At 42.1% G+C, this 72,089-nt stretch overlaps 2 long non-coding RNA genes across 2 annotated transcripts in view; both read left to right on the forward strand.

Moving 5' to 3' along the window:
- Positions 1–27,744: 27,744 nt before the first annotated feature.
- Positions 27,745–58,938, forward strand: LOC309870992. Its single transcript, XR_014314926.1, has 3 exons — positions 27,745–27,951; positions 56,123–56,214; positions 58,576–58,938. It is a non-coding gene; the product is annotated as an uncharacterized lncRNA (long non-coding RNA).
- Positions 58,939–65,103: 6,165 nt separating this feature from the next.
- The window catches only part of LOC309870993, a 15,707-nt gene continuing 8,721 nt past the window's right edge, over positions 65,104–72,089 (forward strand). Inside the window, exons 1-2 of the long non-coding RNA XR_014314927.1 lie at positions 65,104–65,212; positions 68,876–69,002. This is a non-coding gene — a long non-coding RNA (uncharacterized lncRNA). The remainder of the gene's footprint in view (positions 65,213–68,875; positions 69,003–72,089) is intronic.

Genomic DNA, 72,089 nt, shown 5'->3' on the forward strand with positions numbered 1-72,089 from the left:
ACTCAAGTCTATTGTTTCAGGCAGCTCCATGGCATCAAACATTAAGTTGATAGGTATAGGCATGAAGATTAGGAAACAGAAAAATAAGGAAAATTGATTATTATGTCTGGGGGGAAAAAATAAACCTGTAAGTCTTATATATGGAACTGACTTGTAGAACATAGGTCAGAATCTTTTTAGGAATCTATATCCATTTGCTAGGTTTGCCATAATAAAGTACTACCAAGAGGATGCTTCAGTAGCAGAAATTTATTTTCACAATTCTGGAGGCACCAAAATATATGTCAGTAAGGTTGGTTCCTTCTGAGGAAGGTGATGGAAGGATCCACCATAGGTCTTTCCTCTTAGCTTGTTGGTGGCCATCTTCATTCTCACATGGCGTCTGCCACAAATCTCCCTTTTATATAAGGACACCGTCGCTATTGGATTAAGGCCTTCCCTCATGACTTTAATTTGTAAAGACCTTGTCTCTAAATAAAGTCACATTCTGAGATATTGGTAGTTAGAACGCCAACACATGAATTTTGGGTGATACAATTCAACCCGTAATAGAAACTTTTTGAGGAAATCATACTGTCAAAGAAACAATTATCCTGGGTGTTAAAAACAAAATAGAAAACAAACAGGCAAACAGAAAACTCCTGTGACTATAAAACAAGTCTCGGGCTCCCAAATTTACAAAAGTTCTTCAGCCTCCAACACCGATATGACTCATTATGCACCCCTGGATAATGGACAATGAACCACTTCCTCCAAGCCAGATTCAGGGTTGTGGAGAAACAACAGAGAAAAGAAATTCTTCCAGGAAACATACCCAGGTCTAATGCCAAAGAACTTCTTTCTGGGCTAGAGCGAAGACACCTTTACCTGCTCAGCAGGATTTCCTCTTGACTAAGGACCTGTGAGGGCCGGTATTCCTCTTGTCTTTCTAAGTGGGAATTTCACTGGTTGTACTGGATCTGCTATCCTTGGGTGTGGTGGATGTGTGTTTGGAGGACAGAGGCCTGTTCTTCTGAGTTCACAAGTCATCAGGTCATGAGAGGGAGGCCACCTCTGGACTTGAGATCACTGGATCTAGAGATCATGGGCTTTGAGCTGCTGAAAGCTTGTGAGTCTCTGGGTAGGAAAGAATGTGCATCACTGATGTGCTGGTCGAGAGTGGTTGGGAACAGACATTGCTTACTATTCACAATACAATATCCGGGTTTCCCTTTATATTTCCCAGCCTCTTTTTCAGCCAAACAGCTATGTGAGAGTTTTAGCTACTGAAATGGAAGGGAAGCTGTGTGTGCTATTTCTGGGCCACAGGTTTGAAGAAATGGGAGTAGCTCTTATGCTCCCATTCACCCTTCCACAAAGAATGTACTGAAAATGACTTGGTGCTCAGGTACTTTTAAAACAGAAGGATCTTGGATTCTTCAATCATCCTCCGGGAGAAAGTTGTCCTCAAACCAAAACCGTAGTATTCAACTATAATTTGAAAGAGAAATAAAGTTCTATTTTAAGTTGCTGAAATTGGGGATTTATTTGTTATTGTATACAGTGTTTCTCTGACCAATACTTCTAATTTTAAGTCCCCTCCAGGCATAATATTAAATAATTCTGAAGTAAAGTTCAAGATCACTGCCACACCTGGGGTAACAAAGCAAAACAAGAAAGCAAACAAACAAAAAACCAGCTCTGTCATTTGCTGTAGCAGAAATGTTCTTCCTGTTCCACATATTATTTACTCTTAAAAATAAAAGATAACAGTGGCATCTGACTATCTAAAAGCTAGTTGCTGCTGCTCTTGATTTTTCTGGGTATTAAAAATTCAACATAGCCCAAGGAAACACAGAATTATAGAGTTTTCAGAAAAGAAAGGATGTATATGCTATCAGACATTATCTTCATTTTACCAATAAGGAAAGTAGACTCACAGAGGTTAAATACATTTGCCCAAGATCAAACTATTTGTTTAGCTTTTACTTCAAAGACCCTGTGCTTTAAACTATATAATTCTATGTACATGATTTTTCAAATATTATTATCAACATTGCTAATCCTTCTCCATGGGTCTGGTCTTGTAGTAGGGCAAAATGATCCAATATGTGGATCTAATAATAATAGCTAATACATAAAATTGTTCTGGGAGTAAAAATGTGGTAACATCCACAAAACACAAAATATACTGCTTTTCAGACAGAAAGTGTCCAATGATAATTATAGTTATTGTAAAGAAGATGGTTGTAACTAGGCATGTTTTTATTATATGTCATCTTGTCTAGAAGAGATAGAGAAAAAGACTCAGGAGGTTATCACCTATCTTTACAATGTGTTGTAGAAACCTCATGCTACTATTGCAAAGGGGCAGTCTGTCCATTTCACTTTAATTGCTGCAACAGGATTAACTAGCGAAACTTTCCTTGAATAAGAACCCTACCTTAAAGTGGACGTAGTAGAGTTCATCCCTGGCAGCTTTGAAAACAGGAAGGTTAAGGACATGGCGCTATCAGGAGCTACCATGATAGAGACCAGGAGGTCTCATCATTTAGTCTTACAAAAAAATTATAAATGAGTAAAGCTCAAAAGAATTAATTTAGCAAAGACATTTACACAAACAGCATGTAGATTTTCTTTTCAAGCCATGAGAGATGAGGTTCCAAAATTAAAGGAAACATTTCACAGTCTACAAAGCATTTTTCACATTCACCATCTTGTCTAGACCACCTACAACTCTGTAAAATTGGGATTGATTCTTACCTATATTTTACACACGAGGATTTTAGACTCATGGGTTTCAAATGACTAGTCTGAAGTTACCTCCTCACTAAATCCTATAACTAGGATACAGCTCAGAATTGATTTCAAGAGTCCTATGTATTTTCTATTAATAGATCATTATCTCCTTAGATAATAAAATCTATTTCAATAGATGAGAACGTTTTGTTGAAATGCAGATTTGAACAGCAGTTGAAGCACTTGATAGAAGATGAACATTTATTTAAGAAAATCAATCCATTAATAAAAATGAAGCAAACTCTGTGGACAGAGGGAAGACCTTAAGAGATTTGCTTGTAAAGAAGAAAATTCTAATTTAAAGTGTGTGTTTGCCTATGAGACCATTATGAGCAAAAAGCATTACAAAGAACTAATCATAGGATAACATGCAGTGCCCTTTAGCATAAGTCGGTTCTAGAACACCACTTATCTTCCACATTCCTTTTTATAAATACTGCAAATGATTAGGAGAACTAGCTCTTTTGAGGATAATGTCCTTTCCCTATGTCTCTATCTCCCTCCTATCTACTCACATCTAGATGCTGGAGCTAGCAGATACTATTCTTACTTTCCTGAGCACCCTAACACCAGCACACACTCACACATGCTCCTGTGCTCAGGTTTACTCTGCCTCCAAAACCCTTCCTCACCTGTGCTACATATTTAGGCAAGGCCTGATTTAGACATGATCTAATCTATTTTCCCCGCTCCACTAAATTAGATATTCTTCATCTCAGCTCAGCTTCTGTGACACTCTGTTTTCTCACCTACCATAGATCTATAGAATTGTTTGTTGGTCTGTCTCTTCAGTTGTCTTCAAGATCAGATAAATTACCCTTTTTTTTTTTTTAAGACAAAGAAAAATGTTTATTTGGAATGAGAAACAAATCACAAATTAAGCAGCTAAAAAGCTGAAATATACCACAAATAACACAAAATCCAGAAAACTAATACCACATTTTAATTTACTTGTGTTTATTTTTCTTTTGGGGGTCCACTGAAATACCATCTCTTCCTCAGAGCACCCTCTTCAGAAGAGCCTACACCCATTTGAATAGTTCCCATCCCCACAGTCTGCTTTCTTCTATTTCACAACATTTGTCCCTCTGACTATCGTATCTATTCTTATTTTTCTCCTTATTGCCTTTCTTCCCTACCATAATACAGACCCTATGAGGGCATAAACACTTTCTTTTTCTTAAAAAGATTTTATTTATTTATTTTTCAGAGAAAGAAAGCACAAACAGGCAAAGTGGCAGGCAGAGGCAGAGAGAGAAGCAGGCTCCTCACTGAGCAATGAACCCGATGCAGGACTCGATCCCAGGATGATGGGATCATGACCTGAGCCGAAGGCAGCGGCTTAACCAACTGAGCCACCCAGGCATCCCCCTTTTTCTTTGAAAAGATTTTTACTTTTTTTAAAAAAAGATTTTACTTTTTGAAAAAGATTATAAAAGATTTTACTTTTAAAAGATTTTACCTTTTTTTTTTTTTTAAGGATATTACTTTTTCGTTTGAGAGAGATAACAGTGGTGTATGCACAAGAGAGTGATAGTAAGAGAGAGAGAGCAGGAGCAGGGTGAAGAGGGACAGGTAGGTTCCCCGCTGAGCAGGGAGCTGAATGTGGGGCTCAGTTCTAGCACCAGGAATCATGACATGAGCTGAAGGCAGACAACTCTTCACCAACTGGGCCACCCAGGTGCCCTGACATTTTCTGACTAGTTCATCATGTTGCCCAACACTCAAAAAAGGATTCAATGAATGTTTGTTGAGTAAATGGAAATTTTCACACAGAATTCCGTATTTTAAAAAACGCACATAGACTATGATCTGCACTTTGTTTGAAAATAGTTGTAATGTGCATAGAAAAATGATCAGAAATAGATCAAATTATTAAAAGGGATTTTTTCTGGATGATGAAATTATTAGGGATTTTCATTTTCTTCATCTTGCTTTATAAGGCACAGACCTATTCTTCAAAACTGTGTTGTGAGACTTTATCTTTCATTCTCCGAATTGTTTTCCCATGAGATCTTATCCGTATCTTCAAACATGACCTACAAGCCATTGATTTTCAAAATCTTCATTTCTAATCCCTAACTTTCCATGAGCAGCAGACCTCTCCTCTACAGGGGTAACAAATCAAGGCATTCAAAGTGCGCGTCAAGTACAATTGGGTGAAGCTCTTACTCATTCTCACAAGTAGCTGGGAGTCTGGCATCTCGATCAATGCTTTGTGTGGCCTGTTCACAGCCACACTATTAAACACGTGAGAAAATCGGGGCTGAAAAAGGTTAAGGGACTCACAATGGTACAAAAGAATATAATTCTGTGCTTCTGGAGAGCCTCAGTTGGCCCAGAATTCTTTAAGGGATCAAAGGGCAGCCAAGTCCAAGGAGCCAGGTCAGAGGTACTGCTGGCACAGCCCTGCACAAACAGCCTTCTATGAAATGGTCACCCGGGCACAAAAGGCATTGCTAGCAGTATAGGCCGAGAGGTGGATGGTTTAACTGGTCTTTATCACTTTCCATTCCGTCCATGCTTAACAGTCTCACGAGTCCATGCTGTGGCTCAGGTGTTGACTCTACTTGGAATGTTCCTTCAATTACAACCCTCCTCACCTTTCAAGTCCAAACTAAAGGACACTGCCTACATCCATCCTGCTCCAGTCCTTACAGGAAGGATAAACCACCCCTCCATTTCCTTACACAGTACTCTCCTTCGAATCCCCTTAAAGCTCTGCCACTTTACCTGTCCGTGAATTTAGCTGCTGATGGAATTGCCTTGTGAGGTTCTCACACGGAGTATCTCTCATTCATTTTGGGATCTTTCATATGCCCAGCATAGACAGTTGCTTAGGTAAATCCTCTAAAGTTGGTATCATTAAGTGGTTGTCCAATAAATGCTGTGACAATTATTCTTTGGAGTTATTATAATAGTTCTTTAACTATTCAGTATATAGAACTTAGATATTGAAATAAATGAAGTAATTCAACAAGGCTTTCAGCAACAATAGAGATAAAATTTATTGAGTCCCTAACCCATACTAGACTAATTGACATTAATTTCTACTCTAATTCTGAGAAGAGTGGAGGGGTGGGGAAAATATAACAAAAGAAATGACAGACATAGTTGAATCCATTTAACTAGAAAACTAAGGCTATAATAAACTTGAAAATTATGATTGCAGAACACAAAGAATTATCCCATAAATAGTGTAGGGACAACTGGGTAACCATCTGGAAAAAGTAATGCTGATCGTTCTTTCACAACTTACAATAAAATAAATGTTGGATGGATCTAAGGTTTAGACGTAATAAGTGGAACTCTACACTAGAAGAAAATAAGATAATTAAAAATAAGTCTTGGAGTGGAAAGTCCTTTACAAGTAAAAAAAAAAAAAATCCGTAAGACATACATTTTACTCTATGAACAAACAAACAAACAGACAAACAAAAAACCATGAAAAATATTTGCATAGACCTCATAGACAGGGAGTCCTAAATATATAGGCTTTCTATTTATTTAGAATTTCTATACAGAGTATATAGAGAGTTTCTATATATTGATAAAAAAAATCAACAATGTAGTAGTTTAGGGGGAAAATGTTATGATGGGATAATTCACAGAAAAAATACATATGAGTGGCTGGTAAGCACAGAGAAACAGATTAAACTTTATTCATGACAAGAGAAATTCAAGTAGAAACTGTAGCCTCATGTTTTTGACCTCTCAGACTGGCAAGGATCAAACACAATATTCAGTATCATATTATGTTGGTGAGTGTGTGCAGCAACATAAACAGTTGTTGGCCAGGATTTAAACAGTACAACTCTATGAAGAATAATTTGTCAGCATATAACAAATTGAAAAGTGCATATACCTTTTGACTTGATTATTCTACTTCTGGAATTTTATCTTTCTGATAGATTGGCTACAGGCCTCATACACATTCAAGGCTATTGGTTGCAGAATCTTTACTTTGGAATTATAGGAGAATGAAAATAATTTAAAAGCTTGTCAATAGGAAACCCGTTAGTCATTACAATAATCCATAATATCAAATAACGTGTAATTGTCACAGAGAATGATATGGATAAGGAAGGATCTTTAAAGTAGATTACAAGAGGGCTCTTGAGCGCTGCAGTCAGTTAAGTGTCCAACGACTGGTTTGGGCTCAGGTCATGATCTCAGGATCCTAGGATCCTGCATGGGAGCAGGGATGAGGTTGTTGGAGTCTGTGCTCAGTGGGAAGTCTGCTTGAAGATCTACTCCCTCTCCCTCTGCCCCTTTCCCTGCTTCTGCTCTGTCTCTCTAAAATAAATAACTAAATCTTCTAAAAAATAAATTAAATTACAACAAATTGTTATGTGAAAGAAGCAGTGTGCAAGCTAATGTGCACAGAATGTTTCCACTTGTGCAGAAATAAAAGAATACATACATGCTGATAAAAACGAAAATGTGCTCCTGAAGAAAACTACACTGTGAAGCTTGTACGTTACCTTCTGTCTTAGGTGAGGACACAAAGAATCAGGATGTAATGAATCACCTTCAAAGTCCCTCTGCTAGCTAAATAAGAAATTCAAGCCCAAGTCACCTGACCCTGATCAAGATCATGCCCGTCTCCCTTGTTAGGGTGCCAGGTTTCCTGATGAGTGATGGGAATTCAGAGATACAGGGATTCAGGGCTCCAGCCCTGCAAGAATTCATAGTGGAGAAGAATCAAGAAGGCAAAGCCACCTCGAAGTCTAATGACAGATGTTCAGCTCAGGATTCTGTGGGATCACAGATGAGATAGAGTGCTAGGAAGCAATACAGAAATTATTGCTGCAGTTGTGTTTGGAAGGAGACTTCTGCATTTGTGACTTATGAGTCACCTCACAAACAGAAGACCAGAAGTATGTGGCCTGAGAGAAAAATCGGCATGACTGGAGGCTCAGAATTCATTCCTTTAGTTATTCATTCATCTGGAAGGGATTTATGGGACATCTCTTTAGTGCTGAGTATGAAGCAATGACCAAGTCAGACAAGGTCTGCAGCCTACGATCCCATCCTGGAGAGGGAAGACAGCGATCAGATAAGAGAATCTCAGAAGAGTAAGTGCCAGATGAATAAAGAAAATTAACAATGGTGATATGACAGCATATGAATGGCGGGGGTCTCTCCGAGAAGGAAACGTTGAGGCACATTTGAATCTCCTCCTCCTCCTCTCCCTCCGTCTCCTCACCTCCTCTTCTTCCCTGATCATCAGCGGCCGTCTGTGGGTCTTCCCATCACCTCTTCATCCTTCTGTCTGTAATGGAAACCTCACATGGAATCAGAAAATTTTCGTTATCGGATTAAGGAAGCAAAACGAAGGACGGTGATGGTAAATTTTATGTGTCAGCTTGACGGGCCACGGGGTGCCCAGATTAAGGGTTATTCCTCGGTGTGTCTGTGGGGGGTGTTTCTAGATGAGATTAGCACTTGATTCGGTGGCTTTAGTAAAGCAGATTGCCTTCTCCAGTGTGTGTGTGTGTGTGTGTGTGTGTGTTGGGGGTGGTGGGGGGGGGTGTGCCATTCAATCCACAGAGGTCCTGAATAGAACAAAAGGCAGAGAAAGGAGGAATTTGCTTTTGTTTTTTTTCTGCCTTCCCCTAGAGCTGGGACATCTCATCTCATCGGCTGCCTTCAGACTTGGATTTACACATTAGTTCCCCTGGTTCTCAGGCCTTTGGACTAAAATATATCACTGGCTCGCCTGGGTCTCCACCTGGCAGATGGTAGTTTGTGGGACTTCTCAGCTTCCATAATTTCATGAGCCAATTCCTATAATATCTCTCTTTCTATCTCATATATATGTCTATGTATATACATATATGTTCTATTTGTTTCTCTCATCCTCTCTCTCTCTCTCTACACACACACACACACACACACACACACACACACACACACACATTCTATTTGTTCTGTTTCTTTGGAGAACCCTGACAACTCTAAGCAGTAAACACATGACAAAGGTAAAAAGAAGCAGGTGAAATTAATTTAAATAACATATTTTATTTAGATAAATGTATCCAAAATATTTTCATTTCCACATATAATCAATATAAAAATTATGAATGCAACACTTTCAATTATTTTTCCTATGAAATCTTCAAAACCTGGTGTGTCTTAAATACACGTACAGCGTATCTTTTACTCCAGCCACATCACTAGTCTCAGCAGCCACAAGTGGCTCGCGGCTGCCCCACTGGACACCTTAGGTTGAGACCCTGTGTTTCTTAACAGTACAGGAGCCAACAGACCATGCCAGGATTATTGCTTGGAAAAAAACCCAGATAGCTGACTACAGAACTCTGATGGATAGAGCAAAGAAAACAAAATTAAGAATTGGGGCAAGATGAAGAGAGAGAAAGGATTTGGGGATATCTTGATTGCAGACTATTTCCAGAGAGATAAAAAGCTCTTCCCGAGGCTTAACCATTTCTTGCTCCAAATACCTCCCCCACCTCAGCTTTTGCACTTCCTTGTTTTCTTGTGAATGGAGAGAGGTGGCAGAAGGTAGGTGAATATGGATAGGGAGTGTTCACTTTGCACTGCAGAGCTGATGAGCACCGGCCTTCTCTATATGCAGCCTGAATCCATAACATGCAACCAGATGGCAAAGAGGAACGTTTATTGTCATCGTGTACAGGGACAGTATTAGAAATGGCACGGGCTCTTATAATCTTCACAATTTAGGAGCCTTTTCAAACTTTCTAAAATCCCCATGGAGCAAATCCACAGCCAGCATTTCTAAATATCTCTCTGAATAAAATAGAAGGTTGCTTCCTTTCCAACGCGAATAATATTTATGCTTACATGTAGGTCAGAGTCAGCCAAACAGATCTCGTGTCTGGAAGTCTATTTTAGACTTGGCTGTCATGACAACCATGGGATTGGGCCCAGGTGTCTTCTATCTCCTGACACAGACAGCAAGTTTGCAGGCCTGGCTGCGATTTCTGGGGAGTGGTCCTTAGGAAGTGCCGTAGGATGGGTCAGCCCGCTTGGTCTTGGCAGGGGTGCTGATCTGATAGACTGAAGAAACGTTCTGTTCCTCGTGGATCCTTAATTTATCAATTTAGAATAGAAGAGGGCACAGTGGGGAGGTTTGGATTACTAATGGATAAAATTTGCACAGTGCTTAAAGAACAAGGAGAGCTGAGCCAACTTATGGGCAGAGACCACGGGATGCTTGCTCCTAGAATCCAGATTGGAGGTTTTGAACCATTGGGTTCACCGCCCAGGCCAAGGGCATAGGTTCTGAAGGAATTCCCTGGGAGGACAGCCCTAGAACAACTCACACTCCCCAGTCTAAACAGCCTGGCTCCTCTTGAGTTTGGCCCCAAGATCCCAGGTGGGTAGATGACACTCTCTTCCCTTTCTTGCCATCAAAGGGTTTGTTCAGCCATCCACAGCACCATCAACACCATCCAACAACACCATTGGAGAACCATCAAGTTGGTTCTCTAACTTGACTGCATCACAGAGTCATCTGGGGAGCTTTTAAAATCCTGATCCCCTAGGATATCCATTAAATCAGAATGTCTGGTAGAGGGGGCTGTGGGTTTAGGGCATTGGTAGTTTTTTAAAGCTCCCCAGAGATTACAATGTACAATCATGTCTGAGACACACAACCTAGGTTGTGGGGTGGTTGTGTGTGGTAACCTACAGAAGCTTGGCTTACAGATTTTTTTTAACTGTCCTAAAATGTTTACTAATGTGGACTTTGATGATCTAGAACAGGGGTCATCAAACCTTTTGCTTTTAGAGCTCTCTCCAGTCTTAAAAGTTACTAGAGATTCCAAAGGGCCTTGTTTATATGAGCTACAACTGTTGATATTTACGGCACCAGAAATAAAAGCTGAGAAGTTTTTTTAAGACATAAGAATACACAAGCGCACAATCCATTGGCTGCCAGAGCAAGGTGGGCATTGCAAGTCAAGTAACCCTGCAAGAGAATGAGAGTGAAAAAAGCAGGTGGGGAAGGGGAGGAGTCCCGGTGTTGTCATGGCAACAGTCTTGACCAAGAGACCCCTGAAAACAATCTAAGGATCCCAAGATATTTCCAGACCACATCTTGAGAAATGTTGGGCTGAATTTTCTCATGATTTTGACAAAACTCAAGATTTTTCTTATGAATCATTTCTCTTTTTCACTCATGTTCTGAGTTTTGAGACTTGCAAACACACTGAGTAAACATACTTCTTAGCAGAGAAGGTAGATTGATTAATTCTTGGTGTCTTTGGCAAAACAGAATAAAAGGTGATTTTCTAGCAAACCGTTCTCTGCCTGGGTCACACTGTCACTTCACACCTCTGTGTCCTCATCACCTGTCCTGGGACGTAGGGTACACTGACATATTATCACATAGTAATAACATAGCTATTGACTGCAAATGATGTGTTAGGCATTAGACTGGATAATTTCTGTTTAACCTATTGGATTCTTGTGTTAGTCTCAGGAATGTTTGTGATCCCCACATTATAGGCGAGGAATCAGAATCCAGGAGAGGTTCAAACTTGGGATGGCCATGCTGTTGTCATTTCAGAGGAGAGGTGTGTGTGCACCTATATGATCTAGAGCTGTGTTTTCATACAGCCTGTATGTAGGCTCCACGCCAGAACTGCAAGGACTTTTGGGTCCTTTTCTTCTTCTTCATAAAATGTAGACAAAACCAAAGAAAACACACACACACACTATAGTATCCAAGCATATTTTCAGCAATAGATATTTTCTAAAACATTTCCTATGTATTTAACTACCTGCCATATCTCTGTATCTTATCTATATGGTATCAGTATTCTATATTAAGATACGGAGTTATCAGAAATTCAGAGCTGGGGAAGACCTTCATGACTATCAATGTCAACCTTCTTGTTTTATAGAGTAGGCCGCTCAAGCTGATGAGTAGATAGGTCTCAGGATCACACAAACTGTGTGTAACAAGTCCTGGTCAAGAAAAGAAGCCCAGATTCCTGACAAACTAGTCTTATTTATTTTTGAACAATGCAAAAGACTGCTTTATAAGCTCTGCTTGGACTAGCAACTGTGGAAGCGAGGAAAGGAATGGAGGTGGTCCGGGTTCTAGGAAGAAGCATGTGTGTGTCTGTATGAGTGTGTGCTCCTTAAAGAGAATCTCAAAGAGTAGCGCAGACAAAGAATGCTGACACGTGCAAATTCCACCGTCTGCATCCCTCAGACAGCCCTTGGGATCGGCTTCATCAGGAACTTTTTTTTTTTTTTTTACTCAGTATTTTATTTTATTTTTTAAAAATTTTTTATAAACATATATTTTTTATCCCCAGGGGTACAGGTCTGTGGATCACCAGGTTTACACACTTCACAGCACTCACCAAAGCACATACCCTCCCCAGTGTCCATAATCCCACTCCCTTCTCCCAACCCCCCTCCCCCCAGCAACCCTCAGTTTGTTTTGTGAGATTAAGAGTCACTTATGGTTTGTCTCCCTCCCAATTCCATCTTGTTTCATTGATTCTTCTTCTACCCACTTAAGCCCCCATGTTGCATCACCACTTCCTCATATCAGGGAGATCATATGATAGTTGTCTTTCTCTGCTTGACTTATTTCGCTAAGCATGATACGCTCTAGTTCCATCCATGTTGTCGCAAATGGCAAGATTTCATTTCTTTTGATGGCTGCATAGTATTCCATTGTGTATATATACCACATCTTCTTGATCCATTCATCTGTTGATGGACATCTAGGTTCTTACAGACACATGAAAAAGTGCTCCATATCACTCTGCATCAGGGAAATACAAATCAAAACCACAATGAGATATCACCTCACACCAGTCAGAATGGCTAAAATCAACAAGTCAGGAAATGACAGATGCTGGCGAGGATTCGGAGAAAGGGGAACCCTCCTACACTGTTGGTGGGAATGCAAGCTGGTGCAGCCACTCTGGAAAACAGCATGGAGGTTCCTCAAAATGTTGAAAATAGAACTGCCCTATGACCCAGCAATTGCACTACTGGGTATTTACCCTAAAGATACAAACGTAGTGATCCAAAGGGGCACGTGCACCCGAATGTTTATAGCAGCAAAGTTCATCAGGAACTTTTGAAGCTGTTCCCTTCTTACGGTCACACGGCACCAAGCGAACATTTTCAACCTTAGCTTCATATTAGAACCATCTGTGGAGCTTTAAAAAGTAAAAAACAAACTGACACCAAACCCCAAAACCCAATTCTTAATCCCTGCCCTCCGAGATTCTGATTAATTGGTCTGGAGTGAGGCCCGGTGGGACTTTTTCAAAGCTCCCCTGCATTGACAATCCCCGGCATGGCCCGAGGAGAGAGCCCAGGCTCTGCGGTCCCACTATCTAGGTCCAGTTCTGGATTGCGTCCCTTCTGTGCTGTGTGGCCACACAGCAGCTCTGCAGCAAAGTCTCCACTGCAAGCAGACGCTACAGCATCCTCAGAGGTCTGTAGAGTGGGGTGCATGGCTGGGCGTTAGAAGAAATCAGTTCCAGGTCCCACAGCTGTTCCTCGGGAAGGGGTCATCTGCTTTCTGTTCGTAGGATATGGAAGTCTGTGAGATCATAGGGTCTGGGTTTCATTCTCCTGTTCCTTTTCTTAACCTAGAACTCCACCCGAGCGCAGAAGAGTCTGGCCTCCTTTCATGCTACAACCGCACCCTCTCCTCCATGTCCTTCTCCTGCTTTTCTCAGGAACCTTGTGCCTCACCTCTGTCAGCCTTGCTTTTTATTGTCCTGTGATACCCAACCCTTTAGGTCTCTTCCTGTTACATCTCCCCTATCTTTTTTGTAGGAAGAATGCCACGCACCGCGGTGTTCCCACCCACAACTGCCACTCCATTTCTACAGAAGTTGACTCCAAGAGGAATTTTCTAACATCACATGGTATGCTAATAATGCACTTTATTTCATCAATATAGTCTTCTACTTAAGATGCTTATTTAATTTCAATTAAGTTTATTTTAGAAGCAATTTATAACAAAGACTGGCATGTAATTTAGAATTCAGACTGGGGTGGAAGGATGCAATCAGCTTTTATTTTTTTCTCCTAGGATTTCATTTATTTATCTGAGAGAGAGAAAGAGCACACATGAGCGGGGGGGAGGGGCAGGAGGGGGGAAAACAGACTCCCCAGTGGGAGTGGCGAGCTCTTTGCCGAATTCCATCCCAGGACCCTGAGATCATGACCTGAGCCAAAAGCAGACATTTAACTGACTGAGCCACCCAGGTACCTCTGCAATCAGCTTTGTAAAGTTCCTTTTGGTCTGGACGTTCTCATGTAGTTAAAGAAAACCCACTTAAGGTCTAAGAAGAAGAGTGACATAATCAGGTGTGTGTATTAAAAGTCCATCTGTTAAGTGTGAGGATGTTGGATGGAATGGGTGAGGTTGGAGGAAGAGAGGGTGCGCTAGAATACCAGGTAGGGGACAGCCACCATGGGTGCTCAGAGAGGTGGCTCTGGGCTGTCCTCTCCTATCTATCCCCACCACTGGGCTTCTCTGGGTAGCTGTGGGTGGGTTTCCTTCATGGGAATAATACTGCTTTCCTTTCTCATATTCAAGACCCTCTTATCTCTTACTTCTCAGGTGACTTCTGTCCTATGGCTAATTCTTTACAAAACCTGAAATGTGAGAGGGTCCCTGAGAGTGACTTATGATGGTCCTTGGAGTCTATAGTGAAAGTCCCTGTACTCCAGTTACTCCAGTACCATAAGCCGTCTCTATCAATTAAGTAAGGATCCTTTGCACGGGTCTCAGAACAAACAACAAATTGCACACAAGTGAGTATTTCCTCCCAAATACACAGTTATGTTGATGTTTATTGGCAGGTTTTGGGGTGTCTACTAGTCATCCCTAAACTCCTGAAAGACACCACGATGAGCAGCATTATACTGGATTATATGCATTTTACATCAAGGCCCTGCTGCCAGGATATTGTCTCAAAAATACTCTGTCTCTGGAAGTCCTGACTATACAGCATGCCAAGGGAAGGAGAATGAGATTTAGGATCAGCTTGTTCTGATCATTTCTCTACTTCTTTATTCTCTCACTTTAAGCATGTTTTTAGCCTGTCATGCCTTGTGAAGAGCACGACAGAGACTGGAGAGCCCCTTCCACAGTTTACCTCAGAGTCCTGTCTATTGGGCTGCCGGCCGCGGTGATCAGACAGGTCCCTTCCGTGTCTCACGTTCTGTGTCGCACGTTCGTTGCCAAAGGGTAGCTGTGCCTTGAACCCTTTTCCAGATGAGGCGCAGATGGGAGCTGACTGTTTTTGAGAAACCAGGAGAAAATGCCAGAGATAAACTCCTTTGCCTATGCAGAAAGAAAAAGCAAATCAAGAGAAACAGGCAGAGAAGAAACTGGCTGACATTTCTTTGAAATTAGCCCACTTGGGCACCCACAGCAATGAATTACTTCTACAACACCCACTGTTTCCTAGTTTCATGGGATCGGCAGCTTTGATCCGGAAATCCCAGGTGCCTGAGTGAGGGGCAGAACTATGAAAATTCAAGCAGAATGACATTTTCCAAGAGGAGTTGGATTAGTGGAGGGGAAAATACTGCCAAGCTGAAAACCTTTCCGGATAGAGGAACGATAACGGCATAAGCAGCATCATACCTTAAACATGCTCTTATTCACACCGCAGTGATGGTAACCTTTGTATTAAGCAAAACTTGGGCTCTGTAAGCAACACTTTCCTGTGTCTCATGCTAATGTTCCTCCACCCAGCTGCAAAACCCATCTGCACTTTTCTAATGCTTTTTCTCTCTTTCCTGCTCTGGTTAGTTTTCCGGGCACACTTCTTAAACTGTTAGAACTTAGTCTTATTTTATAGCCCTGAGCCAAACCTTGGTAGCTCGAAAAAGAGCTGCGAGGCAGACACAAGTGTGAACTGACCCCTTTCAACACACACATGCTCATAAGATAAGGGAGAAAAAAAAAAAAAAAAAAAAAACCAAAACCAGACTCTGCTATTGCTGTGGGAAATGATTTATCCTTATCAGAATTCACTTTGTGTGCTTGGGGTCTTCTTTAGAAACTCTCTCGTTGAGACAAGCTCTCAAGGACATCCTAAGGGTAATTAACTCAGATCACCTGAGACTGGGCAGCACAGGGAAGAAAAGGAAAGGTAAAAAAGAAGAAAAGAGAAGAAAAGAAAAGGGAAGAGAAGAGGAGAGAGGAGAAGAGAAAAATGAAATGAAAAAAGAAAAGAAAAGAAAAAAAAGAAAAGAAAAGGAAAGGAAGGAAAAGAAGAGGACTCCATGAAGTCCATGATGGTTGGGGCTTTCATTATGTTCTCTCGTTTTTATAACAATCCCATGGGATTAGTATCACTAATTCCATTTAACAGATTAAAACAAAATAAGAAAACAAAGCAGGGTCTCAGAAAAAAGTTTCATTGTCAAAGTCAGAGGGCTAGTAATTAGGAAGTCAGAGTTTATGTCTAGAATTGCTCATCTTCAACCCCGTAATGATACTAACTGCCACTTACTGAGTATTGAACATGTCCCAAACGCTTACAGGAGCTAATATGCTTGATCCTAGCTATTCCTTATAATTCTATCATTAGACCTATTTTAAGATGAACAAATTGGGGCTTAGAGATGCTTTTTCCTTGCTCGTATATGCCAGAAGCAGGATTTTGTAATGGAAACAAAGTATAAAACAGATGTGGGTCATATTGCCTACACCCCAGGTGTTAGGTTAGTACAGTCATCAATTACAATGTTTGCTCTTGAAGAGTTTCTTACTAGCCTGATAATATGGAGGCACTTGAAGAGTAGTTTTAAGCACTTTCAGATCACCAGGCGATACTTCTGACAACAAAAGATTGTCGCGTGGGGCCACTGGATCCTTTACAGTTACTGAACTGTGCACACCCAAGTCAGATGACTTGTACTAATTGTAATCGTCACTCTTGTCATAGCTCACTGTCTGAGCTTCAAGGACTGAACGGATGAAAGCTGCCAAGCAGAAGAATAGATATTCCAGGAGCATAGGTATGTAATCAGTTTGGGTAAATTAGAATTTGGCTCTCATTTATTGAGATTAAATATTCACTCAGCTACCACAGAGGAGGTATTATGCTTGAATGTTTCAAAGATAATTATTTAATATTCACCATCATTTGTGGTATGCATTATTTTCTTTCTTTTTTCAGATAAGGAAATTGAAGCCCCGTGAGGTACAGAGACGAAATGGCTAAGTGCTTGAGCAAGAATTTGAACCTGGGGCTCTAATTCTATGAGATACACTTGGGGTACAGCACCGTCCTACAAACACGTGACTTTCTAATTCTGATATTTCAGTCATAAAATAGTTCACCGTGTGCTTGGATGTGTCCTGTACGTGTCCAGTCCACCCCAGTCTATGTGTGTGGAAGCTCTGCTCCCATAATCCCTCCAGGGTCCTTAAATGCGTACGGTGATCAGGCTTGCTTCACCTCCTACTTAGACTGGAAGAAAAACAGCCTTTTTAAACCTGTAATTCCGTTTTCATAGCACTCTGGTGGGGAATGAAGGGGATAAAAAGAGGGCACACAGACCCGTTTCTAAGGTTTCCAGCTGTGTCCATGAGGTAGGAGGCTGGAAGGAAATTCGGAGAGCAATATGGTTTGATTTTAACAAGAAAAACACCTTTTTAAGTTCCTTTCTGCTGGCTTTCTACAGAAACCAACCCTGAGGTTTCCGGAGACCCATTCGTGGCAGGAGCCGTTTGGGCTTACTTCATTACAAGGCTTGCATCTTTCACCCTGAGCACCTTCCCTCCTGTCTCTGCAATGTCCGCAGAACTCGGGCTGCAGGTCCCTGCAGCGGGCGAGGGCTCTGCTCTCAGCATTAAGCATGTGTCACGCTCTCAGTACTCATTATGTCTTCAGTAAAGTCTTCTATTTAGGGTATCCTGGTTTTAAAGTACACCACCATTCTATTTCTCAGCAGGCAAGTGTGGGCAAATGTTTTCTCCATTAGTTTACAGATACTGTTATTTTCCATTATTCGCTTTAGATCAAACTGGTTTTTCAATAGCCACCATTTACAAACTAATTGATTACAGATGAATTTGAGGCAAAGGCTTTCCAGATTCGAGAGCTGTTGGTATTTTGTTTGGAATAACTAAAAAGAAGATAGTTTCAAGAGTGCTTAGTACATACCAGAACTTTTCATGTAAACACCCTGACTTCCCCACTACCCTCCACCAGAGAGAGGCGCTTTTCTCCTACAGTGGTTACAGGAGGTTGAACCATATGAAATGGTTAAAAATTGTCTAATACCAGCAACTGTCATATGACTCAATTTAATAACACATGTGGCACAAAGCAGGTAACACATATTTGTTGGAGGAATGGATAGATGAAAGACAGACATCTGGGTGTGAATTCAGCCAACTGAAATTTCAAAGGAGGTGAGATTATTAACCCGGTAACAAAAAGTCACTTTTTCTCTTTACTTCTGTGTCCGTGGGCATAAAAACAAATTGATACATTTTTGTTGCTTTGACTCATTCACTAGTTTGTTCCTTCACCTCTTTAGTAATTGTTTAGCATCTGTTATGTGGCAAAACTCTGCCCACTGAGTGAGAAAACACAGAGAGCCCGCTGTTGTGCAAAGGATAGAGCAGTTAGCCAATGCTGATGAGGTAGAGAGACTGTGCATGGTGTGGTCCAGTTCAGTATGACACTGTGAACACACAGAGGATGAGCCCCCAACTTGGCTTTGCATGGAGGTGATGCCTGAGCTGGGTTCTGGGAGACCAGTGAGGAGTTCTCAGGCAAGGGGGTTGGGTACAAAGAAGATGCTCCAGAAAGAAGCAGTTGTGGAGGTTGCAATGTGGAAGCATTCTGTGGAGGCTGGACTGTACCTGGAGGGAAGTTGGGAGGTGAGGCAAAATGTTAAGTGGGACCAGCGGCTTAGTCGACTTTAGGTGTTAGAATGGATCTTCTGAAGCATGATTGGAACATCATGCCTCAATTTGGAAAAAAAATGGAGTTTTTGCTGGAGTTAAATAAAATTTGTGAATAATTTTGGTTAAGTGTGGTGACATATTTACATCTTTACTATATTGAGCTTTTCATTTATATACATCATTATCTCATCCTTCTGGGGTGTTTTCATGTTTTCAAGGATGGTTCCTAATTTTGATCTCATCCTTGGTGGGAGAGTTGGTTCTTTATTTTATTTTATTTATTTTATTATTTTATTTTATTATTTTATTTATTTGACAGAGAGAGACAGAGAGATCACAAGTAGGTAGAGAGGCAGGCAGAGAGAGGGGGAAGCAGGTTCCCTGCCAAGCAGAGATCCTGATATGGGGCTCGATCCCAGAACCCTGAGACCATGATCTGATCTGAAGGCAGAGGCTTAACCCACTGAACCACCCAGGCGCCCCAGGAAAGTTGGTTTTAATGGACATTGCTGCAAATAGACATCTTCTTCACCAGGAATTCAGTGACAGAAATGTGTAAGTTTTGTGAAACTTCTTTGTTCTCCTTAAGAACAAGGGTGTGAGCAAAGGGATTTGGGGAGTGACCGCCCAGAGTTGCTTATACATCTGTGCTGAAAATGTAAAAATCCACTTTCCTTCAACAAGAAGCCACTGCTGGCCCCATGTTGCAGAAGTGTTCTTTGCCAGCATACACTTGTGTCTCAGATATGCATCTTTCTCCAGCCCATCTCAGCTATAGTGCCCAGTTATGTGTGGCTGACCATTTGGGGTGTCCTTCCCTAAAACTCACAGGTTAAAATTAAAAGACTTTTATGAAAGAGCTTTTTAAACGGAAGACAGAAAAATATATCTCCACTGCATTCTTTTAAGATTTATTATTTTTTATTCTCTTGGAATAGTCATGTAATTTTGAATGGCTTTTATTTGCTATGGAAATATTTGAATCGTGTCTCACTGTGGAAGTGTGTCTTCATTAAATTAGCATCTCTTTAGTAGCACCTACTAGGTAGAGAGAATGCTACAGACATGTTGGCAGCATGGCCAGAGTACAGAGGAAGTTGGAAGGGAAGTCACAGGGGCTCCATAATTTCAGTTGCCTTGCAATAAGATAGCATAAGAGTAAAAACTGTTCCTTTACTGAGAGTTGGTAGCTGGGTAGTCAATCGCTACTTGCAGATCATGCAACAGTCATGTATTTATTTCCTCATTTGTTTCATAGATAATTACCCATCATTTGCCATGTGCAAGATAGTCTGCCATGTGCTGCAGAGGATTAAAAAAAGAATCAGAAGTGAAAACTGAATTCAGTTATAAGGTCTGAAGTAGAGATAAATTATAAACATAAATGTCTCTGGCAATGGTCTCTAAGCCTTTTGATCTTTCATTCAACAGTATTAGGAAGGAATATTTGAACATATATCCCAATATACTACTGTATTTATTTGTAACTAATTTTCATTTGTTTTGTAAATATGCATTTTAAAAGTAAGAGATATAGTTTTAAAATGATATCTTTTTTCAATTCAATGAAATATTTTTTTAAAGATTTTATTTATTTATTTGAGAGACAGTGAGAGAGAACATGAGAGGCGAGAAGGTCAGAGGGAGAAGCAGACTCCCCATGGAGCTGGGAGCCCGATGCGGGACTCGATCCCGGGACTCCAGGACGGTGACCTGAGCCGAAGGCAGTTGCTCAACCAACTGAGCCACCCAGGCACCCCAATTCAATGAAATATTTTAACTAAAATTATTTAATACCTATTTTATCCAGAACTGTATGATTAACAAATCTTTTTTTTTTTTCTTTTTAAGTCTTGGCTTAATTTTTTGCAATATGGTGATTAGAAATCTAATCACTAAGCTTATTTGATTGACTTACTACTTGAAAAAAGTTATCACAACTGAAAAGTATCCTTATAAAAACACAGCTCAAAATGGAAAAATTTCATCCTTGGTTTTGACATACATAGTTTATATATTTTTAATATACATATTTTAGTCCCAAATACCTAGTAAAGATTTCTTCCCCCCCCCATTTTTATTTTTGAAATTTGCCTCATAAATGTCAGCCTTCCCCGTGTCAATCAATTGTTACTGCAAACATCTGAAGATGTGGTGATTTTTAAAGATTTATTTATTTATTTATTTGACAGAGAGAAATCACAAGTAGGCAGAGAGGCAGGCAGAGAGAGAGAGAGGAGGAAGCAGGCTCCCTGCGGAGCAGAGATCCCGATGCGGGACTCGATCCCAGGACCCTGAGATCATGACCTGAGCCGAAGGCAGCGGCTTAACCACTGAGCCACCCAGGCGCCCGTGGTGATTTTTATATATCTTAACAAATGGATTAAGAATTCACCCAAACTCTTCATGAGGGAGATTTCTAAATGTTAGAACTGAGTCCAAAATGCAGTGGGCATGCAGTAAAGGAACCGTGCTAAGTATCACAGACAGTAGCAGCTTGCAGTGCTGAAGGGCTGAGTCCAGCTCTTCAACATTGTGTGGAAGTCTAGCCAGAGAAGTTAGGAAAGAAAAACAAATAAAAGTACTCCACATCAGAAAGGAAGAAGTGGAATTATCTCTATTCATAGATGATGTGTTCTGTATACAGGAAATCCCAAAGCGCTCACCAAAAAATCTTACTAGAGCTAATAAAAAATTTTTAGCAAAGTTGCTAGGTACAAGATCAATACACAAAGATTAGTTGTGTTTCTCTACATCAGCAATGGATATAAAAAAATTGAAAACAATTCCATCTAAAATACCACCCCAAAGAATAAAATACCCAGAATAAATTTAACAGAGAAGGTAAAAGACTTACACACTGAAAGCTATAAAACATTTCTGGAAGAAGTGAAACAAGCCCTAAGTAAGTGGAAAGACATCCTGTGTTCATGGAGCAGAAGATTTAATATTGTGAAGGAGACTGCTCTCCAGAGAAATCTGTAGAATCAGTACAATGTTATAAAAATTCTAAGGAATTTTTTTGTTATTTTTGCAAAAAAAGAAAAGCTGATCCTCAAATTCATATGGAACTTCAAAGGGTCCCAAATAGCCAAAACAAAATTTAAAAAAATGTTGGACACCTCACACATATTTACAATTTCAAAACTTATTATATAACTATAGTAGTCAAAACAGCATTGGAGTAGCATTAGCATAGACATAGAGATCAGTGGAAAAGAAATGAGATCCCAGAAAAAGCTTAAACATTTATGGTGAATTAATTTTCTGCAAGGGTACGAAGACCTTTCAATGAGGAAAAAAACAATCTCTTAAATGAATGGTGCTGGGACAACTAGAAAACCATCAGCAGAGGAATGAAGTTGGATACCTACTTCTCTCCATATACAAAATTTAACTAAAAATGGATCAATAATCTAAATATAAGAATTAAAGTCATTAATAGGAACAAATACAATTAATAAAAGAAAACATACTAGCAAATCTTCATGACCTCTGATTTGACAATGGATTCTTGGATTTACATTGAAAGCAACAGCAACAAAGGGAAAACAGATAAATTGGACTTCATAAATTTGAAAACACTTTTGCATAAAAGGGCATTTTCAAGAAAGTGAAAAGACAACCTACAGGATGAGAGAAAGTAACCACAAATCATAAATCTGATATAAAGGTTTAGTGTCCAGAATATATAAAGAACCCCCTTGTAGCTCAACAACAACAAGATAGTCTCCCTTAGATGGACAGAAAGGCTTGAACAGACATTTCTCCAGAGGAGATATACACATATCCAACAAGAACATATAAAGATGTTCAACAGTGTTGGCACTAAGGCAATGCAAATTGAAACCACACTGAGGACTACTTCACCAGGATTGCTATTAAAAAACAAACAAACAAAGAAACAAAAACAAATGAAGAAAACACCACACACAACAGAAAATAACAAATGCTGACAAGCATATGAAAAATATAGGAACTCTTGCTGGAGGAATGTAAAATGTTTCAGTCCCTCTGGAAAATAGTTTAGTGGTTCCTCAAAAAGTTGAACATAAGTGTGCCTGGGCTCAGTTGGTTAAGCATCCACCTCTTGATTTTAGCTCAGGTCGTATTCTCAGGGTCTTGAGATTGAGCCCTGCTTCAGGCTTAGTGCTGGGTGTGGATCCCGCTTAAGATTCTTTTTCTCCCTCTCCCTGTCCCCCTCCCCCTGCTCATGCTCATTTTCTCTCTTTCTGAAAAAAAAAAAAAAAAAAAAGTTGAACATAGAATTACTGTATGTCCCTACAGTTCTACCCATAAGTATATGCCAATAAAGAATGGAGAGGAGGCACTCAAACAAATACTTTTTCATGACAGTCACCAGCAGGACTATTCACTAAAATGAAAAAGTGGTAATGAGCAGATGTTCATCATGGGTGAATGGATAAACAAAGTGTGGTACACACATACACTTATTCAGCCTGTAGAGGGAATGAAATACTCACACATGTTACACCTTGGATGGACCTTGAAACCACTATATGAAATGAAAGAAGCCAGGAACAAAAGGGTCATGTGTTGTATAATTCTTTTCATATGGAATATCCAGAATAGGTAAATTCACACAGACAGAGAACAGATTGATAATTTCCAGGGTATAGGGGTAGGGGAATAAGAATGAATGCTGAATACATTTGAGGTGTTTTTCTGGGGCAATCAAAGTTTAGGGACTATAGAAAGGTGGTGTTTTCACAACATTGTGAATGCACCAAATGCTACTGAATCGTATAGTTTCAAATAGTTAATAATATGTTATGTGAATTTCACTTCAATAAAAAAGTATATATGTGAAAATTGCAATAAAACATAGAAGGCATTTATTAGAACTCTTTAAAGAGTTTAAAATCTCTGGTTTTGAAAATTGTGGCAGCAGAACAAAGCAAATGTCCACAGACCTAGAAATAGAAATTAAATTTGCTGACTACTATATTTTATGAAAAGAACACTATTGTTATAGGAAGCTTCAGATGAATGCATTTTTGATGAGTAAGATAACTTTAAAATTAATTTTATTATGATTATAGATACAGTGATAGAATGCATGAATAGATATTTTAAATTATACACACATTGTAAAGCCACTTGCAGTTGCTTGTATAACCAGCACAAGTTGTAGAACATGTCAGAGTAAATATCCAAATGACATTGTATGAACTTGTATTTAAGTTAAATTCGTTTTAAAAATCTAACAAAATTATGTCTATTTTAAGAGGCTTCCACTAGAAAAATCTCCGAGATACACCAAGAAAGCTGTAAAGGTAAAAGAACCATTATATTGTTTACTAAGATTACCAAAAAATTCAATTTCCCAGAACTAAGAGGTGCACAACTGAATCCTGGATGGTCTCACACAAAACAGGATAGATTGGTTGTCATCCTCTTGTCTACTGGTCTATTTTTTAAAGTCACTGAAATGACCAACAATACCTTCCCATAAATGATCTCTTCATATAGAAGTAATATTCCTATACTATTTAAAATGAACTATTCTGGTTTTTTTCCTTTGACAACTTGTTGAGATATCTTTGACATAAAAATTGTTTATACTTAACTTGCATTAAAGATATATACATTGTGAAAAGATCACCATAATTAAATGAATAATCACTCACCTCTACATAATCGTCATTATGTATATATGTGTGTGTGTAGATTTAAGATCTATCCCTTTAGCAAATTTCAAGTATGCAATATGATATTGTTAACTACCCTCACCATGGCATACTTTAGATCTCCAGAACACAATCATTTTGTCTAACTAAAATTTTGTATCCTTTGACTGATAACTTCTCATTCCCCCCCACCTCCACCATCTCTGGTAACTACCATTATATTCTCTGCTTCTATGAGTGGCTATTTTAGATTCCCCATGTAAGTGAAATTATGCAAGATCTTTCTGTGCACAGATTATTTCACTTTGCACAATGTCCTTCAGTTTCATCTATGTTGTTGCAAATGGCAAAAGTTCTTTCCTTTTAAAGACTAAATAATATTCCTTAGTCTATAGTGTCATTTGCAAATATCTTCTCCCATTCTGTGGGTTGCCTCCAAGATCTATAAAGAACTCCTCACACTGAACACTCAAAAAACAGATAATCATGTCAAAAAATGGGCAAAAGACATGAACAGACACTTCTCCAAAGAAGACATCCAAATGGCTAACAGACACATGAAAAAATGTTCATCATCATTAGGCATTAGGGAGATTCAAATCAAAACCACATTGAGATCTAATGTACACCAGTTAGAATGGCCAAAATTAACAATACAAGAAACAAGTGTTGGAGAGGATGTGGAGAAAGAGGAACCTTTCTGCAAGGTGGTGCAGCCACTTTGGAAAACTGGAGATTCTTCAAAAAATTAAAGATAGAGCTACTCTATGACCCTGCAATTGCACTACTGGTATTTACCCCTAACATACAGATGTAGTGAAAAGAAGGACCATATTTACCCCTATGTTCATAACAGCAATGACCACAGTTGCCCAACTGTGGCCAAGATGCCTTTCAACAGATGAATGGATAAAGAAGATATGGCCCATATATACAATGGAGTATTATGCCTCCATCAGAAATGATGAATAACCAACTTTTGTACAACATGGATGGAACTGAAAGAGATAATGCTGAGTGAAATAAGTCAAGCAGAGAGAGTCAAGTATCATATGGTTTCACTTACTTGTGGAGCATAAGGAATAACACGGAGGACACTGGGAGATGGAGAGGAGAAGTGAGCTGGGGGAAATCAGAGGGGGAGACAAACCATGAAAAACTATGGACTGTGAGAAACAAACTGAGGGTTTTGGAGGGAAGGGTGGTGGGAGGATGGGTGAGCCTGGTGGTGGGTATTAAGGAAGCACGTATTACATGGAGCACCGGATAACTGTGTATAAACTGAATCTTGGATCTCTGAAAAAATATAATAAAATTTTTAAAAGACTGAATAATATTCCACTGTGTGTGTGTTTGTGTGTGTATTTTTTTCTTTAGCCATTTACCTATTGATGGACACATTGGTTGTGTCCGTATCTTGGCCATTGTGAATAATGTTGCAATAAACATGGGAGTGCAGATATCTCTTAGACATAACTTACTTCATTTCCTTTGGTTATATACTCAGAAGTAGGATTGCTGGATCATATGGTAGTTCTATTTTTAATTTCCCAAGGAACCTCCATACTGTTTTCCATAATTGCTGTAGCAGCGTGCATTCCCACCAGCAGTGCATAATGGTTCCTTTTCCTCCACATCCTTGCTAACACTTGTTATCTTTTGTCTTTTTGATACCAGTCATCCTATTACATGTGAGGTGATTATCTCTAGTGATTTTGATTTTGCATTTTCCTGATGATTAGTGAAGACTGATTATAGGAAGAGTTAAATATTCCTAGAAAAATTGTGTAAGAATCATCATTCTAGAGGTATTATAATTTATATTTAAAACTAATTTATCAGTATTTTCACAAACTATAAAATCCTTTTAATAGCTCTAGTCACAGTTGCCTCAGCAGAAAGATCCTTTTAAAAAATAAAAATGACCAAAAATCATTTGTGATTTTGTATTTGCCAAGAGTGACTATTGTAATTTTCAGTTATATAAATTAAAAATGAAATTAAAATAAAGTATAAATTACAATGACTTACTCAGAAAAACAAGGCATAAAAATGTTATGATCAATGAAGAGATCACATTAATAAATTATTATTTATCCTATTACATAAAATTGAGATTTTAATATGTGGAAAGAGCCAAGATGCCCTTCAGGTGATGAATGGATAAGGAAAATATGGTACATATATACCGTGGATTACGTGACCATCAGAAAGGAAGAATACCCAACTTTTGTATCAACATGGACAGGACTGGAGGAGATTATGTTGAGTGAAGTAAGTCAAGCAGAGAGAGTCAATTATATGGTATCACTTACTTGTGGAGCATAAGGAACAACATGGAGGACATTAGGAGAAGGAAAGGATGAGTGAATGGGGATAAGCCAGAGGGGGAGATGAAACATGAAATACTATGGACTCCAAGAAACAAACTGAGGGGTTTGGAGGGGAGGAGGGTGGAGGGATGGGTGAGCCTGGTGGTGGGTATTAAGGAGGGCACATATTGCATGGAACACTGGGTGTGGTGCATAAACAATGAATCTTGGGAAAAAAAAATAAAATTAAGATGTTAAAAACAATAAAAAAATTTTTATTGCAATTTATAGGTTTACGTTATTAGTCATGTATTGCCATTATTGTGGACTTGATGCTGTATTCAATTCTTGGGCCAACGAAAGGAGAGGGAATTGGTCATGACCAGTCCTTTATTTACAAAACATTTTTTACAGTTTTCTTTTTATCTATGACTTGTCTCGTTTCCTCTTCTTAATAATCATATGAAAACATTATTCTAATTTTAAGTTAGACTCCAAAGAAGTCAGATGCTTAATTCAGTTGACTTTTTTTTTTCCCCCTGACATGCAGGGCCCCTCCTGGGTCCTCCTCCTACATATTTGCACATCAGTCTAGAAGTAGCAGGATTTTCCCTTTAGATCATTGCCAAAGGCACCAGGAACACTTCAATATATTTGCTCTTAGCCCTTTAAGAAAACAGGTCTCTAGGAAACAGGCTACTTATTTTAGCCTTCAGAACCCCAGAATGGAAGGAAACAAACTCTCTCTGATAAAGATCTTTCCTGAGATGCTCCCTTTTTAGTATTTAACCTTGCCTGCCAGCATTTCCTGTTACTCCTCTGTTATGTATCTCTGCCAATTAAGGAAGGTTTTTTGTTTTGTTTTTGTTTTTGTTTTTCCTGTGTTCCTCTCGGTTCACTTTTGCTATTTATTCTTCATTTGTAAACCATCTAAAAGTTTGTACTTGCGGCCAACATTAGGCTTTCTGTAACTTTTGACATGATTCATGCCTTGAGCCAATTTTTGTGTCATTTCTCATAGAAAAATAAACAAACAGTTCTGGTAATAAAGTTCGGAGTCACCATGCTGAGGTAGAGGATCTGGGGGGTGTCCAGCGGGCCTGAACCCGTCACCAGCAGTTACTGTGGGCTGGCAAAGCAAGCACCAACTCTTCTGGGCCTTCTTGGTCCTGATAGAGGAATCTTTTGAGGACCCAGGAAGCCAATGAGGATCTGTCTAACTACCAACTTACACTTGACATTTACGGCACAACTGGTCAAGAGCAGAAGTGGTCCCAGCAAATGCCTCAAGAACATAGTAAGTTCTTTCTCTTCTTATCCATTAAACTGCAGTTGGTGAACATCTCTGTAGACAAAGATCCTAAACTTAAGTGACTATAGAAGTTGAAGTGGCTCCCCCTACCTGATTTCCTGCACTTGACTAGAGCCCTACAGTGTTAAGACAATGGTCTTGCTGTCCTATTGACATCCATCCCCCCATCCCCATTTTTGAGGATGTCAGTGTTGGAGGAGAGAAGGACTTGCTGGTATTTACCTTCTTTAAATCAGCACAGATATGTTTGATAATAAGATAATGTTGTCCAGGCAGAATTCATACTAGTGGCAAACAAGATTTGGGGTTATTAATGGTCACAGATAATCGTCTAGTGCTTGATGGATTTGGAATAATTTCTGAACACATTTCGTGTGGTTTTTCCATCAGTGTGGCTGATAGGGCATCTTGGTGAAGGACCTGGGCATGAGATTTGGTTTGGGAAGTTCCCACTCCTACCTTAATCTCTATCATTCCCTATCTTTGTTAGCCTGGAAAAATGATTTTTCCTTGCAAAGTCTCAGTTCCTAACCTGGGAATCTGCCATACCTCATAAAGTTTTTGAGAAGGTTGAATAGGACAAAGCCATTGACGATATTGGTCTTTTCCCCAGAAATCTGCTGTTGAGGAAGTCCAGGGATAATAGAAGACAGAACGGAAATCAGAATGCTGTTGTTGGAGTCTAGAGCTCTTCTCAGCCCTGCCTCAGAAAACCACTCTAATTCCCTGGGGCAGAGCTGGGACTTGGGTGTGCTGGGGGCTGACAAACCACTACAATGAGGTCTTTGGGCACAGCGATGGCCAAGTCGGGATCTTGGTAGAGCAGTTGCTCAGCACAGCCAAGTTTTGTCTCCCAGGAGGCCAGATCATAAAAGCCACGGCTGCTGGCATCCGTAGGGGGAAGCAAAGAAGGAAGGAGTCTGTGACATTTCTGCAGAGAGGAAATGAAGCATCAAGTGCATTTCAAGATAGTGTGAGGTCAGCTCTAATAGTGATAGAAGAACTTGAAGCCTCACACTAAGATGTCAGTTAAGAAAAAGAGATCACCGCGAACACAGGGCTCTGAGCGATAAGAATGTTTCTCTTCAGGGCAAAATGACTGAGCAGAAAAATTGCAGATTTCAGGCTCAGCCTAAGCAAATTAAGGAGCTACATATTCTGTGTTCAGACAAGTTTTCTTTTTCTTATTTTAAAAGATACATTTTTTATATAAATAGAAGTACTTCTACATGTTTGTGTCTTAGTTAGGACCCTGGAATATATTTGCCTTTTATTATTCAATTATTCTCTAATAATTTTTACATTTTCATGTTATTATCAATAAGCTTCAAGTGATTTTGTAAATTCTATTTGTTTACTGCATTCTACTTGCCACATTTTTTTTCCTATTAGAATTTTTTTTTCTTGCTTTCCTTTAGAAATCAAGTATTTTTTCTAGATTAAGTATTATTTTTCATCCTCTTTTCTATTCATTTGGAAACTAAATAGTCTACTTCTCATTGATTAGCCTAGAAATTATACTATGACTCATTAAATTGGCAGACTATAAAGTTAATTAATAGCCTTATGTTTCTTTGAAACAATAAAAAAACTTTTATTTTTTTCGTTTCCATTATTCTCCTTCTGAATAAAATTGTTAACAGTGTTTTGGGTTGTCTTCTCCCTTTTTATTTATTTATTTATTTATTTATTTTTTTAAAGATTTTATTTATTTATTTGACAGAGAGAAATTACAAGTACACTGAGAGGCAGGCAGAGAGAAAGAGAGAAGGAAGCAGGCTCCCTGCTGAGCAGAAAGCCCGATGCGGGACTCGATCCGAGGACCCTGAGATCATGACCTGAGCCGAAGGCAGCGGCTTAACCCACTGAGCCACCCAGGTGCCCCTGTCTTCTCCCTTTTTAAAAAAAACCTTATGAATTCGATACTATTGTTTTACCATTAGTATCATTTCGATGTAGTCACATCATTTTCTCCGATTATCATTTCTGTCTTTTTCAGACCTTCCTCTGGCATTTTTTTTTCTTTCTGAAGAATATATTTTGAAATTATTTAGTGCACATCTGTGGGTTATAACGATTATTAGGCTTGTACATACTAAGTTTTTAAATTTTGCTCTTTTTCTCAAAAGATATTTTGCTTGTAGTTAATATCTTTTACCATCAGGTACTTCTTTCCTAGCTTTGATTTCAGTTGTTGGTAATGAGTTACTCTCAGTACACTTACCCCTCCTCCTACAGGAAATGTGTCCTTTTCTTCTGATACTTTTATTTTCTTTGTCCTCAGAGGCTTGTAGTTTTACTAAAATGCATCAAGATGATAAGATTGCTTCTTTAAATTTATCCTTCTTCAGATATGTTGGACCATCTGAATATGAAGACTCAATTTTTCATCAGTCCTGAAAAATTAAAGTTACTATGATGCTAGGTTTTGACTCTTCTCTTTTTCTCAATTAAGAAAAAAAATTAAAACCCACAAACAACTTTTTGGAAGTCTGATCAATGTTGGATCTCCTCATTCTGTGTCTTTCACCATTTATTTCATGACGTATCTGTCTTGCTGTGCTGCATTATGGATAATTGCTGGTGATCAGTCTTCAGCTTGTTAAATTTGCTGACCAACTTATTTTGAATTATTATAGAGTTAATTTCTAGAAAATTTGTTTGGTTATTTTTCAAATCTACCTGGTCATTTTAAAAATTTGTATCTTAATTCTCCTTGGTTCCTTTTTATTTCAGCATATCTTTATACATGTATACTCACATGAATCTTCATGTCTTAATTCTTTGCACATTTAATATAATAAACTGTTGGCTTCTTTGGCTGGTTCTCATCATGGTGCCCAGTCCCCTTGCATGTGTGTGCGTGTATTGTTCCTGCTGTTTTTACTACTCCCTGAAATGTTATTTGTTTGACTTCTTTGAAGTTGGTTTGAGTTCCCTAATTATTCCAGCAAATGTCTGCTTTTCTTTGGTCTAGGAGCCTACATAGATTACCTACAACAATCATATAGAATTCCTGCCTTGGACCTTTTTAGAATACACAGGTATTTAAGGCCCCAAAGATACCTGAAGTCCAACTGTTGATTACTAATTCTCTGGGAAAATGTCTTCCTTTCTCTCCATGTCCCTCCCCAACCCTCACCCCCAAGCATTCAAAACCAAAGGTGGATAGATAGGTTTTGTTGTACTCTTCATTGTAGGGTAATTTTTTTTTTCTCTGACCCCTTTATTGTTTAAGAAAGTATTTATTGGTTATCCTGGCTTTATGCAGGAGTCTTCAGTCCAGCTATATTCCTTGCGCAGGCCCTAAGCATTGCCTCTGTCTCTCCTGGGGCCTATTTAATGTGTGCGCTCTTTCCAGAAGACAAACACAGATGCCCCCAGGGGGAGCTGATGTTTTACTTCTTATCTTTGAATTCTTGGCACTTGGACTCTAAGTTTATTATTTAGAATATTTTCAGATTAGCCATTCCTGTAAATTACATATATAAAATTATATAAGTAACATATACATACACATACTATAATTATATAATATGAAACACAAATAAATATATAATTTATAATAATATGTAATACACATTTATATATATATAATAAACATTCATGATATATGCTCAGTCATTTTGTTTTGTTTAACCCAATTTCCTACCCTTGCTTTATTACCACTTTTGCAAAATTCCTCTCTTCTTTCCTGCCTTCAGTCCAAAGCAGTTTTTGTCTAACGACAGTATCTACCTATTTCTTCATGCATTCATGTATTTAGGAAACACCGACTATAAATCAAGCCCTGTGCTTGACATTGGGGACTCATGGATGAACAAGATTTGCTTTCTCTTGGCAAAAAACCCACAGTCCACAGAGGGAGATAGACTGGCAATCAGATGGTAACCCAGAGTGTGTTAACTCAGGTTAACACTAGTTGAAATGGAAGTGCAGAGGAGGGGGCCCTAATCCACGCCGGAGAGGGAGAATTTGTCCAGCCTTCTAGAAAACACGATGCCTGAGATGCTTTATGAGGTAAGGAAAAAGAGAGGAGGACTTTGCAGGCAGCATATGATTACTGACCGTCTCAATCTGACATTTTTTCTTGCACTCTGCTTTGGTCATTATTTTCTCCCATATATGATTTTTATGCTGGGTACACATTTAAAAAATTGTTATAGTACTTTAAGGTTAGGGTATAATGTTTCCTTTTTGAAGCCCAACCTGGAGCTTAGTAAAAATCATTTCCCCAGCTTGTCCTCAGTGCTTCCCATCTTTGGACTCCCACTCATTCAGGGAGACTCTTTCTCAAACTGTAGTGACTTGTGAGAGGGATGTGACCTGCTGAAGAACAAAGTACTCACCTTACTTTCCTGTGTAACCCCATGGCCTGAACTTTCACTTTTGCTGTCCCATGTCTCTGCTTCACTCAATTAGAAAATAACAAGATCAAATTATTTTAAACACAACAGGTTAGAGCTGGGTTAGACACATAGTAGGATTGCTTGATAAGCATGGTTGTTAAAGGCGGAATAAGTCAAAAAGGGGTAGCACGAAATAGTAGTAGATGGGTAAGGTGAGATTTCCTCTGTGCAATCTTGTAATTCAAACTTTGACTGTAGACTGGCCAATAGCTTCGAACTGGGTTATTTAGAGAGACAGTGGAGAAGGGGTCAAGAAATTTGTAGATTTCTGGCTTGGCCGTTGGCTCCGTCTTCTGAGTGAGATCTGGCCTCGTGGTGGTATAGTACAGAGAGAGTGACTTTGGGGCATGTCAGTGAAATCTGCAGGTAGAAACGAGTAGTAGGCAGTTGAATAGATAGATCTAGAGAATGTGTAATCTGGTCAGGAGATATAAAAACAGAAAGGAGTAAGTTCAAATTTGTCTAATCCACTTTATTCATGACCATCAACTTCATCTGTTTATTTTAAGCTTTCAAAGGAAGAACCCCGAGTATTTTATTATCACCCCATATGGAATGTATATCAATTACTTTTAAATTTTCCCTGTCATTTTTATTGTTATTTTTGGGCCTAGGACACGAGAGACTAAGACATGAGTTTGTGTCTCCCTAATTCTCCAGCCAACATGGCTGTATTGTTCTGGTCATGACGTTGACCCTCTCTATCTGTAAAAGAAGAGGAATAAATTATCTCCCACATAAGATTTTCATCTAAATTCTGATTCTCAGTCTAGTTTTAAGAGAAAATTAGGATTGAAGTTAAGGGTAGAACTTTACCTAGGACTTTCTTTGACCCTTACCCATATCAGTAAAATCAAAAACACTGTTGGTGTTGCCCAGCCCCAAAGCAGCTCTCCTGGTCCAGACCACAGAAGCAAAGAAGAGAGCTGGCAGATGAAGAAAATAATCTAAATGCGGGACCATAGATCAATTTTTTGTTACTTTATGTTTCCTTTTTTGTAATAAACAGCAACTATAACAAAATTCCAATAAGCTAAAACAAAATAATTAAAAACATTGCATTTAAATCTTCCTAAGCAAGGTTTCTCTTTGGGCACAATGGTCTGGGGTCTGAAGTTTAGAACAACAATGACATATAAGAGAACAGATTGTTAGGCTATAATAACAGAGCTATATATTTGATCTTCTGGTGGGAACTGCTCTCATCTTACTTTAATATAATTCTTTTTTTTTTCTCCTTTTTTTTTTTGTTTAAGGCTGTCTCCTCTGGTAGGTGTCCTAAGACTGAAGCCTGTATCGACTTCATCTTTGTACCTTCAATTTCTGATGGCATGTTTGACACACAGATGGCATTTGTTGATTGAATGAAAGATAGTCATTATTACATTGGAATTGTTTAGCACAAAACCTATAACTGCAAATGGCTTAAAAAAATAAAGAAACATTAGAATGTGAACTTCTACTTCTTATTAACAGGTTCTTCTTTCAGAGTAAGTCCCTTAAAAGCTATTATATACAGTATGGGCCTTTAGGGAACAAAGCCAAATAATATTTATTAATAGATTGAGGGTAATCTTAAGGAGAGGAGAAGAAGCAATTCCATACTATAGGCTTTTGAGAAGTATGGGGATTGACTTATTATTTACACAATCCCCCTATTTTAATGAAATGCCACCATAAACAGTGGGGACGAAAGTCTCAAATCAAGGAAAGAGCTAATAGTGGGGGAAATGATGCAAATGCATAATCAGGCCCGAGTTGAGGTTTGAGTTGCCCAAGAAACATGTTTACTGCTTTGAATCTGCAAATTAAAAATATAACTTGGGGTAGACATGAGTCATCAGGTGATTGGAACTTGTGTGTTTCCCACAGCTTTCAGGGTCTGAAGTTATGAGCTATCTTGATCTGCTGAGCCCTGACTTGTTTGACACTACAGACACAATGAGCCATAAGAACATGTCTCTGTGCAGCAAACACTGAGCAGATGCTGAGGTCACATACTCACTTATTCATTCCAGAAAACAATTGTCCTGGGCCCTGTTTATGCACAGGCCTTATAACTATGAATGAAATCCAGTCTCTCCATATAGAGGTTGGGGGAAGACAAGGAGAGTGAATGGATCATGAAAACAGAGTGTTCCAAAAGCTGTGATAAATGTTAAGTGCCGGACACTCTGGGAGCACACAGGGAAAGTACTAAGTTGACCCCTGGGGGAGGAAGGAGAGGTCTAGGAAGGCTTCTCGGAGGAAGTGATATCTAAACTGAGATCAGAAGGATATCTGTCAGCAGCTAAGAAAAGGCAGGTGGGAGGATTCAAGTAACGAGAACGCCATGTGCTCGAAAGTACAAGTGTGGGAGCCCGGCAAAGTCATGAACTGGGGGAAGTTTGGGATGTCTGGAAACCAAGCTGCAGATGAGAAGTCCGAAAAGATCAAAGTAGAAGAAGGAGAATGGATCACAAAGGGATGTAGGCTCCCATGAAAGGCTTACCTCTCTCCTGCCCTCGGTAGCCTCTGGTGACCTGGGGGCAAGGAAGGGCTGGGACCACGGGTCACAGCTTGCAGAGCAGGGAGGACACTGGAGGGGAACAGGAAGGAAGGAAAGGAAGCCCATTCAAAGACCGTTGTGATGCAGTTGGTAAGCGATGATGGCAGTGTGAACGGCTTGGAGGCAGTGAGCATGGAGAGAAGTGGAGAGAGTCTGAAAAAGTTCAGACTAGAAGGCACAGGACCTCCTATGTGACTGGAAATAAGAGCTAAAGGAGGAGGAGCCCAGGATACACTTTGGTTTGCAGGTAGGCTTCTCAAGCAGTGTGTCACCTTTCATCATGGGACAGAGGAGGAAGAAGAGGCTTGGGGACTAAGAGGAGTTTAGCTGAGTTGAAATGGAGGTACCTTCAGGACATCCAAGTTGGGAGATGTCTTCCGAGTAGCTGGAATTCAGGCAAGAGATCTGGGCTAGAATTATAGAGTTGAGAGCCACGGTGGTATAATAATCAATTACAGCTTTGGGAACGGATGAAACTGCCAAGTGAAATTTCACGGAGAACAAAAGGGGGATAAGAAAGAAGCCATGAAAGAAATTGACATTTCAGGGATGACCTGAAGCACAGGAGATGTCCAAGGAGCACATACAGAAGTGGGAGGAAAACGAGAGAAAACACGTGTTGAAGATGAGGGGAAAAACGTGTTTTGAGAAGGAGGTGAACGGGTCTGGATGGATAAGGAAGACCAAGGTCTAGATAGTGTCCAGTGGCTTGAGTAACACAGTCAGTAGTGACCACGTGTGAAAGTCATCTCAGCGTCCTAGTAAAGAGGAAGCCTGGTGATAGGAGGCGAGTTCCAGGAGGGGCCCAGGGTTGATGTGTCTCCCTAGAAGCACTGCCTTGGCTGCCCATCAATGAAAAATTAATGAATATTTCTGTACCTATCTTCTTTTTTATTTTTCTGATCCCTTAATCATTAATTCAGCCCCATTGCCCCTTTTAAACCATTGTTATGCCTAGAGAGGAGGATCTATTGATTCAGTATATGTCTGAATGGCCTGATAACAGTGGAAGCCTAGCCCTGAGTTTTAATCCTTGTTTCCTGTGATACCAAAGATATTTTGCTCAGCTCTCTTCATGTCCCTGGATTTCAATTTCTTCATTTGTCAGTCAGGAATAACGTATGTATGTACCTTATCGATGTGTTGAGAGAATCACGTGAGCGAATGTATGTGAACATCTGTCATGGCCTTGGGTGAAATGTCGGGAGGTAGCATGCTAGAGGTGACACGGGTAATTAGGTTGAGGGCTGGGCCTGGACCCAGGTGTCCTTATTCCAACATCCAGGCTCATCTTCAACATCAAAAGTCTGCAACAAAAATGGAAATGTGACCATGCCTTCTCCCTCTCTTTACTCTCTCCATGCTCTGCCAAGTTCCCTAGACTAAAAAGAGCCAGCGGACTTGTAAGAGTTCATAAGAATTAGCCCAGGATCTGCTTTAGTGTCAGGACCAACCTTCCATCCTACTACATACCAGCTCTGAAGGACTCCATGGCAGTCTAGTCAGCAGGATCACTGCACCTCCACCTCTTGGAGACCAGCGCGCCTGGGGCTCTGTCTCCTCCTTCCTCTCCTCCTCTCTACTTTGCTGAGAGTGGGATAAAGCCAGACAGGTACAGGTTAAGGTTGAGCTCTACTGCCACCTCTGTGACCTCACATTTGGTATGTAACTTCTCCAAGCCTCAGTTTCCTTAAGGGTCTATGCTGAATGAATATACATTCCAATTCTACCCCAAGGAGCTGGAGTGAAGTTAAAATGAGAAAATACATATGTGTGTTTTACGAACCATGATACACAAGGTAAATGTGTAATATGATTATTAAGAAATCCAATTATTTTTTCAAATGTAAAATGTATGCTTTCTTGTTGCTGCTTTTGCTGACCGTGGTGAGTAAGAGGGGAACAGGGTGCTGCCTTTCAACATTTAAGTGTCCACCATCCATTGCAAACTTGACTTGTACCCGTCTGGAAGCCCTCAGCTCCTCCAGCTATAAAATGGAAATTAAAATACTTGCCTTACAAGGTTATTAAAACCCCAAGATGAAATAATAATCCTGCAACCAAACCTCAAAGGTAAGTATACATGTCAATCTCTGTGTCTTCATTTCCTGGTGTTGAAGGAGATTCGAGCAAAGTAAGCAAATGTGGTTTTAAAACAAACAAACTGAATGGAAAACAGAATCTCTTTCCAAAAAGAAAATGTTAGAACACCTGAGTGAGCTCAATCACTGAGTTTGTAGTGAGGAGTGATTTAGCTCATCCTTCTCCAGAGAAAACAGTATTTGCACCCGAGAAAGAGCAGGTGGGGCGGTGGAGGGGGCTGCTGAGGGAATGTGGGTTGGAAAGTATAAAGGGTAACAACAAAGTGGAAGCTGCCCATGCAGGAGCGTCCTCAGTGTCGCAGGACCTTAGGTGCCCCGCAGAGAATGGGAGAGATATGACAGAGCAGCGCCAGGAGGGAAGGAAGTAGGTCCCCCCCATGGCTGCTCCTTGTCACCCTACAGTGGGAAACCACCTTTCAGAACAACACCTTCCAGTCCATGAAGATCAATGTGTCACGCAGTGTGACAGCTGGTGTTCCACACCGGGGCCCAGCTTATCTTCTGGGAAGGCCGCCTCAAGAAATGCCAAGGGCAGAGGGTCCAGGGACCTTGCCATGCTCTGAGGATCTCATGCATAACAGTGGCTTGCAGACAGAGCCTTCACTCCTGGCATTGTTCCTTCGATTTTAGTCTCTGATTTGATGTTTGCTGGGAACATACTACATCGTCCCTCTCTCAACCCCAAAGAATCTTACGGGTGGACCCTTTCCTAGAAGTAGCTCTAAGCAAATACTCAAAAGCTCAGTGGACAACTCTAGCCTTTCTCTGTAGGTAGAAACTGAAACCCTGTAAACAGATAACAGTCCAGATTACAAGAATGTGGCGAGGAGGAAAGAATGATGTAAGAAAGACAGTGGACTTTATTTATCTGCTTTACAAGTATTTATAAATGCCTGTTGTGTGCCGGGAAGCTGGAGATGTGATGGTCCTGTCCTTATGGAGATAACAGACCACTGCAAGATTCAGGCTTTGATCAAATCATCATGCTCAGGGAGCATAGAATGACATACTGACTTCAGTGCTATGAAGGAGAGGCACACGGTTTTATGACAACATGTGACAAGAAACCTGGCCTGGATTGGAGTCAAGTACGATGTCCTTTAACATGAGTCAGGTCAAAGCGGAGTAGGTTGGGAGAAGTATTCCAGGAGGGGGACAAGCATGCACACAGTTGCTGTGGTTGGAGAGATAGTAGCACATTTGAGGAGCCTCAACGATGGCCACACAGGAATCTCTTCTCCTCATGTCACGGCAAACTGCGCTGGGGTGGGGTAGGTACTGGGAGTGCTGCAACATGGGGCTCGGGTGTGGGGAACTGCAGGATCACACAAGGTCATGCACGTTGTGTTGAGAACCTGCTCTTGATCTGAATGCTGTGAGCATCCGTCTGGGTTTTCTGGAGAAACACAACCAGCAGAAACCATGCATATATTATCTAAGAAGTCTGCGTGTAGCAAACTGAAGGCCCAGGGTAGCTGATGCTCTGAAACCTGCCTAACTCCAAGTCTATAGACAGGGGAAGACGGATGTGCTCGCTTGAGGATAATCAGGCAGAGAGAAAAAGTTCTTTCTGACTCAGCTGTTTTTTCTAGTCAGGCTTTCAACAGATTGGATAGGACTCACTCTCCTTGGGGAGGGTGATGTGCTTTTTACCCGTCTACTGACTCAAAGCGAATCTCATCCAAAAACAGTCTCACGGACACACCCAGGAATAATGGTTCCTGAATAGCTGGGTATCTGTGGCCCAGCCAGTCGATACCCTGCATGAACGAGCATACCTGGTACCTCGGTGATGTTACAAATAGGTCATTAACCCCTCGATGCCTTGCTTTCCACATTTGTTAAATGCAAGTGGTCACATGAAGCTCGTGGGAGACACATAAGACTTGTGAGCACCATGAGGATGAAACTGGAGGGTATTTTGTTGAGCGAAATAAGTCAAACAGAGAAAGACAATTATCATATGGTTTCACTCATATGTGGACTGTGAGAAACAGCACAGAGAGTCATAGAGGAAGGGAGGGAAAACTGGAGGGGAAGTCATCAGAGAGGGAGAGAAAGCACGGGAGACTCTTAACTTTAGGAAACAAACTGAGGGTTGCTGGAGGGGAGTTGGGCTGAGGAATGGGGTGATTAGGTGATGGACGTTAAGGAGGGCAAGTGATATAATGAGCACTGGGTGTTGTAGGCAACCAATAAATTACTGAACACTACGACTGAAACTAATGATGTATAGATGTTGGCTAATTGAACTTAAATAAAAAATTTAAAAAATGAAATAAGGATGACAATGAGGAGAATAATATTTAGAGTGAAGTTTTATTGGGCACTTTTTGTGTTTTGGGTTCTGCTAACCACTTTATCAGGATGCATGATCTTTGCCAATGCAGCTTTACAGAGGTGAGGCTGTATTTAATATACTAGTGTATTCAGACTTGTTTTTTTCTTAAAGTCTTGTAACATTTTTTCCCAATAAAGCTTATTTTAAAGATTTTACTTATTTATTTACTTATTTGAGAGAGGGAACGAGCATGTGCACATGTGTGTGCCATCATCATGAGTCATGGGGGGGATACAGGGGGAGGGAGAAGAGCAAGGTGACTCCACACTGAATGTGGGGCTCCATACCATGACCCTGAGATCACGACCAAAGTGGAAACCAAGAGTTGGACTCTCAACCCACGGAGCCACCCAGGCACCCCTCCAGTGAAGTCTTAGCCAGTAGTCTGAATCACCACACACGTACAAACAGAGATGGTCAGAATCCCCCGTGCTTCAGAAACCCCTCCTCCCTACATGGCCGTGAAGCACAGCCCAAGACCTGGAGGTGATGGCTCCATCTCACGTATGTCCCCAAAGGCGAAAGCAAATTTCCCTGAATCTCATATGAAAAGAATATTCTTACATTCCCTGGAAAGACCAGGAGCTTTAGGGAATTTCTTGAGTTCTCTGTGTTTCAGATTTTTTTTTTCTCGGAGGGTTGTCGTAAAGCTGAAATTGGACCCGAACCACACAGAAATAAAGCAGAGGCATAAATCCCATAAAAGATGTTGAGTACAGAGGGGGATGGTGAAATGTTCGGTCTTATTGTTACTATGGTAGTTGTTGTCTCCGGATCTAACAACCCATGTATGGCCAGGTGAACCGTCTAGCTGCTATTTAGAAGCTGCTCACAAGGGATGGAGAGCAGCCCAGGAATTCTGGATTCACATCGTTCCTGGCCTCACAGTTTTCTTCGAGAACAGTCTCTGTACTTAATTCTTGTTTTTCATCATCATGGGTTTGCTCATATTTTCTTCATCTTGTGCAGTTAGCATCAATTTGCAATCTCCCATGGCAGAAATGATTACACATTTTCTGTGAAACAATCATGTCACGGCTCCAGGATACTTTCCCAGCTAGAACTGGGTAAAAGCTCCTCCCAAGCACTGGCCATACCCTTCCAGGGATTCCGGGACCCTGTTTGTGTTGGACTTATGTTCAGATAATTATTAAAAATATAGTCATTTATTTATTCATTTCCTCTTACTGAACTACACATTAAGTCAAATAAAGGATGAGACCTTTATTAAAAATAATAAAATATCTTACTCTTCGGGCGCCCCGGGGTCTGACAAGAAAAATAAGATATGTACAAACATGATCATAATACAAGGCAAAAAAATGATCATCATCTTACAAAGGTTTTACCCAATTTCTCTTGGGTAGTTAAAGGAAGGATGGAGGACAGGCTCTGCAGATACGGTAGTGATTCTGACAGGTGGTGAAGAGCCTTTCTTCATGAGGAATTGGCTAGAGAATGAATGGAAAACAGAAGGAGAATGGTTTCAGGGGACAGGATATGCAAGGCCGGTTGTGGGACATGAGGCTGGCTGGCAAGACTGGGGACAGCCTACGGAGGCTCTCGGGTGGTGAGTCCAGAAATGGTGCTTTGTCTGCTAGGCAAAGAGCCACCAGAGTCATTTTGAGTAGGAGGTTACTTACCATAATCATATCTGTAGTTCAGAAAAGAAGAACCTGCTGGTGACCTTTCGCATGGGCTGTGGCTGGGAGCTGCATGTTGGGGGTTTGCCTCCGTGGCCTGGGAGACAGGCAAGGATGATGGAGAAAGGGAGCAGGGGGTTCAAGAGAGAACTTCAAATGTTTAGTCGGTAGTCGTCAGGGCACATACATGGCTCAGGTGTTTAAGCGTCAGACTGTTGATTTCAGCTCAGGTCATCATCTCAGGATCCTGGGATCGAGCCCCACGTCACGCTCTGTGCTCAGCGGGAGTCTGCTTGAGGATTCTCTGTCTCCCTCTGCCTCTGCCCCTCCCAGACTTGCTCTCTCACTTTCTCTCTAAAATAAATAAATAAATCTTAAAAAAAAAAATAGTCGCTGACAACCGGTTGAGTAGAGACAAACAGGGAGAGAGGAGTCCAGAGCGCTCTGATTATCCTATCCTGACAACTGGAGGATTCTTGCATGATTTCCTGGAGCTCTGATGGCCAAGTTCCCACCACTGGGGGTCTGGCTGTTGCAGTGAGCTTAGACGCTCCCCCTCTACACAGTGCACATGTCTCCACCCCAGTGTCCACGTCACTCCCCAGGCTTGGGCCTTGGCTGGGCCCCGGCTCTGGGGCTGGACGGTTACGGACTGCTCTTTATTCTTCATCTCTCATAGCCATTCAACCCATGGATTCAGTCTTTCCAAATGGGTCTTCCCTTACTTGACAGTCACCTCTCTTTTACTAAAAAGCTCAAAATCTCTTCAAGTCCCCTGTAACAGTAGCTACAAAATTTGGTATTTATGAAATACTATTTGTCTCAGGTGCTAAAATCAGAGCAATATGTTTCTGCCCCCCATGGTGTTATAGTCTAGTGAGGAAAATAGCCCCCCTCAGGGTCCCTTCCTCCCCCCCACCCCCACCACTCACCTCTTCATGTGTTTAATTCACCCCCGCCGTCTCCCTGGCACCAGAGCCAACCTGGAGAGCTCTCCTCCACATTGGTATTTCATAAGAACAGAGTAGATCGTGTGCCCGCCCCTCTCAAAAACCTTCAATGGCTCCCTATTTCCTTTTGGATAAAATCATCCTTCACAAAGAGACATTTTAATTAAATGGTCTGCTCTTCCATCTGGAGAAACTATACTGTCCAGCAATCAGGGGAAAAAATGTCCAAAGCTCCTCAGCTGTGATTGGAGTGGCGGCACCACGTTCTGGCATCATAGGAAACACGGGGAAGATGCTGGCCTTGCCAGGGTGCCGTGAGCCGAAGCTGTCCCAGGGCACTGCAGCCTCACCGCCCACTTCTGGCGGGAGGTATGTATTAGGTTTTACAAAAGCAGGAGGCAGGGGAGAGGCGACCAGCCGGGCAAGACAGAGACCACTCTGCTGTCAAAGCGAGCAGGCCTGCTTAGCTGGGAGTGGACAGAGCCACTCTACTAGCAGAACGGAAGCGGGGCTGACTCCCCGGGCGCGGGGTGGGGGGCTGAGGTGGTGCCCAGAGTCACCATCCTTCTCCACATGGTCACCTCTGTTCATTCATGTGCCCCATGAGTGAGTAGTTTCGGGTCCCTGCTATGTGTTAGGTGCTCGGCTGTGAGAGCCTGACTTCATTCGTGAGCAAATACCGGGGATGGAAGGGGAGGCTAGAGACGCAGAACACCTGCGGGCAGGGCAGGAGGTGACAAGCAGGGAGGGGGACCAACTGAAGAGCCTAACAGCAGGCAGCCGATGAGGGACCCAAGGTGAAAAACTCAGATAATGAAGATCTGTAACTCCAATAGCAAAAAAAAAAAAAAAAAAAAAAAAAATCAATTAAGAAGTGACAGCCACACTGCCACGTGCTTGTCCCACAGTGTCAGGGCCACTATGCACTGGAGAGGGAGGGCCTTCCACAGGTGGAACTGGGGAGGTAGGGTGTGAACCCCAGCAGAGTGCTGAGGGGTCCACGTCTATGGAGATGCTGAGGACCAGCGCACGCTAAGCACTGGGGGAAAGACTTTCAAGGGCGTAGACAGGGTCACCACCATCCAGACACTCCCTGCTATTGACCCACAATGTAACTGGGGATGTGCTGTCCCTCGGATAAGAACTTGACCAGCAAGATGAAAGTTGAGACTCCATCTGTCCCGGTGACAGCAGGCCGGCAGGATGGTCCCCGCACAGCTCCAGGGGGCGATGTGCACAGCGACCAGCCTGGCCTGGCATGGCAGTGGGTACCGTGAGGGGGGCTGCGTCTTATTTCTCACGGTATCCCCAGTCCCTGGGCCCAATAGGTACTCAGTAAATACGTATCAAATGTGAAGAAAAGGTTGCTGCTTAGGCCATAATTACTATTTCAACATCTATGCATTCGAGAATTCCCATTTATGCGGCATACCCAACAGATGGAGTAAAATGCAAAGTTAGTCATGCAAACATTTCTTTCCTGAAATTTCAATCCCAAAGTTGGACCCGGGGGGTGGGGGAGGAAGAAGGGTAATGAGGGTGCCGGGCATGTTTGACATTTTCTTATGTATGAGAAGGAAAATCAAGGCTGACTTCAGGGGTCGGCTCCCAGGCCTGGTGAAGCCCGACCAGCCCAGCGATTTCTCGTGGCAGGATTTCTGATGAAATCAGAACCTTGGGGTCCTGACCTAATGTTCCATAAAATAGGCGATGCTGAAACCGGAGAACTTTGAAGGGGGGGGTGTTTTTCTTGAGGCAATATCGGGAAAACATGTTTGCCTATGACTAATTCCCCTCCTGCGAACTGTTGGTATTATCTTTGAGGGTTTTCAAGATAAATAGATTTAAGCTGTAGTTAAGTTTCACCAGACAAAAGCAAACAGACTCAGGGTCTTTTAATGTGTCTGCCCCTCCCCAGAGTCACCCCCCACTGCCTTCTTGCTTTGTGGTTTTGTGGTGCTGTGGGGGGGGGCGGGGAGGTGAAGTAGGTGTGCAGAGAGCGGGTGGGCGCCTACTCCGTACTCCAGAGGGAAAGCCCGACGTGGTTGAGCGTGGGGCTCCCAGAGGAATCCCCGTGACTGATGCATTTTAATCAGTGTAGCAATTACCAAGCACGACTCTGTGATGTGCCTGGTGCCAGGTACTGAGGGCACAGGTGCAAATAGATGGTGTCCATGCACTTGACCTGGAGAAGTTTCTTATGTTAAAAACAAATAGGCAGAGTAAAGCCGACATAATTTTCTGCTGGTACATGACAAAATTACCTGCTGGCGAAAGCTCACTCCATCAGTGGTCAGAAATGACAGTTCTAGTCCTGGCACTGCCGTGTGCGGTCCGTGCCACCGTGGGCACCTTTCTTCTCGCCTTGGGCCTCGGTTTCCTTACCTGTAAATAGAAACTGCTTATCCCTTATGAACTGGACTGTCCGGATCTTCTAGCTTAGCTCATTCGACTTTCAAAGAAGCTAGAAATGGTTGGCTAAAAGGAATTCATTTTCTTGCCACGAAGTGCTAGGAGTCCCTTTGCTTTTGTGTAATTATGTCATTACACAAGAGAAAGAAAACAGTTTAAGGATGCTTCTCATATTTTTGGTGTTGGCATGGCCTTGACTCTGACAATGAGACCATAATTTGTGGTCAGTGCCAGATGGAGCATCTTTTTCATGGACTGTGTCACAAAATCAAAACAGCTGTTTGGGATTAAAAGCAACTTTCAGATGTTGCCAGATGTTACTCGAGATCCCTTCTCCTGGGTTACCTGCTTCAGCCCTCCTGGAAATATGCAAGCATTTCAATAATCAAGTGAGTAATCAAGAGACGCAGCTCCCCCACCTGCTCCTGAAAATAGGTCGGTGGTGTCCGTACAGTACATTGGTGACACTTTCTCTTTATGTTGATAAATCTGAGACTACAACTATCTGTAGAATATTCTAGTGACAGATAGGAGATTCTGCTGCAGGCAAACACCAAATCTCCGATTGAAGTCACCTCCCGGTTGTCAGTTCATTCCAGCTGTGCCTTTCTCTCCAGTCCCAGCCTTCCTGGGAGCTGTGTGCTGTGGACGTGCTACTTGGTTGGGATCGAAGCCCTAACTTTTGTGTGTTGTACCTGATTTGGGAATCACCCACCCATGACCCATGTTTCGGTGCTGGAATGAAGAATATTGCCACAGCCAGGGGTGCACTGGGCTCCATCACAGAGAACACATGGAGAAACCCAGGGGTATTGCATTCTGTGTACTCTGAGAAACCCCAAATTGGGAGAGACATTCCTTTCTCCCTTGCTTCTCTCCTATCCAGGCTCGATGGTGTGGGCTAGTCCTGTCCAGAGGTAGGGGCATGAATAAGCTGGATGACCTCTTAGAATGCTGGCAGGTGGCTAATAAGCACACAAAGGAACTTTCTTCCCATATTAGTGAGTACAAAAATACAACCCAAAATAAGCAAGGTTTTTCATGTTGGTATATTACCAAAGAAATTAAATCCTTAAGGCAGACCAGAGTTGATAAATGTTAGTGGGAATGTACACTGGCAAGACTGTAAATAAAAACATTTTAACAAGTATGCATCAACAGCCTTAGAAAATTTAAACATAATTCTTTTTTTAAAAGATTAAATGTTCATAACCAATTCCTACCCTTTTTGGGTAATCAAAAGGTGAATTGTCACATTTGTTATCTTAAAATTAAGATATCTTCCTTGGGTGAGATTTGTCTTAAAATAGATTTTCCAAGAAGACTATATGGTTCCTATTTTTCCTGTCCCCTCATACATCCAAGAACATGGCTATGGGTGGGATTCTAGGGTACAAGTCTTTTTATTCAAAAGCTCATGAGCAGTTATTTTATTGTTTTCTACTGTCTAACATTGCTGTGATGAATTCTGAATCGATCCATTTTTTTGCAGTTTTGTAGGTAAACATTCTATACCATTACGTTCGAAGATCTTACTCTTCAAGATTTAGTAATCTCACCAAATGATGGCATAATGTTAGTCATCCTCATGGATTCTTTCTGGAACAAACCACACCCTTTTGTGCTTCAGGGCCAGGTCTTTACTTCCAGAAAATTTTCATTTACGTATTTGGATATTTTGCCTATTTATTATATCCTGTGTACCATGTTAGCAATCCTAATTATACAAAATCAATAGCTACATTGCCTATCACCCATATCTACTCATTTTTAATTCTTTATCCTTTCCCCTCTTAGTCTATGGAATTTTTCTCATTCTGCCCTCTGTGTTTCTGTCTGATTTTCTGTAGGGTCAGTTCTATTTTTTTGACATTTCTTTTTTTAGTTTTTTAAATTAATTTTTAAAAAGTAGGTTCCATTCCCAGTGTGGAGTTCAACACTGGGTTGGAGTCATGACCTTGATATCAAGACCTGACCTGAGATCAAGAGTCAGATGCTTAACTGACTGAGCCACCAACGCACCCTTATTTTTTGATGTTTCTAACGTCCTTTTATAAATTCTGGAATGGTATTATATTTTCTTCTCCCTGTTGTTTGCTCTATCACTACTTACACCATGTATCATTCATTTTGTTATTTCATCTCTAATCTGATTCTTAATGTTCATAATTCTCTTTAGTTGTCTTAAAAACAAAAAAAGCACTAAATCCAAAATTTGTTCCTATTCTCTGAGGAAAAAAAAGATTTTTTTTCCCCAAAGAGTAATCATAATCTATTGATAATAATTTTGCCCTCGACATAATTTTTACTTTGGCTTCATATTGTTTTGGTTTCCCTCTGAATTCTTTCTGAACGGAGGCTGTTGTATTTAGGGCAGCTAAGAGCCAGAAACGATGTGGATGTTGCTGTAGCAGGGCTGGGTTGGAAGGCTGGATCGGATGGAATAAATTCTATTCAGTCCTTCAGCTGCCTTCTTGGGATGGGATTTCAACAGATTGCACGGACTCCTTTTTCTTTATCTATAATTTTATTAAAATCTCTTCAGAGTGGAAGCTGATCACCTGTGTGAGATTTAGGACATATTCTTTTTTTTTTTTTTTTTAAGGTTTTTATTTATTTATTTGACAGAGAGATCACAAGCAGGCAGAGAGGCAGGCAGAGAGAGAAGAGGAAGCAGGCTCCCCGCTGAGCAGAGAGCCGGATGCGGTACTCGATCCCAGGATCCTGGGATCATGACCTGAGCTGAAGGCAGAGGCTTTAACTCACTCAGCCATCCAGGCGCCCCAAGATTTAGGACATATTCTGCTTTTACTCTGTTTTCCTTTTTTGGGTGGCTAAGCCAGCCTCATCCATGTCAAGGGCTTGTGACCAATGGTCTTTCAGCTTCTGGCATCTACATATGTTTAATGTCTCACACTCCTGAACTTTTGATTACCACCAGTCTGTGAGTGTCTGTAAGAACAGAGATTTATCTATACTTCTTACACAGAATGTTTTCACCTGACAGGTTTTCAGAGGGGAAAAAAAAAATATTCCAGTTGAATTGACTGAAAGAGTCAAGTTCAAGAGCCTGAACACAAGTCAGTAACCACATGCAACATACTTGCTGATTTTCATGACCTATAATAATAATGTACAAACATGGACTATAGTAGGAGAGAATGATTTACTGAGCATTCCGATCTACTGTGAAAGGGGACTTTAATTTTTGCTATAAATTAATAGCACAAGCATTAGACCAGAACATATTCATCCATTTTCCTATGTGGAGGAGAGACTTGGTAAGGATATTTGGCAACATTGAAAAGAAATCTCCCCCTTTCTTGAGCTTTTATGCTGCCTACTTACTTATGTCAGTGCCTCGAATACCATATGTAGATATGTGTAGATGAGAGGCAATTTAAAATAAGGAAGAATATAGCAGATTTCAAACAGTTCTTTCTATGCCATTACATACACTATAGTATTAAAACATAACAAAAAGGAAAATTAAAAAATCTGTTCTAACAATCTGCTTCATGGATCTCGAAAGATATACAAAACAAATCACCCCAAATGAGATGTGTATCTCAGTTCCTACCACTTCAACCCAATAAAGACAATCTCATGCATCCAGGAATGGAGAAGTCACAAGATGTCAGCTCATACACCCCTTTCCCTTAGACAAGACTTTAACGAAATCATCATTGACCAAGGGCTGTTAATGGCTCAGGAGGACCAGAGCACAATTTCCAGGATTTCCATAGAATGACTTGTGAACTGGCAGCTCTTCAAGTCCTATGGCCTAGAAACTGGACCAGATTATTTCCAAGTGTCTGCTTAGTTCTGAGTGTGATGGTGGGTGACCTCCAACTCCTAGAAGACAGTGACACTGAGCTTAGCATAATATGTCCATGATGAGACATTCTTTCATCCTTCTGTTAAGGGATGAGGAGCTGGGCTTCTTCCACAGTCTCCAGCTTCCATCCTATAGGCTGGTTGACTTGTTCACTGATGTCTGTAGAAGTCATCTCAGAGATAGACAGGCCTGGGCTGAAATCCTGAGTCCATCATTCTGTGGTTGATCATGTTTCCTCTATCCTATAGAATGGGGCTCATACATACCTCATCTGGCTTTCATGAGGACTGCGGAATGACATGGACGTGTCACTCATTTACAGTCTTCCTTAGTGTTGCACACATGTGGTTTGAGAACCGGCTTAGGTATTAGCCTCCGCAGCCCCGTGTCCTATGATCGACAGTAACCTCCATGTGGTCTTGTCAGTTTCCCTCTTGGTTAGATGAGATCCAATCAAAATTGATCTCAAAGCCACTTTCAGCTCTAAAAAAAGCAAAGTTCTACAGATCATTCTAACATTGGCCCCAAGAGTACCCATTGGCACTTCCTTGTCTCTCTGTGCAGTCTTAGGGTCCCCTTCTCTGGTTTCTTACTTAACTCTGTAAGGTTGGATGACCATCCTAGCAATGCCATCCCTCATGCTGTTTTATAATTGCCTGCTTTGTACCGCTAGAGCATGAAATCCCTGATGACAACTACTGTATTTTATTCACTTTGATATTTCTTGTGATTTGTCAAGGTTTGGTAGAGAGTAGTTCCTCATCAAATGATGTTTTGAATTATTCAATTTATTTACCACAACATTATTGAAACATCTATTGGCGGCCATACTCTCTCTTTTATGGACATTGAAAAGAGAGTACTTCTTAATTATTTCTAATGATATAGTCTCAGATAAAGATAGGCTTCTCAGGAGACATCAACCTTCAACTTCAGTGAAATACGTAGACAGATGCTTATTTCACTTATGTATTAAGATAGGGATGATTTTAGTATTCTTAGGAGGGTAGATTTTCTAACTTGAAGTTTGTTCATTCATTGAAAAGTTTACTAAGTGCCAACTATTTGTCACATATAATACTAGGTACTGGGGAGCTAGATAATGGAGTGGAATAAAAGAATTGCCTCAGTTTTAGGTTCAGTAGCCATTTGAACTTGGAATTTAGTAAACTTAAATTTAGCAAACCCCCTTGTTTATGTATTAAAAGTAATAACAACTGCTCTGTTTATCTCAAGAGGGCATTATAAGAAGATGCCTGGTTGCTTAGTTGGTTAAGTGTCTGCCTTTGGCTCAGGTCATAATCTGAAGGTCCTGGATTGAGTCCCACATCAGGCTCCTTGCTCACCGGGAAGTCTGTTTCTCCCTCTGTCTGCTGCTCCTCCTGCTTTTATTCTCTCTCTCTGACAAATAAATAAATAATATTAAAAAAATAAGAGGACCTTATGGGTATTCCAGGAGATTTTGATGTGAGTCTTATTGATAAACTACAAATTGCCAGGTTAAATAAATGCAATTATAATCTTTCCAGATAATTCCATTCTCTTAATTAACATAACTGCTTGAAAATCTAATACGTGCATATTTTTTTTCTATATTTAAGGACAATAGAATGGTTTCAGAAGACAGGTTTAAAAGCAATTTTTTTTTTAAGATTTTATTTATTTATTTGATGGGCAGAGATCACAAGTAGGCAGAGAGGCAGACAAAGAGGGGTGGGGGAAGCAAGCTCCCTGCTGAGCAGAGCTTGATCCCAGGACCCTGGGATCATGACCTGAGCCACCCAGGTGCCCTAAAAGCAAGTTTTGATGGCCTCATTTTGCTTTAATTAATTGCTACCTTCCTTAGACCATCGTGTTCTTTCCACTCTTAGACAAATAAAAACTGTGAACTACCTTGTTCATATTTGTGATGTCTCAAATGTAAATTCTCAATCATTAACTTTTTCTCCTTTGTATTTGTTTGACCCTCAAATTCTTTGTATTGTAAAAATGCTTGGTCAACATTTTATGTCTTTTCTGCATCTTTCTAGAAAAATATTAGTGTTAATTATTGAAAATCCTCACACTCAACTTCTTTTAAAGCTGAAAGAGACTGTAGAAAGATCCTCTCCTCATTCAGTTGGGAAAGCCAAGGCCTTGAGAAAAGACATGCCCTTAAGAGGGATTTGCAGTACAAGGAGTGTGGTGTCTGATGTCAGGCAGCTCTGTGTGACTTTAGGACTGCTTCTTAATCTCTCTGATCTTGTGTATCCTATCTGAAAAATAAAACTAATTTCCAGTCACAAAATGATTGTATTACTGTAATGAAATGGGAGCCAACATTCCACTAGGGCATGGGGCCCAGTCTTCCAAGGAGTCCATGGCAGAGTCAGGGCAGGGATCCAGGACTCTTGAGTCCCAGAGTGCTTTGTAACCCTCTGCTCCCTCCTCCTCCCCTCTCCCCAACATGCCTGGAAATACTCAGCCCTGGTTTGGAGCTACAGTCTCCCTGCTTTGTCTTTCCAGAGGGACAGTCAGAAGAATCCTGGGAACCTCCGGTTAAGGAGGCACTATCATTTGCAAGCACATCTCTTTTTCATTTAAACGTCTTGCACAAAGATTATTTTTAAAAATACATCTCAACTAACTGCTAATAAGAGGCAAATGCAGTTACCAACCCAAAAAGTCTTTCTAGGAGGAGTACAAGTTGGTGTGTAGGAATTTAGAGATGGAAGGGCCTTGAATTTTTATTAGGAGTCAGATTAAATAAATCCTCCTGCCTCCTTCTAAAACCTTCAATTGCATCTTTGTTTAGGGACTTGAAGCCATTTCTTTTCTGAGCTGATCTTCTGTATCGTCTTTTGGAGGGCTCTAACTTCACCTTTTGTTTTTTCTATGCTTTTACATGAAGTCTTCTGTGTAGAAAATTAACATGAGTCTATTTACGTTGAAAGATTCTTGGGGTGGGGCATTTCGATTGCTTAGTTAAGTCTATCAGAACAATTTTTTATATTGGATAGCTGGGTACAGCTTCTTTACTTGGGGTTTGGAGTGCTCACTGCTGTTATCAATGTGCCTCACAGGCTGATTTTGTTTCACTTGCACTAATAGGTGCAAAACACCAAACTCCTTCATACTGATTCAGAGGTCCTCAGCTTACATTTCCTGTCTTCCATTAACTCCTCAAAGGCACTGAAATGAAAGGCAAGCTCATCTTCACTTATCCAACCCAGAGCCAGGATGAGGAGCTGAGTGTCATCCGAACAGCGTGGCAGCCAATTTCCCCAATGTCACTGTGTGTGCAAATTGTGGACACCATTTTGCAGATGTGGACGCCATTTTGCAGATGGGGAAGCAGCATGGAAGACAATGGGCTTGGTTCCAAACCTGTACCATGAAGTCTCAGACTTGAATGGGAAGTCAGGGACCATGTTTGTTGTTTCTCCTGTATCTTTGGTGTTTATTATCACATGGTAGGTGGTGGATAAATTCGTAACCAATGAAGATCTGTATTGTTAAAGATCTCTGTTTGGTTCTCTTTGCTTTTCAACTGTGGGATAAATACCCAGGAAGCCCCACAGTGAGATCCCTCACTGTTCAGGAGGTTTAAGAGACCTGTGGGTGGGTTTCTCCCCTTTGACCTCTTTGTTTACAAGTGATATCAAGGGGTGGGGCTACAGTTAGTGTTAATTTGGAAGCAGAGTTCTGGATGCGAGTAAGGTGAGTGCTCCCTGTTTCCAGCACTCGGTTTTAGAGCCGAGCACTGGTTTCTGAGCTCTGACATGAGACCAGTTCTCATTGTGCTGCCAAGCCTGGGGCATTAGGGACTGAAGTTCCTTTGTGCTGAGAGGTTGAGTCTTGTCAAGGAGGGTGAATAGAGTCTGCTCTTGCTTTGGCTCCAGCAGCCCCCTGCCTATAGAAGTGTTTTCCTTCTCTTAGGCTAGGCTGAGCTTCATTTCAGAGAGGCATAAACAAGTCTGAAATCCTCAGGGGATCTGGCACAGGAAAATGAAGTCATTTTACATTTGCGGCGTGATTCAAATTGGAATTGCACAAGTCAGAACGACAGGATGCTGGAGTTCTTTGTTTAGCCCTTCTGTGCTTCAGGAGGCGAATTTTCTCCAGCTTCCTGGAGGGAGGAAGTGGATATGTATGGAATACCCATTTGCATTATATAGTTTTCAAGGTTCCTTTCCCTTACATAAAACACTCAGCCTAAATCTTACATTCAACTCAGTAAAAGGCAAAACAAGGAGCCATTGAGTCCTTGCAGTGGGACTGACTTTGCCATCCGCCTTGGTGTCAGTGGGGACAGAGCTCAAATTCCTTCCCGCAAGAAAACTCTTACTTCATCCAGCTGGGGGAGGGGAACGGGAAACATTGATGAAATTGTCTCTGAGTTTGGACTCAGCCACCAGTCAAGGCAGGGATGTTAGTCTCTCCAGGTCCCCTCTCTTTTCCATTGATCTCAGGCGGTTTATTTTGTACTTCAGGAGCTTTCAAATTTTCCTGTTCTGGCTGATATTTCTCGGGACTTTCACTCCACTTTCTGCAGCCTTAGGCGATAGCAGTTGTCTCTACTTTTTCTTTTTGTGTCTTGCTCCTGGATCCTGCTCTCCCCTTCACTGGGTGCTCATTCATCACATTCTGTATGCTACCATATTTAATGAGCACAACATCCCCATGGGTTGGATATCGCTCTTGTGTTATAGGAAGAATCTGAAATTGGAAGACAATGAGTAAGTTGCTCAGAGCTGCATAGCTGGCCAAAGAAAGAGCCATCGCCTATCAGCTTACAAATACTCTCATACTCTTCCACCAAATCATGGCATGCTTGGGAGTTTACAGTTCTTTATTCTGCAACAAAGTTTAGCCCACTGTGTTAGCCAGCTCAAGCTGTAATAAAATACCATAGACTAGGGAACTTAAACAAGAGGCCTGTATTCCTCACAGTTCTGGAGGCAGGGAAGTCCAAGGTCAAGGTGCTGGCAGATTCAGTTCTTGGTGGGGGCCCCCTCCTGGCTTATAGACAACCATCATTTTGCCGTTTGCTTACACGGCCTTTTCTCGGTGTGTGCAAGTGGGAACAACGGGGAGAGCTTTGTCTTCTTCTTCTTCTTACAAGGACACTAATCCCATCGTGAGGTTCCTACCCTGATGACCTCATTGAAATCTACCTACCTCCCAGTCTCTACCCCAAATGCATAGCACTGGGGGCTAGAACTTCAGCTTATGAATTTGGTGGTGACACAAACGTCCATAACACCAACTATTTCTATTTTTATCAACCCCTGAAAATAAAGTAAGGAACTTGGCACATTTTCTTCCAGGGCTTCATTAGAGGATGTCTCTGTGGACTACCCAGTGCAGTATCTGTCTGTTTCTCCATACTGATAATTGGGGTACAAAACTGAAGTTTGTTACTATCCTAAGGGTTCTTTTCTTGCCTGTCTCCAAGAGTATTTTGTTCCCTTGCCCCCAACCGCCAGTCTCAAGGCTACCTCCAACCTTTCTTCTAGAATGCTAAGCAGATCCTTATGCAAATAGCAGTCCTTGTCTCTCTTGCATAAACCGGATTAACAGAAGTGAATTTGTAGACATGACTTTCTCCTTGCCTAGATACGGTTTCCTGAGGTTGAATTCTGCTGCTCAGAGAATTTGAACAAGCTTGCTTCTCCTCCAAATATCTGCTTATCCACCCAGCAGAGAGATAAGCAGAAGGAAGTCTGCTTCTTCCTCCTTTCAAACCCTAAAACTTAGACATGCATTTGTGTACAAATAAAGTAATTTGGAAGAGCAGAAGGGCAAGGAAGGGTAACAAAAATATGGCTTCTTTAAATGAACCAGCATTGTGTTTGTGTAGCCATACCAATAGTCCTAAATGCCATACTGTTCCAAAACAGTCCAGATGCTTTTTTAGATGTAAAATGAGTTGATGGCTGGCTGTGCCAAGGACCTCCTTGTAGAGCTTTCCTCTGTAAGGGACAGTCATGGAAATGCTCAGCTGCAATGTCCCAGCATTGTCTTTTAGGAGCTAAAATGTCACTGACCATAAAAAAAAAAAAAAATAGATCTCTTTACCTTTTGCATAATCCAGGCATGTGGTTTGGAAGAGAAATAGTTCATTTAAATTTCTCCTGCCCTTGAATTTTGCATAGAGCAAACTCAGTTTCATTCAGTTTATCTAAGGTTGACTGTGAACTTTCTTGGTTGCTCACTTACTTGGTTGCTAGGTGTTATGGACACAGTGACTGATAAGATACTAACTTGGCCCTTCAGTTGCTCCTGGTCTGGCGGGAGAATCAAGTACAAAGTACAAGGTACAGAGATCAGTCTTATCCTCATGGTAAGAAAAGATAGGCAGCTTGATGGGGTTGGATGTGTCAAAGCCATGGAGAAACCAAGAGAGACTTTAGGCGTACAGCGGTAACCGCTGAGACATGAAGGATATGGAAGCCTTCACCCAACAGGCAAGGTGCAACATTGGTGAGACATCAGACCCTGTTCCCGACAAACACCGTGCAGAAGGGTGCAGAATAGTAAGAAAGCCTTGCATGCTGGTGGATCAGAGTGTTGGGTGTGTGGAGAGAGAGGTAGAAAGGGTCACAGAGGCCAGGATTGCTGCGGAGGGCTCCAAGTACCATGCTTGGGAATCTGGACAATGCCATATTGTGATGTAACGCCAAAGACTATTTTATCGGCCAAAACCCAACCAAAACCTGTGGGAAAAAATGGCTGAGAAAACTATGTTCAAGATGTCTGAAAGGCAAGACTCATAGCCAGTGACCAAGACTCCTTTGGGAGACTCATCCAATTGTGGACGAAGGAAATGAAGAAGCCCCACAGGAGGGTACAAGAGGGGTGTAGGAGACCCAAGAAATGGGAGAAAAGGAAGCCTGACATTTACCGACCGGACACTGGCTTCTGGGCAAAGGGATGCTGGAGAGCAAGCATCTCTCAAGTCAACACATGGGCGAGACTGAAGATCTGGGAACGCCTGGGTTCTGTGGCAAGCCTTGTGGTGAGATTACAGCTGTCCTGGAACACCTGCATCGGAGCGGCTTCTCTTCACGTCTGGCTCTCTCCCATTGCCTTTGCAGACAGATCCCCCAGCACTAAGTGAATCAGAGCCTGCGTGGTACTTTTCCTCTGACTTCAGACTAGTCATAAATTTTGGAGTTCTTCCACAGTGAACTTTCACTTCCTGCACAGAACACTCTGGCCCTCAGACTCAGCCCTACACCATTTGGTGAGGCCTTTGGTGAAGATTCAAGGTCTAAGCTTATGACACAATATTTTTCCTGGTCTGTTCATCCTTGGCACAGTTTGGGACTAGCATATTGGAACAGGCAGTTCCACCCTACTCAATCACATGGACACCCTCTGACACCGCACTAAATCAGATCACCCACTCCCAGGTCACAGTCTGAGATCCTGCATATGTGGCGGACAACAGACCTAAGTGCATCCCCACAAATACATGCAAATCACAAAGCTCACATACATTCAAATTCCTTTTTAAAAAACAAAGACCATGAAAACCAGAGCCATAAAAGTATGTGAATCATCAACCCAGAAATCTTCCCTCCAGGCATGCCTGACACCGTGTTCCTTCCCGGATGCTCTTCCTTCACAAATTAGGGAGTCTGCCGACATCCTTCTGGGGAAAGGATTATCTGATTCCACAGGCAGTTAAGAATAACATGTAAATGTCATTTAGCTGAGCGATTTCTACATGGATCAAAAGACACACTCAAGTTACTAACTATGATAGCCAAACCCTTTATTGCAATAAAATCACAGCAAACCCACAAAACTCTCCCAACTGAATTAGCACCAGTGTGGTGTGGGAGTCATTGAGACATTCCTTCCAGGTTAGTAGACTATTTGCAATTCAGCTTCTTTTTTTTTTATTTTTTTTTATTTTTTTACAGATGAGCATGTTATATAACCGACACCAGCCACAGGGGAAGCTAGAATTCAAGGCTTGTCAAAATTTTCCACCAAGTGCTCAAAGCCAACAGGAGTGAGTAAATGAATACCTTGCTTTACGGTGACATGGCTGAAACGGCCCTTCCCAGTAAATATCAGAATGAGAGGCAGTATAACACAGTGGTTAAATTTATGGGCTTTGGAGATGGACAGTCTCGTGTTTGGATCCTGGTACATTTAGGAGCTATGTGGCTTGGGTTGTCCCCTTCCCCTCAATCAGTTTCTTTCTTTCGTTCTTTCCTTTTTTTTTTTTTTTTTTTTGGTGACATTTTATTATTTAAGTAGAGTTGACATAGAATATTATATTAGTTTCAGGTGTGCCACTAGCCTCTCTGTTTTTGTTCTTACCTGCTTCAATGATTTTATCATCCTGTTGGGGTGTTCTGAGGCTTAACTGAGTTAATATATGTCAAGCACTTCGCACAGTTCCTTAGCACAGTGTATTAAGGGCTCAGTAAATGAAAACTGTCATTCCAAAACAAAATTATAAGTTCCACCTTTCATTTTAATTCAGGCAATGCTGTATTTTACTCTATATCTGTCTCTATTTTTTTTTTTTTTTTTTTTTTTTTAGGAAATAATGTTTTCTCCAAAATTTCCAGTAGAATAAGGCCTCCCAACGGAGGTGCCATCTTTGTGCTTGATCTCACATAAATCCTGGCATACCGCCACAAACCCCAACAGAGACACCACCCCAATTTGTGAAACAGTCACACTGAAGAAAGGCAGTGGCGCCTCATTGACAGGTCTCTCTGTGGACTTACTGTTATTTGCTTTCTGTATAACGGAGTGAAAACCAATCCTTGTAGATAAAGGTACTGGGAATGGATTACCTGATTCTCTTGACTTAATGGGGGTTGGGTCTAGAGAAAGAAAGGTCTCTACACCTGCTCATGGTTTTCTCAGAACTTTGCTGGGAAATTGTACTTCACCAGCTGGGGCTCCCGGAGGATCACTGGTCAACACTATGAGGAACAATGGCTATTATCTGGATCTGGAGATGAAGAAGGTGGAGGAGATTGTGGTGATATAGGTAGCTAGTGTCTGTGAAGGGGAACACCAGCCTCAGAGACAGGGCACCTGGGTCCTGGGCCTGGCTCTCTTGAACTTGATCTGTAGGTTTGCACAAGCCCTTTCTCTTCTCTGGATTATTTTTCCATATGGATGACTGAGGGATGGGGACTAACTTGGATAATCTCTACTTTCACTTCAAGTTCCAAAACTTCAACCACAGACACATTGCCTAGGACTTGTCTGATTAAAGAAAGTTAACTCCTTTTCTTTTGGAGAACATAAAATGTAAATCATTTCTCGGGATTGTGGCTTACCTCTAAAATTAGACATTCTATTTTTTTTTTTTTTTTCAATGCAAACCTATTTTTGTCTAAGAATTATTCTGAGAACCATTCTTTTTTTTTTTTTTTTAATAATCACAACAGTATACATTACTTCGTTTAGACATCACAGCCATCCTATAAGTTTATCTCATTTGATACATAAGCCACTGAAGCTTGGAGGAGTTTTATTTTATTTATTTATTTATTTATTTATTTTTAAATGTTTTTTTGTTTGTTTGTTTTTAATTTATTTTCAGTGTAACAGCATTCATTATTTTTGCACCACACCCAGTGCTCTATGCAATCCGTGCCCTCTCTAATACCCACCACCTGGTTCCCCCAACCTCCCACCCCCCACCCCCTTCAAAACCCTCACATTGTTTTTCAGAGTCCACAGTCTCTCATGGTTCACCTCCCCTTCCAATTTCCCTCAACTCCCTTCTCCTCTCCATCTCCCCTTGTCCCCCATGCTATTTGTTATGCTTGGGAGGAGTTTTTTAACGTGCATGTGGTCATTCAGTTGGCAAGTGGTTAATTTGGGATTCAAACTCAGGTTTATTTGATTTTAGAGCTCATCCCCTTGACTAATTCTTTAGAAATCTGATTTAAAAGATGGTGACTCTGCATCACACGTGCTTTGGGAGGCTGTGATAGGTCTACTTATCTCAGTTGGTTTTTACTTTCAAGAAGCCATTCCATGGTGAAGCGTTGGGTCAACATTCTTGGTGACTATTAATCTGGATCTGGATCTGATCTTTGTCCCCATCACTGGTCATGCCTTTGTCACTGCGTGGTAGGAAGTCCACAACGTGATTATGTGTATTCACACCAGGGGCCGGATCCTAGACGCATGGCTTCCCAAGGACAGCTTGGTGCCTGGTGGGAAATGCCTGTTATTGAAACACATGAAATCATAAATCCCTGGGATATTGAAATGTGATAGCAATTCTAAATATAAATCTAATTAGTTTGTATTCAAGGAACAATGTCATTTCTATGAAGAAGACTAAAAATAAACAGTGGAATTTTTTTTTTTTTTTTTTTTTTTTCTGAATCAGGAGTGAACCCAACAAAAACACTGACCACAATCTCATCACTCCAGCCATGGCTTCATTTCAACATCCGTTTGGCTTCTTCTGCTTCTGGTGACTGTGTTGTTCCAGTTTATCATGGTGAATATGGATTGCACAAAGGATGGAGTGTTTAGTATACAGCTAAGTTGAGTACATTCGTTCTGGAAGTGTTAGGGTCAAGAGTTTAGAAATCAAACCTGAGGCCTTTGCATAGGAGGTTTGGGGGAAATGTTTTTAAAGCTGAATTTTGACTCAAGGAAATGGGGGGCTTAGAGAAGGCTCAAAAATTTTTCCTGAAATCAAATTTCTCTTAGAAGATGACATTTGAATGTACTAAAGATAAATATCCCGAAAACATATGGATTGAATATCCCATGAAATGCACATGAGTTTTGATATTAAGGGGGCACATACTTCAGAAAGATAATTTGGCCCCTGCTGAAACCAGAATATTTAAAAAATATCCTTTACAAAAAATCCTTCCAGATCTTTTGCCAAAACCCAGAACCACTAGACCCTTCTTTATCCATCTATAGCAGCTTCCACTTCAGCCAGTATCCCCAGCAGCCCAGCCAAATCAAATAGAGAACCAGCATCTTCTGAGGTGGACGCTTGCCAGTCTCAACCCAGAATATATGTTCGAGGGCTTCTGGCCCTCTGAGCCAAGAGCACAACTCGAAAATGCTGGAGTCTTTTAGCATCTCTGCTTTGGGTTACTCTGAGAGACAGTGCTGTGAAAGCTGTCAGGCTGACAACAGGACCCATGCTGTAGACTGTTTGCAAGAGCCTCACTTCCTTCTGCTGTGGCCAAGTTCTTCCCACCCCAGACGGTCTCTGTGAGGACAAGAAACAAGAACTATTGTCAGATTAATAGCTCTCCCTACAAAAGTGTGGCAGGTGGCAAGATGTTTGGCCATTGAGTTCCAGCCAAAACATGTCACATATTTTTTCTCCTGGGAGAGGCACTGGGAAGCCACCATGAGTCAGAGTGAGGGGCGGCAGGGGAGGAACTGCTGCTTGAGCATCTTGCCTGTCACTGAGGAGAATTAGTCAATTCTTGGAAAGAGGGACGCACTCTTCCTGCTCTGCTACCCACTTCCAGATTCTCCTCTCAGCTTTGGAACGGAGAATTAGCAGTCTCATAGAATGCACTTTATTTCAATTCTGCACATATATGTTGGACCCTGCAAGGAGATAGATATATCCTGCTTGCTCTCTTCCCTTGGAGGACTTATATGTTTAGAGCAAAATTCTCCCTGAGCATGTACACAGAACCCTGGTCTCTGGAGACGAACTGCGAGAACAGTATGCTACATCTCCCAGTCTTAGGAAATGTTGAATTCTCTCTCATCCTTCTTGGGAGTAACATAATATATGGTCACCATATTACAGGCTTTGAGAACTTCTTCATTAAATTAACTAGTTTAGCTTTAAAATGGCTTTTTCAAAAAAAATTTTTTTTAAGATTTTATTTATTTATTTGACAGGGATCACAAGTAGGCAGAGAGAGAGAGAGAGAGGAGGAAGCAGGGAAGCAGGCTCCCTGAGGAGCAGAGAGCCAGATGCCGGGCTTGATCCCAGGACCATGGGATCATGACCTGAGCCGAAGGCAGAGGTTTTAACCCACTGAGCCACCCAGGTGCCCCAGACTTTTTCAAACCTTTAATGACCAGTTGGCTCCCTCTCCCATCCCACTCACACTGTATTCCCCGTGACGATTTCCCACAGCAGCCTTGGGAAATAACAGCCCACTATGAAGAGCCAGAATTATGCTTTTATGAGACAAATATGGTTTTAAGATAATCACAAAGCATGGAGTTAGCACAGAAGAGAAAGGTAAAGATTCAGAAGGATTCCCTTAAAGGGATGACAGTCAGAGGAGGCATTGATGAATGCTAAGGTCTAAATGTGTCCCCACAAAACTCATATGTTGATTCAACTGCCAAGGTGATGGTATTGATAGGTGGGACTTTGGGGAGGTGCTTAAGTCATGAGGGAGGAACCCTCATGAAAGAAGTTAGTATCTTATAAAAGAGACCCCAGAAAACTCCCCTGCCTCTTTCACCTAGCAAGGACACAGAAGGTGCTGTCTGTCAACCAGGAGGCCAACCCGCAGGGACCACCATTTCTAGTCTGCTGGTCCCTTGATATTGGACTTCCCAGCATCCAATACTGTGAAATATAAATTTGTTGCTTTTAAGCTACCCAATCTGAGGTATTTTGTTATAGCAGTACAAATGGACTAAGACAATCAATGAAAGTCTTCCAGACACAAAATAAGGTAAGGGAATTTCAGACAAAGAGAAAAGTATATGCAAACTCCAGGGCCTCCACCTCTCACAGGGGACCTATGTGTACATGTTGGCAGTTTGGGGGAATGGATTGGAAGACCAGCGGAGGTGATGCTGCAAAGGGATAGAACCAGATCTTGAAGTTCTAAGATGTCACTCTGGTGTTCTAAGCTGTAGGTAAATAGTAAAACATGGAAAGAGAGTTCTCTCCAAGTTCAAGTTCCTAGTGTTTAACATAAGGTCCTTCTTCATGCACAGTACGGTGAGCTCTTTTCTACTGCATTCATTCAAAGTAAAAAAAATCCAATATTTTGTATAACAAAAGCTTCTGAAGACAAAGAAGTGTGGCTTGTGGTGTTTTAGGGATATTTACTTCCAGAGGTTCATGTTGGTGCCTGGGACTGGGGAAGCAAACTTAATAGACATGTCTAAGTAGGGACATGCTGAGGGGAACTTAATCATCTGCACTGGGAATGGTGAAGAGCGAGACAAAGTGGAGTGGGGGACACACAAAGGTGAACTGGAGATTGTCCAGGAAGGAATGAAGCCATGGTAGTGAGTCTGCTGAAAGAGACTTCAATGGTTACAAATTCTACTCGCCATACAATGCTCTAGAAAGAGTGACTTCCTGGAGTCAGGACGACTGGGGTTTTGTTCCAGCTTGAGAACCATTTGTTATGTGATCTTTGGCAAATGGTTTCCCTGGAAAGGTGGAACATTCCAGCTCCAATACACAAGCAATCTCTGGTAGCTAGTGCTTGGTATTCAATTAAAAGTTAAAATCAATCATAATAAATAGATTCAAGAGGTCACAGACAAAAAGGGGATAAGAGTTAGCTACAGATTGCTTGACAGCCATTTTATGCTCTTAAATGAGCTCTCCATGAACCTTCCCTTCAACGATATAGAGAAGTTAATTCTCATTTTGTATGAGTAAACTGAGGCTCAGAAAAGCTGCTCCAAATTCTTACAACTCCTAAACAGAGAGGTAATGTTTGGTAGCAAATCTGTGTGATTGCAAAACCCCTGCCTTTTTTTTTTTTTTTTTTAACTGCATTATACTACCCATTGTCCTGAAATAAAGTGTTCAGGAGTAGATTGAGGAATAGAATGGCCTGTCCTCCAAAGTCGTGGAACAGGGATAAGATGGAAAGGCCGAGGCTAAGTGTTTTCTACTGGGCTTCTCGGTACAGCAGTGTGGCATCATACGTAGCCTGTTCTGCAAGAAGTGGCTCGAGAGTCAGCCATTTGGGGTGAACAGGCAGTGAATGAAAGAGCATCCAGGTGAGGTGGAGCTTCTCATCATTTTCTTCCACTAATGTCAAATGGGGCCAGCTTCCCTTCAGCCTGGCCAGCTCAACCCCCTAAAACCCATTCAATTTAACTCTACTATGAAGAATGGCCAGGTAGAGAGAAGCCAAATGGCTAATTTCAGATACAGTCTGAACAACTTCATGAAAACCCTGCAGAGCTGGTTTATCGGAGCACACATGTGGATGCCACTTCATGTGGGAAGTAGAGTCATCTGCTTGGGCTGCTGCGACAAAGACCACAGTCAGGTGGTCTCTTCCACCATTTTGGAAGCTGGAAATCTATCCTGTCAGCAGGTTAGGTTTCTCCTGATGCCTCTCTATTTGGCTAGCAGACCACCATCTTCTTAGTGTTTCCTCACATGGCCTTTCTCTGTGAGTATGTGTCATTGGCGTCCCTTCTCCTTTCTCTAATTCTCCTCCTCCTCCTCCTTATTCTTCTTCCTCTTCCCCCTCCTCTTCTTCTCCTTCCTCTCCTTCCTCCTCCTCCTCCTTCTCCCTCCTCTTCTTCTTCTTAGGATTTTATTAATTATTTATTTGAGATAGAGAGAGCATTCAAGCAGAGGCAGGGGGAGTTGGAGAGAAAGAATCTCCAACAGACTCCCTGCTGAGCGTGGAGCCCCACATAGGGCTTTGAACTCACCACCCTGAGATCATGACCTGAGCCAAAACTAGGATTCGGACACTTAATTGACTGAGCCACTCAGATGCCCCTCTTCTTCTTATAAAGACATCAGTCCTACTGGATTAGGGACCCATCCTATGGCCTCATATAACATTAATTACCTTCGTAAAGGTCTTATCTCCCAATGTAGTCACATTACTGGTTAGGACTTTATCATAAGAATTTTGCAGAATATAATTCAGTCCATAACAAGAAAAAAGATGTTATGGAGAAATTTTCATTGCAAATGCATTTCAATGGAACAATCATGAGGCCAGTTAGCAATGGGAAGTGATTTAGAAATAGTTGTAATGGTAGTTCTCAACTCTGGCTGCACGTGGATCACTTGGGGAACTTTTTAAAAATAACAGTACCTAGGCCCAAACCTATCTTAATCAGAACCTCAGACTTTGGTGTATTAGTCAGGGTTCTCCAGAGAAACAGAATGAACAAACCCACAACCCAATGTTAGACAGAAGATATTATAATGTATAGACAGATAGAGAGATGGATAGATAAACAGATAGATGAGAAGGACATTTATTACGAGGAATTGGCTCACGTGAATGTGGGGAATGGAAAGTCCCAATCTTTAGGGCAAGCAGGTTAGAAAAGCAGGGAAGAGTTGTTGGGACAGCTTGAGTCCAAATGCAGTCTGGTTGTTGTATTCCCTCTTCCAAGGACCTCAGTAGGGTTGTTTTATTTTGTTTTGAAAGATTTATTTATTCATTAGAGAGAGAGAGAGAGAGATTGAGCACCTGCATGCAAAGGGGGAGAGGAGCAGAAGGGGACTGTGAGGGAGGAAATCGCGAACAGACACCCTACTGGGGGTGCAGTCTGCCACGGGGCTCTATCTCAGGAGCCTGAGATCATGACCTGAGCTGAACAGTCAGATATTTCACCGACTGAGCCACCCAGGTGCCCCTCAGTCTGTTTTTGTTGAAAGTCTTCAACTGATTGGGTGAGACCCACCCTACATTATGGAGTTTGATCTGCTTTCCTCAAAGTCTACTGATTTAAATGTTAATTTCCTCTAAAGAATATCTTCACAGAAATATCCAGACTAATGTTTGGCTAATTATCTGGGTTCTGTGGCCTTGCCAAATGGACACATGAAAGTAACCATCACAATTAGTATTCTTTAGTAGTTCCCCTGATGGTTCCAATATGGAGTCAGGGCTGAGAACCACTGATCTAGAACCAGAACTTACAGAGCCTGATGTATATGTATGATCCAGCCTGATAATCTGGGTTCTTTCATCCTGCCTGAGTTATGTAAACCAGGTTCTCCGCCAGTTCCTCACTTTCTTCTCTCCCATTCAGACACTGGTTTTCACTTTTGCCTGCACACTAATTTCCTGGGGAACTTTAAAAACACGAATGCCCAGGTTCCACCACTGGAGATTTTGATTTACTTCGTAGGCAGGCGGTAATTAAAATTGCAAATGCAAAATGCAGCCTGGGTGTCAAGGGTCTGAAACCTCCCCAGGAGACTCTAGCAGGCAGCCAAGGCTGAGAACACTCACCCAAGTAGTTTCGCTCTATATTTTAGCCTTCTGTTCAGGTTAGGTTCATGAGAAACTTACTTTGTAAGCTGCTGCTTGTTTGTGAATCCTGCCTGATGTGGGACCCTTGGATTGCAAATGTGTCCACATTTCCTTGATTGGAAAATTATATATATTATAAAGCACTTTACAATGAAATTGACTATTGAGATGCCCTATGCATACATATTTATTCCTTCGGCAAACTTCTAGTGACTGATTTCCATCCAGGGGAACTGTAGTATAGGCATTGCACCGAGCCCCACAGGAGAGACAGAGGTAAAGGATGGGAGTCACCACCTAAGGAAGTGACAGTTAAATGAGGGAAAAAATGTAAATGCTGGAGAGGAAGGAGGCATCAGGTCCCTGGGATTCCAGGGAATTTCTCAAGGTGGGACAGTCAGTGGGAGGGGCACCAGACACAGAAATAAGAGCTGGACTAAAAGCCCAGAGATGTGACAGCTGATGGGGCACTCAGGAAATGGCAAGTCATCTGATGCTGGTGAGTCACAGTTCATGAGAGGGGTGGCTGGAAAGGTAGTTGAAGATTAGATGATAAATAGCCTGGGAACCCAGAGTAAGGAGTTTGAACTGTTAATATAAATCCTGAAGCTGTTCCGTGAGAGATAATATTTACCAGTATTTAAACAAAAAAAAGTCCCTGAGAACAAGCAAAAGATAGCATCGGGAGCAGGGAGGGCAGACTGAAGAGAAGTTTCTAGAGATCCTCCAGGTAAACAATGACGAGGACCTGAACTCTCGACTTGACAGTGGGCTTGGAGACAACAGAAGAGATGGGACAGCAGGTGGCGGGTGAGCCCAGGGAGGTGGCAGCGGTGGGATTTGAATCAAGGTCTTGGTTTGCATTTTGTACGTGTGTGTGGATTTGCATATAGTAGGTCTGTGCACGTGCACACATACACACACACACATACCCACACACTGAGGACAGAATATATGCCAGGCAGCGTACCAGATGCTAGGGACACAGATGTAGATGTGTTTGGGCATCATTGACCTCATAGCTATGGTCAGGACGTGAGCACGATGAGGAAGGTTGAACAGGCCATCACGGGTACACGTGATGGAGAAAGGCAGTCTGTGCAGAGGGACAGAGACAAGGAAAATGTCCCTGAGAAAGGAAATCTGAGAGGGATCTGGGACAGAGCTGGAGTGGAGGTGCAAAGCGGCAGGTGTGCAAGGGAAATTGTCTCAAGCATCCAGAGTGGAACATGCTCCCTGATCAACCCAGTCCCTCTTGCAGAGCAGCCCTGATCCACCACCCTCTGCCCACCTTGTGGGATTGATGGGCCTGTGCTGTCCCCGGGATGCCCTCATCCATCGCTGAGACACACCCACCAAGGATCAGGACATTCACAATGGAAAGGGCTTTAGGGAGCCCCATTTCAGCTCCTCAATTTTCCAAGAAAACAAAGAAAACCCAAGAGAGAGAGACTACTTTAAAATAACACGATTGAGGACGGGGACTCAGGGGTTCTGTTTTCCAGCCCAACGTCTTTTTTAATATGCTTCATTCATTTCTTACACCTAAGCCTCGTGTCAAAGGCTCTCTGGGTCTAAAACTTCTTGCTAAGTGTTTTATTTAGGTTACCGCAGCGTGTGCTCATTGGTAATTATTGGGTTCTGACAACTGTAGCAAAGCGAATCTCTTTTCCCCAAATGCAGGGCAAGCTTTGCAATAAGCCTATTCATCTCTTCCCTTCAGGATGTAGCATTAATTCTCTCATCAGCTCAAGTGTCATTATTCTCTTTTTCCTGGGGCGCCAATGAACTCCAGCATTGAATTGCTTCATCATTCCAGATACTAAAAGTTTAATTGCAGAAGTTTTCAGGCCAGCGCATTTCCTTAGCCTCAAGCAGGCTCTGCCAGAGGCAGGCTTCAGGGCACCGGGCAGGGCCTTCCCTCCTCGCCTCCCCCTGGAATCGTGCTGAACGGAGGCTCGGAGCAGACTCTGTGCTGGATGCCGTCTGTGCAAGCTGCCGCTTCCTCCTGACGATAATTCAGCATGGGAAACGCTATCCCCGTTTTCCAGGTGAGGCAAGGGAGACTCAGGGAGCCTCAGGGAGCCTCAGGGAGCCGGGAGCAGTGCAGACCCAGCCACGTGTGCAGTGAAGAAACGGATGAACAGGACCTCAGGCTACGTTGTCCCTTGGATTTGGTGGGGGGGTTTCTACTTCAGGTGAAATGATCATTTTATCCCATTTTAGGGGTGATAGATTTTGTGGCGACACGCTGTCCGTCAACAGGAGCGACATCTCAGCCCTGTTCCCCCACATACTCTGTAGATAATGCAAACCCCAGCTGTTAACAAGAATTTCTTTCAAGTGAGGGTTTCTTTCAAACTCTGACCTGTGGGGATTTCCTGCTCCCGAATCCAGGAGATGAAGGAAGCTGCCTGCGAGGGAAGAGGGGATCCTCCGCATCTGTGACAATGTCTGGGCTCAGGGGAGACCAGGCATCACTTAGGTTTGCGTCTGGCTGTGGCCGTGCGGTGCCTCCGACAAGCCAGCTTATGGAGGAGGGGGGAGGACACACGCCCGTGGGGTCGGGGCGGCTGAAGGAGCGTCAGCTCGCCTGTGGAGAGGAGGTGATGATAAGTGAGTCCCGCATGACGCAGCCCTCTGTGCAGGTAACAAAGACCCAACAAGACCAGAGCTGCTTTCAGAAAACATGCATCACTGGTGTGGCTATTTTGGGAGATGAAAGGGCACTTGCAAAGGAGAAACATGTGAGAAGTATTCAAGCTGAGGGAGCATGATAGAAAATGAAGATTTTCCTCGCTTGTGAACAGTCAAGAGGCGAGCACGACCGGTTGTCAGGATGCGTCTGGAGGCGCCGGCTGCCGGCTGCTGGGGTCCGCCGCCCTTCGCTTTCCGCAGCTGCAGATTGTGGTTTAGGGGTTGGAGCAGTTTAGAAGGGATTTCCCCCTTTATTTCTTTATTGTTGCTAAAGGAGACGAAGCCTCCAGTGGGATCTGGCATGGAGATTCCTCACAGCAGCCCCCAAATAGGACAAGTGTCCCCTGAGACAAGGCGTCTGCCATTACGTCGTGGCCCAGCGAGCGCGGAGACCCTCTTTCTAACAGCTCACCCGGATGAGGCAAGTTTCGGAGAAGTTTTGAGTCCTGGCTGCCCTGCTCTCTCCAGGCTTCTCACCCTCACCATCTGACTGGACATCCCCAGGCATCTGTGTCTGGTTTTCTGGCCCAAGCGGAAAAGGGGCCCCTAGCACGCCTGATGTAACCTTGTTTGCGTTTTTCGGCCATCTCTGACCCTGAACCCTCCTGACTTCTACCACCGTCATTTTTTCATTCCCTTTAATTCATGAAAACCCTACTAGGTCTCTGTGGTCCCATTTTTGTTGCACACTCTGCCCCCCACGCCCAACACACACACACACACACACACACACACACACACACATTTTCCTCCTTTTCTGATGCTCAGCCCATGGAGATACCCCTTGTGCACCCTGTGGATTTTCTTCTTGGTTAAGCCACTCTGGGTGACGTGCCTCACGTTCCACTGCCGGGGGCTCTGGTATCCTCCCTGGGGGAGCCTCCTCGGCTCCCTCCCTTCCCTTGGGGCCATCAAAATTCTTTAAAGAACCTCCACAATCACCCTGTAACTCATAAAATGCCCTGGTTGCTGTAACTTTGTCCTGCCTTGGCCTAAAAGGCATCCCTGTCTCTACTGGTCCAAAGCAGAACTCCTAGTGTCTTCTGCAGTGTCTCTGTTGACAGAGATTCTAATGCAGACTTTGAAGCAGTACCTTTCCACTCTCTGTCACGATGTATCAAGTCCCTCTTAAGGGCTAGACCCTAACAGATTCTGTAGGTATAGGGATGAGCCAATCAGATCTGTCCCATGCCCTCACTGTATTTCAAGGAAGAAGGGGGAGTGCTCATAAAAAATGAAAACAGGGCAGTGGTTGAAGCAAACCTAGTCTGAGGAATCAGGAAGGCTGAGATCTGGAGCATGATCAAGGATCTGTAGGCTAGGACCGGGGCAGAGATGCCAGGTGACAGAGACCTACACATCACGACGCGATCACTGAGAAAAGCAGGGCATTTTCAGGTGACGGAAGAGAGTGTGGCTTGGGGGCAAGTAATGATCTCCAAGGACAGTTCTTGACTGACTTTGCAGAATTATCTGGACTACTTGCCAAAACTATAAATGCCTGATTCTCACCTCTTATTCTTGAATCAGTATATGTGGAGATGGGAACTCTCATAGACTGATTGCAGAAATAGCTGTTTTACCCCCTTTCTGAGTCTGTGATCTTTGCAGTGTGATATTACAGTTTTCCCATCCACAGGTGGGCTATCTTCCTCGACTGCTTAAATCCAGGCTGGCCTTGTGACCCACGTGGGGCAACAGAATAAAGTGGAAGGGTTCTCATGCCAATTACGAGTCCAAGGCTCAAGAATGAGTGTGTCCCCTGCTCTCTCCTAGAGCCCTGACGTGGCCATATAAACATATAGCAGGAGAACATGCTAGAGCATGAGAGACAACATGGGGGAGACTGATAGCCCTCTGAGGCCATCCTCGACCAGCCCACAGCAAGCCGGCTCCTCCCCAGGTAAGCAGGCTCAGGCGAGAGCCCCAGAACTGCTAACCTGACTGACACATGGCAGCGTATGTGTGAGGGAGTCCAGAGGAGACCGGTGGATTAAGCCAATGATTATTGGAATAATGAAAACTTACTACCAGCATTTGGGGTGGTTTGTGACACAGTTAACCAAACTGACACAGGATCCAAAAATATGGGTAAGGATTGTGGGAGTGGAATAGGCAGGGATCAGATCCCATTGGGCTTTGTAGGGCAGGATGAAGATTTGGCACGTCACTCTCAGGGTTATGGGGCACTACTGAAAGGCTTGAACATGGAAGTGACATGACTAGACTTGTCCTATAGAAAGATTAACTTGGTTACTTTGTGGAGAATGAAAAGCAGGGGAAGGGAAGAGGGATGAATCAAAGTAGTTTGAATTCTACTCGTACAACTTTTGTTTTCACTTTGCTTTTTTCATTTAAATATATATGTTGAGATCCAACTACACATTAAATCCCCTGTCCTGCCCTCAAGATGACTGAGAGTGAGTTATGATGTATTTTGGCAAATACCATAGTAGGAGAAGTAGCACCTGGCCCAGCCCTCAAGGATAATGAAGGATTCAGTCCTACTGGTGATCACTGAGCGTACCATGAAGATGGGGCACATGGTTTCTTAGGATGAGGAAAAGCCTAAGGGAAATTGGGTGTTGCCAAAGTATCAAGTGTGAGGTGGGAAGGGGAAGGAAATATGATGGGGCAGGTATGCAGGGGCTAGGCCACAGAGTCTTCTTTGTACCTACTGACACTATAAACAGGCAAAAGTCCAGCTAGAGCTGAGTGACAGGGGCTCTTGATGCCTGAGATGCAATTGCACTGGTAAGCAGAAGGAGATCAGGAGAGGACCCTGTTCTGGGCCCTACAGATGATATGTCACCATGGCCATCTGACCTGACACAGCCAAGGCAGAGGTGCCTCTGACCTATGGCTGGTGGGCTGGGCAGAGAAATCACTGATAGCCAGACAGCTCCTTGCTCTTTGGATGTTGACCCAGGCTCCTACGGGAAGCCCTCAGCTGCTCCCGACTGTCTTCTGTGAACCAGCAGTCAGCGGAGGCAGAAAGAGAACATGTTTTGCTGCGGCACCTCCTCCTCCCCGGATAGTTTGGCATCCCGTGCTGTCAGTCTCCAGCTGTCTGTCTAGACGGAGCCCAGATTGGACGTGTGAAGTACTGAACACTGTGATCCAGGCCCACTCACTCACTCTTGGCCAAAGGAGAGTGAGTGCTGAGGACAGAATCCGGAATGGAGGGATTGGGTGCCTCCTTTTCTCATAAGCTCTCAGATGCTCCCCAGAAACCATGGGGGCTCTGCCCATTGCACTACCATGTTTCCAAAAACAGGCTGGATGCAGGCATGCTTGGAGGAATGTGTTTCTTCTCGTATTTCTGCCGACCATTTCTCAGCACCAGCATGAATACCATTTAATCATGTGGGCATAGATCCCCAGGAAAGCTTCGAAGCCTCTAAAAATAGTAACCATTCTCAAAGATTAAATGCCTACATGTGTAAGACCTGGACATTCATATTAACCTCTCATTAGTCTACTAATTTCACACAGCAACTCTGTGAAAGAGACATTATTAACCCTGATTCCAAGGGTTAAAGAAGAAAGTAAGACTTTAAGAAATGAAGTCACAAGTTTGGTATCACCCAGCAATAGGTGGGGTGGAGTCAGGATTTGAACCCAGAGCTGCTTAAGTCTGTACCCCACGTTCCATCTAGTAAGCTACCCTGGCTCTGCTGGCTAACCTCATCACTTGTAGATGGGGACACAAGGATGAGAGACAGAAAGTGATTTACTGGGATGCTAGGGTCTAGATTTTTCAACCAAGGCTCTGGACCCCACTGCTTTCTCCTTGGGGATACCAACCTACTCTCTTTGGTTCGTTCATCGAGCTGCTGTGGTGCTCCCCATTCGGCTCAGGAAGGCATAAGCCCCTGAAGACTCCAGATAACTGTGGACAACTGGGTCTGATCCTCTTAGGGAAGCACAGGGTGAGAGATTCTGACAGAGAGCCCTGAGAGCTGTGGGGTACCACATGAAAACTTTAGACCCCACCTCTGGACCCCTAGGGTTTACTGTGATCATTTGAGTCCTGCCTTTGCCTTCATTCTCATCCAGTACTCGGATGATCACCAGCTTGAGGTGTTAGAGAAGCAGAACGTTTGAAGGAAGTTAGCCTCTTACTCCTATCACTGAACACATACACAGCTCCTGACTTCTTGACTCAATAACAAAGAGATATTTTTCCAGGATGTCAGAATCAATGAAGGCAAGGAGCCAGGTCCTGGTTTTCCATAGATCATGAAATTTTCTTTCCTTTTTCCATAACTGTTGACCCTGTATCTTGCCATGGAAGGATTGCCTCATGCTAATTAGCTCACATCTGTCACCCTTATCTTGCCCACCTCATTGTGGTTCCACGAAACAAGTACTGTACAGTGAAGAAGATTTCTCTGTCTGTTCTTCTGAGCTCTGACCACCAGGAGACTTGATTGCCAGGATTGTAGAATCAAAACAGAATCAGCTATGGAATTTGTGGAAATGAAAATGCGAGGCCCTTCTTCAAAAAATTATTAAGAATTTCAAAACCTAACAATAGAGCATCAAACCAAGCACAGAGAGACCATCTAACACAGAACTCTAAATGAAGCTGGACCTGAATGGGACAGGAAAAGAGAGAGAAGTTAGAGTTGATAGGACTTTTTCTGAGTACTAGTATCTATCTAGGGAATAGGGTGTGACACTCACCTTGTCATTTGTGCATTAACCACTGTGTATAATACACACAGACCACTGGGGAATGTCAGATGCCAGATAAGGAAACTTTTTTTTTTTTTTTTTTTTTTTTTTATCCTAAGAGAGAATCTGGCTTAAATCCTTCATTTTATAGAGGATTCATCTTCTGAAGCCCAGAGGAGAAGAATGATTTGTCCACATTCAGCCAGGCAATTCATCTGTAGTGGAGCTGGGAGAAAGGGTCTGGGTGTCCTGATCCCCAGGCTGGTGGTCTTCTCACTAAGCCCAGCTGCTTCTCCTCTCTCCAGCTGCC

The sequence above is a fragment of the Mustela nivalis genome (genome assembly GCF_964662115.1).
Source record: "Mustela nivalis genome assembly, chromosome: 8".
Taxonomy (NCBI): Eukaryota; Metazoa; Chordata; class Mammalia; order Carnivora; family Mustelidae; genus Mustela; species Mustela nivalis.